Below are 72,089 nucleotides of genomic sequence, written 5' to 3' on the forward strand. Positions count from 1 at the left end.
GGGTTGAATTAGGTACATGATATATGCAATTAGTTGTTGCCGAAAGCTCGTGGATTTGTTAGTGTACCCAATAACAAGAAAAGTAAATGCCAAGATATTAACTGCGGTAGTGACCCAATAAGAAGAAAAGTAAACGCGAAGATATTAACCGCGGTAGTGATCTATTAGCCCGACAGCCTAGGCATGGGTGATGTGATATTAAAGATAACTACAACACCCAATGTTTCGGCCTTGGCCCAGACACCAATATAGGCAACCACATCGAGCGCCTCTATTTTGAGATTGTCCCCCTGCCCGTCTAATCGGGCCCTAACCAAGCCCTAAACGACTTTAAAATGCATCATGCTAGTTTTTAAAGATGCTTAAGTCCTCTATATCTATGCATCAATTTGGACTTGAGTTATATAAGATTAGGAATATATCTAATGTCCATGAAACTACCTAATTCTTAGACTCTAATTTTCATATAATTTGTATATATTTCTATAAATGTCCATGAGGGATCATATTTTAATATTTGAAAGCACAAGCGCAACACACCAAATAAATAGTGTCAGTCTATGGTTCCAAGTAGGCATCATGCCTCTCTACAAATCTTCAACATTGGATTGAAAAGCAAAAAATTACAACTATAGCAAGTTGAGATCCATTAAACAAAAGGGATCTATTATATTTTAATCTAGGGTAAAAGATTGTAAGGACAGTGCTACGCTGAGATTATAGCCTAACTTATATTAGTGAAAAAGGTTGAGGAAGTTGGAAATGCGCATTCATTTTCTTTTGGAAGGTGAGTTTATGTCGTGCCTCCATACAATTCCAAAGGTCAATAATCACAATCATTCAAGCTTAGATCTATTGAATGGCTGAAATTTTTTGCATTTCAATCAACAGTTAAAAAGAATATATAAAGCCATCGGGATCCCGTGGAGGCTATGGTCACAACCACCACAAATGTAGAAAGAGGTAGAACAATTTGGGAATGTGCATTCATTCTTTTCTGGAAGGTGCGGGAACAGAGGAAAAGAGGCATATCATAAGACCATGTGCACCTTAAAATCCCTGCGTCAGACCAGACTGCAGAGCACCTTCAGCAGCCCTCGGTGGCTGGTGGGCTGCTACAAACAAGAAGACAGGACACATCCCTCCTCTCCCTCTCCTTGTCACCCCCCGCTTTAAAACCCTCCCGATACCGGACAAAATCCAACCATCGTCCTTAACTTCCTCTTACACGGACCAGGCTCTTCGTAGAAACCCCCTATTTCTTTGCCTCTGTTTCCATTTTATTCACCTGTTACATCTCTCTCTCTCTGTGCGGGTAAAGATTTATTGCACAATTGACATTGGAGTTGTTTCATATTCTGGGAGTCTAAAGCAAGACTTGGACTTTACATTGTCCGGAAACAGAGTTTTCTACCCATGATGGACAAGACAAAAACTGTTATGGTCATACCACTAGCGGATCGGAAGAAAACGAAAACAAAGAACTTACTTGTCTATGTTACGTGCGCTCAAATCTATTTGCACCTTCTATTTTTAAATTAGTTTATGTATACGAAATACAGTGGGCTGGAAATTGGCACGAACCTTAGTCACTTTTTGTACTACGGCACGTCTTCACATGCTGTGTAAATGAAATTCACGAGCGTCTATAAGCCTACGCAGGACTTAAATGTCCAGCAAGTGGGCTCTCTGTCTCAGAACCCACACACACGTAGGAAACTAAAGTCCCCATACCCCAAGAGCCACGTCAAGAGCATCAAAAGCAATCTGAGCAAGCTTCACATCCACGAATGGATAAAAGTTCTCTGGGGTAACATAAATTCCCTTCCCATGCACAGCAATGTCTCGCTTTCCCTCGTTGCTACGCGAGCGTGACAGAGACACCCGTAAAGTCAAGACTTGGGTCGGTCGATGGTTTCCTCACATTTTCCTAATCAAGAAAAACCTCGAAAAGACAAACAGCCCCACTCTAAGTTCGCCGTGTATTCTGGAGGATCCGTCGGGATCACAAGGTCGTTCCTACGGACTCTCTCTCTCTCTCTCTCTCCCCCACACCATGTGTACGTAATAACATTACTATAATTACAGGGCAAGCTCTAGGGTTTTCGATATAGCTTGGTCGTCGAGAGCGTGTAATAGCAGCTACATGGCAAAAGTAATTGCAAAGAAATAAAAAAAAAATAAACACGGGACGCGGAAATAGTGGCAGCGATGTGTAATAATTAACGGGGTTCTCTTTGGCTGTGCAATTAAATTGCGTATACAAATTGATTTGTATATAATAATATATCTATCTTGTCCTGAATACTTAGTCAACTAAGCTGATTCTCTGGAGTTGGTGGCTTGCTTGGAGTCGTGAGAGAAGAGACCATACATGTTTTTGGAGCCATTTGGAAGTTGGAACTTGATCTTGCTTGTATTTTGTTGATGATGGGACAATAATTAACGAAGGTAAAAAGGGTATACACGTTTTGGTGTGTCTATCTTCTAGCTATTAGTTTTGTATGGGGTATCGGTATTATCTTTATTCCATTCAAGTTCCCATAGTCAAGTCCTCCTTTGTGATCTGAAGATAACAAAATGAAAGTCACTGTAAAGATGCTGATCACTCCATCTGTCTTCACTATGTTCCGAAGTACTCATGAAGAGCAATGCTCAATACTTGCGTCAAGTTGGGTTTTGTAGGGACATGTTATAGGATTAATTAACTAGATAAGAAGGCTGTGATTGGTCTTTTTCAATTATCAGTGTAAGATCTGTAGTTAGATTCATTGCCCCTCGATTTCTTTCCGAAACTTAATTTCCCAGACACCATATAAGGCAAGAGTGCGAGCTAATACGCGCGTTGTAAGAGAACTAAACTCAACAGCGTAATGAGCACAAATTTACTTCATGAGAGATTGATAGATCTTTCTTGGAATGATTAAATTGAGAATCAATCAATATTCCCAAAGAAAGGAGGCTTTTCCCCAACAACTATCAGTTTGACCACATAAAAGGAAAAAAAAAAAAAAAAACGAAAAAAGAAAATCAAAGCATTCAGAGTTCTTTCTTCCAGCTATCTCTTAAGCTGTATCATTCTATTTCACCTTAGGAGGATCCCCAAGTCTGAGCTCAAGGTCCAAGTCTTCCATGGAGCTAACCTTGAGCCCAATTTGAACATCTGATTTCCGAGGATAGCCACCAATGGATGAACAGGGATTAAGAACGGTCAGCCAAGATGACTCTGACGTTTTTGGCCTTTTGAGATTAATCGCTTCGTTGCTGCAAGAACTGGTGGCTGGTGGACGGCGGCCGAAGTTGGAACTCAATCCCACTGATAAATCAGTTTCGCTGGACGAACTATCAAAACATTCATGTTCGTCCTCCCTTAAAATTTTCTGCATCTCGAGCCGGTCTTTGTCTGATGAGCAGTGGACTTTCATGGTCACGGGATCGAAAAGAACCTTTTGCCCTTCCTTGACAAGGACAGAATGATAAGGAGAACAGGCCAACTCTTCAGGGCGAGGTAGTTTTTTATCGGATGATGGTAAACCTAAAACCTTAGATGAAAGGGACGGTGTGAAATAGTTGCTAGAATTAAGGTCATTCTTGTGATCCAATAATGAAAAAGCTTCAGATTGGAGCTCATAGGGCAGAACGATACCAGAAAGACCCGGCTTCCGAGTCTGGCTCAGGATTTCGTCACTTTGATTGCTGAGAGCTGACTGTTTGAGCCTCGCCCTATCTCTCCGGTGCACATTCATGTGGCCTCCTAAAGCTTGAGCAGACCTGAACTCCCTATTGCAGAAGCTACACGAGTAAGACCTTGGAGGCCACACACACCCGAAATCCTCAGCAAAAGCCTTCTCCTCCCATGAATCGCCACCGATTGGTGTCCTTGCCTGCCCATAGTGTGACTTGAGAAGGTGGTGAATCCCTGCGGTTGACATCGAATACTGAGCTTTCTTCATCAATTGGCGGATCACAAAAAGAAGAAAAGAAAGACTATCAAAGAGAGCTGTGTAATTTCGGTGCAAGAGTTTGGAGAAGAGTGAGTTAAATATAGAGATGATCAAGAAAGGAGGGGGAGTTTATTGTTTGTCTGTGATCATATTGAATGCCATGAAAGCTACTCTCTTCCTCTGCGGGCAGAGAATCTGTTAAGAGAAAAGTTTCAGATGCAAAAGTCTTCTTACTAGCTTTGCGGTGTGAAATTGCTAGTTTGGCTTTTGCAGTGAAGCTATGTCTGTTGGATTCTTTTGGTCATTTTTGCTATGCAGTCATTGTTATATGCATGATTTAGGCAATTTGCGGAAAAGGCGGGTCCCATTCGGAGCAACTGTCATGCATTTGATCCACATGCTCGAGGAACGAACCACCCAATGACCTGTGCTTAAACTATGTAATCATGAGATAACTGTCATTCTTGGGCTTAATTTAGTTTAATTAAGTTTCCGTGGGTGATTAGTACATGGGGTTACTTAGAAGACTCAACAAACTGCTTTGAACTTCGGGGCGATTGCTTAATTTTTGTTTTAAGTGGGGAAGTAGACCCTTAGTCAAGATCTTGCACGGGACAAATCGAGCACTTGAGTGTTATTGGTTTCAACTCTAAATCCTTTGAACTAATATGCAATGTAATTCATGAACTTTTAATTTGTTCAATGTAATCACTAAACTTTTTGTGCTTGTCCAATTTAGTTCTTGAATTATATGAAAATATTAAATGTTGTCATTTCATTAAGTCAAGTTTAGGGGTAGCATTGAATATTTTCATATAGTTTAGGGACTAAATTGAACATGTACTATCTACAGACCACATTGAACAAATTAAGCATTGAGGGATTACATTGCACATTGAACTATAACTCAAGGATCGCAATAAGCAAATTAAAATTTTAGGGATCACATTGCATATTTCATTGAAGTTTCGGACTATTTGTGTCATTTTCCCCATTGCTACCAAATGACGATACCATCTTCGTTAGTTAGAAGGGAGATTAAAAATTAATTTGCCTCCTCTAAATGGATGTCATATCAGTCTCTCTATAAATTCAATTAGTTATCTCATGAATAATAACCATCTCTCTTAAATTATTTCCACTGGAAGCTTCTGCGGTGCACAAAATAATGAGAGGAGCTGTTCTAAATCAAGAATGTCGACGGTTGGAAAGATTCAGTTAAGCTTAAATTATCTGTTCGTTATTTATTGTATTGTACAAAAGCGGGCTCAATAATTTGTGTGAACTATTTCAACCATTTCTTCAGACGGTCATCTTCTTGATGTCACCCTTGAAGATGAACATTCCAATGGACTGGTATGGAGCATGTACAGTTAATTGACATTCCAATCACCATGCACGAAGAGAATTATATAATTATATATATATATATATATATATATATCTATCTATCTATATATTGTTAGTTCTAATATATATATTGAAGCATTGATTTCTCTCCCTTACAAAAAGAGAGAGAGAGAGAGGAAGAAGTTGATGAGACAGGCTCTTAATTTAGTCATCCTTTTGTTGTTCATATACCAACATTAAATTTTCATAAATTCGGCAAAATTTACTAAAAAAGGATGACATAACCACTGATTAAATTCAAACTTCCTTAACCCGCGTGATCATTGTGGGGTCAGTATCCGAATGGAGTCATCTAAGAGGAGCCTTTAGAGCAAATTAACAAGAGAAAGGATTCCCTTCTCATTAATCGACAGAACCCTAGAATTCCAGGAACTCCTTTTTTTAATAATCAGGCGATCAAGATTGCAAGGTTCAAACAGCACAAAGAATAAGAGAGATGGACCATGTGATTTTCTTTTTTTGCTTCTCTCAATCCCTAACCACCACAGGCTATATTATTTTATAGTTAATTAAATATTGCTAAGTTTTGTCTCACAACAGATGGATATATTCCACCTAAAATGTCTCTATTATCAACTAGTGGAAGAAGGAAAATATATTAATTGCGACATAGTGGCTTTCCTCTTGAATTCCATGACTTGAGCACAAAGCAACAAAGAAATGACCATTTGAAATGACCATTTGGAAGTGTATGACTTGAGAATTGCTTAAAATACTCTTTGTTGAATATGACATTGATTGAAGTGCTTTTGTTAAATTACTAACAAATTTCCGTCCATTTGATTGGGTTTCTATAAGACGGCCATGGGAAAATTATTTGATTAGTCCTAAACTTATTGTACAAATGTCAATTTGATTTTAAATTTTTTCGTTTTGTCAATTTGATTCTAAATCTTTGCATAAAGTTCCAATATAATCATTTTAGTCAATTTTCATAGGAAATCACTGATATGATGATCCAATTATTTGTACAATAAGTTTAGGATTGATTTGATGATTTTCCCAAACAAGTACTGTTCCTACTCCTACTATTAGATTATAGACTCGTCAACTGTCAAACTTTGTGTATCGGAGAAGATATACGAGATCTAGATCCATGCAATTGTAAGTATTTTTTATTTTTTTTTATTTTTTCTATGATGCTTACGTGTACGAACTATTTTTCGTAAAGGAGCTCAAAATGTCAATAGCTACGTTAACCCTAGGGTATCGCATAGGTCAATCTTCTAGACGAATGATTTACGAATAAGATACCATTTGGAATTGTGAAGAAACATTCAAAGTACACGTATCCCTACGAAAATAGGTTATGTTTGTTTATTCATCAAAAGCCGAAATTCGTGTGACGTTGTTCTTATATAGATGATAAACCCCATCATTGTCTGGTGAATAGTTTTGCCAGATATCACAACCGGTCTTTGCTATTGAATTAATGCCTCACTCATCGTTTAACTTAGGGTGATTGAGGCCGCTTGTGGAAAGTTTCTTTTACACTGACCGGTTATTCTATAAGCACTCGTTTGTCCAGGAGAATTTAGAATTAGCGCAGGCTGAACGAATACTATCTATGTTTTAACACAGTTTTGTTGCTCCCCTCATTAACTTGTTTCTGTTCCATTTGTAGTTAAATTTAATAGTGAATAGGGTCTTCTTTTTTTATTGTGTGATCGTTCATCGTCACATTAAACATAAATTGGAAAATAAGACATGACATTCTAAATTCATTTATTGATTAGATCATGCAGTGTTTTTCGTTTTCCGAGTGTGCAAGAGAATAATGGAATTATAGTAAAAATTTTAGTAAGAATATGCGGCACCATTACGGAGATTAGAGATTGAAACAAATGGTACAAAGAAAGAGTCCAAAAAGAAATGCTTAACTACTTGAACAGAACCCCAATCGCTGGTGCAGTTGGTTGGACCGTTCAGGAAAATTAAGCTCAGGAATTGTAAGTCGTCCATTCGAATCCTATTAACTACTTACAAACTGTTCAACGTCTGGGCTATCTATATGAACCAAATACCGATTATCAATCGGTTAATGCGGTTTTCAGGGTGTTCCATGGCCTCCAGGTAGTGGGTATTTACTCCTGTGCTCCTAGATAATAATAGCAAAAAAAAAAAAAAAAAAAAAAAAACACGCGCGCGCACACACATATACACATGAATGTAAAGATATCTCATAGCATTATGGTGCCAAAGAGAAAAAATAAAAACATGTAATTAATGTTGAAGTTGTGCCAAGTGAACGTCAACATAAACTCATCAAATATAACGATTGGCCCAAATAACAAGACCTTATTAGGAATGGACTATCTATTGAGATTGGAGGGTACCGTTTAAATTGAAATAGCCATCTAACCGAGCCCAGTAGTTAGTGATTATGACATAACCAAGGAACCTTCTTATTTGGTTGAATCTGTCAAGTTACATTAAATTGTTAGGTGAAGAATTAAGATAGGATAAGAAATCCTCTGGACTGCTTATATCCTTATGTTTCGGAAAAATATAAAATATAATATTATATCGATATGGTCATATCCGATCATGTTAAGTGTTTGGTGCAACTAGGTTAGAATTAAAAGGAAAATAAAAAGTTCCCTTCAATTATTGAAAAGGGCCAAAAAGAAAAGCAAGATCTAAGAACTACATCGACCAGCAACGCAACCTTAATTTTTGCCCCCATCTATAAGAATAATTAAGTTTGATTTAAGGTGAAAGAAATTGTCCAAAAAATCATAAACCCATAGCATTTTTGTTAATTCAGTCATAAGCCTTTTAATTGTGTCAATTAAGCCTTAAACCTTTTCACATTTTGCCAATTGAGTCAATCTAGCTAATTTTAGTTGAAAATCGCTACATGAATACTAACTGTCTTATGTGGTACGACTGGCATTGACCTAGACAAGTTTTAATGTTTTTTTTTTTCTAAATTATTTATTTATTTTATATATTATATTATATTTTTTGTTCTTGTAAATTATGACATCCTCAATCCGACCCCAATTTTTAGAACGGGATTACAATAGTGGCAAATCTTCAAAGCGAGATTGCAATGGGGATCGATAGGCCACAAAAATGCCAAGAATGTCACTTTGGGGCAAAAACTTGATTTTTCATCGACGAGATGTAAAAATTAGGAAAAGTGTAAATGGGCCATGGACAAGAACCCACATGGGCCCAATGGGCCCTTGGACCCATGAAGGACAACCCAATGGGCCCAAGCTCAAGGTGTGCAGCCCAATGGGCCTCACGCCCAAGATGGGCAGCCCAAAGGAGCCCATGTACTACCCAAGCCATTTTTGGTCTTTTCAAGTCCCTCATTAATGCCTATATGCGCGAATAGTACCTAGGGCTTGTGAAATTACCATATTGCCCTTTTTCCCTTTTGCCCTTTTGCCTAATGAAACAAGAAATGGGTGCCCAATGAGGGGAAGAGAGGAGAGAGAAGATGATGGCATGCCTTATCTACCCTACCTAGCTAAGCCTACCTATCCCATTTTCTAACCTAGGCATGATGAGTTCATTTAATGTGCAATAAGTGGCATTTATGAAACTTAGGGAGGAAGTAAAACAAGAAGCAATCTTGGCCCTCCATTCTTGTCTTGGGGAGCAATGATGCATCTTGACCATCCAATGGCCTAGATTTGTGCAGCAATCTTTCTCTCTCTCCCCTAACTCATTCAGCCACCCCTTTTTTCTTTCATTCTCTTTCATTCTCTCACTTTCTCTCTCTCCATCCCTTTGGACGAATTTTCACTCACTCTCTCTCTCTCTCTCTCTCTCTCTCTCTCCATTTCCTTGTACTAGTTGAACCCTCTCAACCTCTCCATCCCTCATCTCACACCCATATATCCTTATATTTTCCTCTTGGTTGGAGCCACCACAAACCACCTGTACCATCGTTGTGGCTGAATCGTTGTTCTCACCACCTCATGCCACTGTCCCTTGGTTGTTTTGCCTTTGTCTGGGTTGCCAAGCACTAACCAGCCACCACCAAGCCTCGTCGAGCTTCACCGTGAGCCGTGCCGCCAGCCCCAACCTTGTCGTGATCTGTTTGGAAGGTGAACAGTCACTGCTGAGTACAACAGTAGCCATCCAACCCTTGTCGCACATTCGCCGTCACTTGCTAAGCTTGAAATCGGGAGTGAGTGGCTTTCTAGCCCTTGAATAGGGTTGTTATTGCATTTTGGAGTTAGTTTAGGGCTAGATTAAGGTTAAATGATATTTTGTTGATGTGATGAGTGGGTTTTGCATCATAAGTGATCATAGGGTTTTGATAGGTTATCATGCTTTTGCCAATAGGTTATCAGAATAGATTATCATGCTTTGCCAATAAGTTATTGCAATAGGTTATCGTGATAGGATATCGTAGGCTATGATAGGTTATCGTGATAAGCTTTTCTAATATCCGATAAGCTATTGAAAGCCTTTCTTATATCCGATAAGCTATTGAAATGTGATAAGTGGAGATGCGATAAGTTATTATATTGTGATATGTGATAAGTGTTAAGTTATGATAACATGTTATAATAATGTGAAATAACTCATTGTATAGGTTATGGTGGCATGTAATAGATTATTCTAATAACTTATACACAATTGTAATGATTTATCTTACCTTGATGAGAGTTCTATATGCCATGAGTCCTAATTTGATTGATGTATTGTTGGTTGCTAAAGTTGAATATAGTGCACGCTTACGTACATGTTAGAATGGGAAAATAATAAATGTTATGGTATTCGTTGATTCTAGCCAATTAATAAGCATGTGAGGTATGTGGAAAGATGGCATGCTGAAGTGTTCAAATGATGTATTTGGGTGATATGATATGAGATAAAAGTATGACATGATGGCATGTGACTAATTATTGCGTACATATGAATATGTGAAAAGATAGTATGTTGAAGTGTTTAAAGCATTGTTATGAAATAATATGCCATGAGATAGAAGTATGATTAATTTTACAAATGCATGATTGGGATGTGGTCACATGGCATGATAGCATGATATGGTTGAATGTAATTAGTGTTGTTGCATATTGTATGAGCATTACACACTCTTCCATCGACCAATGAGAAAGATATGAAATGAGTTTGAGTGAGGTATGTGTGGCATCCCAAAATTCATGACGACCTCTAACCACATTAAATTCTATGAATAGGTGATGGAAGTACCATCAAGTTATGGCCATTTAATCCATAATTAGCAATAAGATATATGGCCAAGCTTTTAATGGATAATTATTTGATAGGAAAGAAAATCCTATCATTGGCCATGTGTTTTATAAATTGGAATTTATGGATTTATGATTTCAAGTTTTATGGCCATATGAAATTGTAATTTAGTGTTTATATAAGTTGGGATTTAAGGTAAATTATTAAAAGTAAAAATGGACTTATTTAAGAAAATCTTGGGCCATTTAAGTTTGGGCTTTAGGCCCAAGTGAGATGGGCCTAAAGTGGGCCATAAGCCCGGCCCATGTCGGCACATGGAGGGGGAGAAGGAGGAGCCGCATGGCTTCCTCCAAGTGTCTTCAACCAAGAAGACACTTGTCTCCTTCTTAGGGACAAGTGTCCCCCATGCAAAGAGGGGGTGCTTGCAAATATATATATACAACCAAAAAGAGAGAGAGAGAGAGAGAGGGAGAGAGAGAGTGGCTGGTGGAGAATTCGGCCAAAGGGAGAGAGAGAGAAGGTTGCGAGAGAGAGAGAGAGAGAGAGAGAGAGAGAGAGAGAGAGAGAGAAAGGGTTGCCAAGAGGGAGAGAGGAACCGAGGAAGAAGGAGCCGTCGCCGCCCGTTTGCCGCCCGTGTGCCGTCGTCCTCTTGAGTTTAGAGGCAAGTTGGGACTGATTTCCACCCTTGCATGTGTGCCTTGCATATATGATTTGTTTGTGGTAGGTTTCGGATCATAGGGAAGGCAAAAATCGGAGCTAGAATGTGGCTGTTCTTAACTTTGCATGCTGATTTCGTGAGATCCGCCTGAAACAGAATCTTGTGAGAGCTTGCATGCATGTTTTGAGTTCGATTTTGACTTTTATCTATTCATGAAAGTTGTAGCTAACATCTTAAATTACAACATACTAAAATTTGGAACAAAATGATGGATATTTGAGGGGTCAAACTCTCATCCTACGAAGATGCTAGATCTGGAATGTTTTCGCATAAACTGTTTGAGTCAGAACTTTGTAAGATCTTGCATGTATGTTTAAAGTTCGATTTTGACTTGGATCTCTTCATGAAAGTTGTATCTAACGTCTTAAACTACAACATAATAAAATTTGGTGTAAAATGATAGATATTTAATGGGTTAAACTCTCATTCTACGGAGACCTCAGATCTGGAACGATTTCACTGACCTTTTGATGGATTTGTGGTTGCATGTTGAGTTGTGCTAAGAATATCTCTTCTATTTCTTCATGAAAGTTATAGGGGACATCTTAAACTACAACATACTCAAATTTGAAGCAAAATGAACAAGTATAACCTAGTAAATCGACTAAATCTTGGAGACGGTAATTCTGGAGATGTAGTACAAGACACCCGAGGCTTCATGGACCTAAACGACGACTATACTCTGGATTTTTAACTTAGATCTCTTCATGAAACTTGTATATAACATCTTGATGTAGAACATATCCAAATTTCAGATGAAAAAAAGAAGAATAGGTAGGTGAAAACTGAATATTTCGGAGATACCTACACTGGACGTTTCGGTACTAGAACCAGAAGCTTCGTATGACTATAGAAAATTATCTAAAACGAATCTGGCCTAGAAGTCTTCATGAAAAATCTACATTAGTGTCTTAAATATAACCTGGTAAAATTTTATAATTTTCGGAGGTCGTTCGGGTATTTTAATCAAATTATTTCGAGAACTGCACATTCTGTTTCTATCCGAAATTGTATGCTGTGTTGGTGTAAATCATATCTTTTGTGTGGAACTCTACTGGGCATGTATTTCTCATGAAATTATTATCTTATTTTCTTGCCTATCACATGCCTTGATTTCATGATTTTTGAGAAGCATATGGATATTTAATTTAAGTATTTTAAAAAATGGTACATGCTGGAATTTTGAAAAAGGCATGAAATATGGACCATTTTAAATTGCATGGACTCCATGAAGTGTATTGTTATGGATGATGGTGTCTTGCTGCATGTACGATAATGATTTGAGATGCATGTATGAATTCAATGATGAATATGATCTTGGTTGCCATCACATCGCATGCCATGTTGAAATTGAGCCATAATTGTGAATGTGAAATTGAAAATGAGATGTATATGAACATGCATCGTGGTGATGATGATACCGTCGGAGGTGTGAGCCGACGATGCCCCGGGAGTCGGGATGTCCAAAGGTTCGAATGAGTCGATGCCCTTTGGATGCCTGGTTGTATTATGAATACATGCCCAGAGGTTTCCCCGGGAGTGTCGGGATGCCCGGTTGTATTATGATACATGCCCGGAGGGTGAGGGGTTGTATCATGATGCATGCCCGGAGGGTAGGGGTAACCATTTTCATGGCGAGCCCCGGAGATTCCTCGTGATGCTAGGTGGGATGCGAGATGCCCAGAGGTTCGAATGAGTCAATGCCCTTTGGATGCCCAGTTGTATTTTGAATAAATGCCCGGAGGTTCCTCGTGATGCCAGTTGGGATACGAGATGCCCGGAATGTGGGGGGGCCGGATGCCCAGTTGTATCTTGGATACATGCCCAGAGGTTCCTCGCAATGCTAGGATTGGGCACGAGTGATGAATATGGGATGCAAACATTGATCCTGGGAAAGAGAAATGTGGCGGTCCAAAATGAAATTGAAATTGAATTATGCATGATGATATACGCATGATATGATGAGATGTGCATGGATACGTGGTAATGATGATGGTACATGTGATATGATGATGATGTTACATGCATGGACGAATGGTAATGATGATGGTACATGTGATATGATGATATGATGATGATGTTACGTGCATGGATACATGGTAATGATGATGGTACATGTGATATGATGATATGATGATGATGTTACATGCATGGATGCATGGTAATGATGATGGTACATGTGATATGATGATATGTTGATGATGTTACATGTATGGATGCATGGTAATGATGATGGTACATGTGATATGGTGATATGATGATGATGTTATACGCATGGATGTACGGTAAGGATGATGCCATATGTGACATGTTGATGGGAAGTGTATGATATGATGATGAAGTCTATATGATGATGATGGTACATGAGGTATGATGACATGTGCATGATGCCATGGTATGTTGTGCATGGATGCTTGTATGACATGTGATGCTATGATTGTGATGATTGCATGGCATGATGTATTGAGTGGTTTATTAGTTCTTTACCTGCTGAGTGGCTGTACTCACCCCTTTGGGGACCAACATTTTAGACTAGATAAGATGCCTCTGCTGCCACTGCTACTAGTAGACGGATCGAGTGATTGGATATGATCGTGAGGAGGAGGATAGCAAAGGAAGGAGCTTTTAGATGCCGACACTGATCGATGGACTTTAAGTGTACGACTGTTGGAGGGGATATCGGTCATCTTTTGAAGTATAGTCATGTATAGGAAACTATGGCATTTCGATGTACCAACTAAAGATGTCCATCTGCTTTATGTAAATAAAAGTGTACGGCTTTAACTTATATAAGATGTTTAGTAGGTGTGCATCGTTTTCTGAATATAAGGAAGGGAGTTTGTTGGATGTGCTTCCGTATATGAATTGCGCAAGGGACCTATAAAAAAAAAAGTGTAAACCCCCTATGTTGTATGGACCCGCTGCAATTGAAATGGTATCAGAGTGACATGTTATTAGGAAAAGTAAATGGTAAGCGAACTGTGGCGACCCTAATCGGATCGGGGGCCGTCGAGGGGTGCCACAGTATGCCCATGTCATCACTTAAATACCCTAATGCGTATGATTCTGCGGGGTGATCGTATGCTCGTGTAATCACTTAAATACCCTTATGCATATGATTATGGGGGATGATGGCTCCGTCCTATTGCATATGATTATGCGAGATGATGCCCGATTAAGTTTAGATCCCCCCAAGTCAATAGGATGCCAATCGTGGATGGATTTCGGAATGAAGCTTCTTATTGGAATGTCATCTTGAGGCGTATGCATACATGGGATGATGTCATACCTGATGAGGCGTAACGATGTCCGGCTACGCAGGATGACTGCGAACCTTCACGTTGGCCTTGGATCCTAAGTGGTCATAATAATCTAGACATTGTTGTGTGAAAAGTGCATGAGTACATAAATGCATATTTGGAGAAGTGATGCTATAGTTGGCACACGTGTGATTTGAGATTGATATATGAGCAGTTTCCGGATTATGCAAGGCATGAGTGCATGAATGCATATTTTGATAAGTGATAAGCAATGCTATAGTCTGCACATGTGTGACATGAGATTAATATATGAGCAAGTCTAGATTATTGCATGGCATAGGCATATGACTATGTTATATTGCACATTTTTATGTTTGGCTTATGAGTGTAGGAGAAGTTTCAAGAATTGTTTATATGCTCATATTGATGGCTTTGAGGAAGCGGAATAACCATTCATGTCATAGTTAAGGCAAAGTAGAGGTTGCTTTGCTATTGATATGCTGTCGATAGATAATTTGCACGTTTATGGCGTTTTCAAGGTAAATGACTTCCCTTCGCGAGGTCTAGGGAATTCACTCATTGAGTTTATCTCACTCCTCATTATTTAACATTTTTCAGGCCCTAATCGTGACTAGCCAAGCCCGAGCTATGGTATTTATGCTTTGGACGCATACTAGGCGCATAAGGGATACCACCCTTTTTAAGTCACTTCGTAGCAAAGAGGAGTTAGGCTAACCCTGAAACCTTTTGGAAGTGTGAATAACTGCGCATTTTGATTGAACATGAAATGGCGTAACAAGTGACGTTGAAGTTTGGATATGAATAGTTGGTATGTTGTAATGATGTCGCGGATGCATATATATATATATATATATATATATATATATAAGTGTGGTTAAAACTATCTCTGTTTGTTGATTGGGCAAATTGTTTATACTTCTGCTTTCGTATTTAATCTAATAAAGCGATTGGGTTGGCGACGCCTCCTGGGACATCTAATCACGGGTTGTAGCACATCTCGAGCGGGTCAGGGCATGACATAAATCCCTTTGTTGCTTTTTCCTTTTTCCGTTTTTCTTTCCACTAGCCTTAGGGGAGGGTTGCCCCCACCAATATAGTTGGCCTGCCTAGCCCAAACGAACACATCCCTTGCTTGAGGCCGGTGACCTTTGCCAACCATCGGCGAGGCCTGAGGATGGCCGGCAAAGGGAAATAAGAAGAAAGGAAAAGAGAAGAAAATAAAGAAAAGGGAAAATAAAATTAATAAAATTCAAAATTATTATTAAGAATTATTTATGCCAGCATCAATCAGTAAAAATGCACTAGGTTTATGATTTTTTTGACAATTTTCCCAATTTAAGTTTGATAGAGAGCTAAGCTAGGTTTGACCAATGATATATGAGGTAAAAAGAACCCATTTTAAAACCACAAAATTGGATTCAGATCACTAAGATGAGTCCTTTGACACCCATAATGTCATCCAAATTCAACAATCATATTTTTAACTCTTCGAGACCAACATTTCGTGTTTTTTTTTTTTTTTTTTTTTTTGCATTGTTAGGAAGTTTACAATTTCTAAATTTTAATTGCAAATTGTTGTGACCTTCTTAGAGGTGAGCCACCAAATGAAAATTAATGGATTCCTAAGCATGTGTTTAGCCATACCAACAAGAACTCGATACTCAATTTATACATGCAATTTATCTTGCCTTTAGAGCCGTCACTAATTTGTTTGGGTCGATTAGACACTCAACTAAAATGACGGAGTATATTTTACTCCTACGAACTATAGATTAATGAATACATGGACTTAAGTATGCTAGATTAATCTAAAAGCTCTTTATTTAAAAATGTTTTATAAGAATCTAAGCCACTACCATGTGATGGGTGATCAGGTGAGCAAACAATGATATCTCTCAATAATCAAAACAGTAAATAAATTATTGAAAAAGATTAAAGAACTTGAATTGCATGAGCAAACAGAAATGGACCTCTATTCGTCATCCATCAAGACAAATGTTCGGAAAATTTAGACAAGAAACAAACATGCAACGATGAATGCATTTTAATCATAAAAAATATTTATGAATATGAATAAGCTTTGTGAGATAACTAAAAGGCAATGTTAACTGATTCCTTTTGGGTTTTCGTTTTTAGGAAATAGCTTCCCTAAATGCAACAAGGATGTGACTTAGCTAATGCTACGATTATATACACCTAATCTACATGCATTGATGAACTAATATTAAGTCCTAAATGTCATGCATGCTCTGCTATAATGAATTAACCATATGCGATGCTATAAAATTAATTTCTAAAGCTAACAACATGACATTAATGCTATGACATGAGAATTAACCATGGATTAATCCATGCAAACTATATGAAATACTATTTTTCCATTTTTTATTTTTGTGAAATTGAAATGAAATCCTATAATATACGTGTAACCGACAAGATACAGATTAATTTTAAACATGCAATACTTGAATGATCTAATGAGATTTTTTGGGCTTTTCTCTATTACAAAAAATACCATAATCTTCGTGCAATATGACATGCTTCGAATTTCAAATACGCAAACCCTAGACTATTATGTATATCATAAATTACCACATAATTAAAATTTAAAATCTATATGCAGATGGCAAGTAGAACTATATGTTATGCAATGCATGAACATTGAGGGTCCAAACTTTAGGCTTAAGGTCCAATGCCCAATTAAAATGTAATGAATGAGACATTATTACAGATCCAACCTATAGGCTCAAAGCTACAACACCTCAATATGGAGAATTTAATCAAAAATGTTAATGACTCAATTATCTAACTCATTTTTTAGTACTGTCAGTAATTTTCAGCCAAAATTGATAGGATTGACTCAATTAACAAAATATGAAAATGTTTAAAAATCAATTAACAGAGTTTGCTTGAATGGGCTAAGGTATCAACGAGAGGTGGGATGTGGGAGATGATAAGAAGACCTCTTGAATCCTGGTGTTGAACAGGATCGTGGGCGGTTGCTTTGACCGAGTTGTCTCCTTCCTCTCAGTTGACTGGAGGTGGCCTTCATCACCAATTTCTCCATTATTTCTCCAGAAATTCTGCCAAGTCCTTTTACTTCTCAACATGGTGTACCTCTCAGAGACTCTTAACGTGTATGAGTGTATATAGCTGAGTGAGACCAACGTTGGCGGAAAGAGAGATGACTTCGCGGAAAGAAGCTGGAAGGCGATTGTGCCGTGCTACAAGGAGTGACGGTCGAAACCCCTCAGTGGAAAGAAGCTGGAACGCCAAGGTAAATCTCATCTTCGTTGACCTTTTGTTCCTTGTAGAGATCGTGATATATATTCTCTCCCCCATCCTATTTTGCACTTGGTGGATTGTTCTTTAAATCTCACGATCCAAAATCTTCAAATCCCACTTTATCTCGGTCACAGCTGGATGTATTTTAACTCCACCCACTTTGTTGTTTATGTTTTGCCTTTAATTAACCAGCGGATTTCAATTCAAGCTCGCTCTCTGATTTTCATTTCTTTTGGGATTTTACCAGATAAATTATAGAATTTGGCCATGTAGGCTGCGCATGACAAAATTTCTGAAACATAAATTGATTTCTGGCCAGAAATCAATTTCTTAATTTCTATTCCCCGGACAAGTTTCTAAGCAAAGAAACCCGTTTGATAACGACTCAAAATTTCTATTTCTGAAATAAAAATTCGTTTGATAACAGAACAAAATTTCTACTAGGAATATAAATTGATTAGATACCAACATAGGAAATCCTCAAATACAAAATAATAGTCGAAATAATACTAAAACAACATGAGAAATCCTCAAATATAAAATAATAGTCGAAATAATACTAATACATTACAAAAGTTGAAAATACAATTTCAAGGAATTTTCGGCATATTATTATCCCTTACCATTTTATTAGTAAGTGTTTTCCTAAGCATATTTATTTGGTTTCCCTCCTCGGTCAATGTATCGTTTGCAAGCTTATCATGCGTAGGTTCAGACAAGTACTGCGGAAACATGAATATGAGTGCCATCAATGGCGCCTATACAGCCTTGTCATTTTATCAAAAACTAGTATTATACAAGATTATCAACAAAATAAAATTAATGGTGTAAAGGAATATATGAGAATTCTACCTTAAAGTAATGTTTATGGTTAGGAACCAATCGGGGGAAGGTCGGTTTATTTTGATTCTCGAATTGAATCAGTCCAATTACTCATCTCTAATTTCTTTATTGTTGCTAATGAACCTTTAATGGCCCTTGCATAGCAAAGAGAGAGATTCTCTTGAATCTCTTGCCTTCGAATTAAAATTCAAGATTGTGTAACAATCTAATTATTTTGATTTTGCAAGAATTTTGAATCCGTAAAAAAATAAGGTTAAATTTCTAGGCACATTTTTTATTCATCTATTACGTAAGAACTTTTTCTTCAACTGGCCATGCGCATGCCTTTTCTAGGAGAAAAGAGCCCCCATTGTTTTTAAGTAAGCATTTAAGAACTTTGGTCGTTTTTGAAAATTGGGGACCCATTCAATTGCCTTTCATCCTAAAGAGGAAGTTATAAAAAAAAATGCAAAAAAAAATGCAAAAAAAAAAAAAAAACACAAGCAAAATAAGGAAAAGAAAATTAGCAATAATTTGTGAAGTTGTGGTTATGAGTGAATTAAGTTAGCAAGAAAGCGCAAGGTTCTTTTATATGGTTTGATTTCAGTTTCTGATTTCTATTTTAAAAGCTGAGAAGTTAAAAATTTCAGCTTCTAATTTCTTCAATTTTTCTATTTCTGGAATAGAAATCTGTTTCAGAAATAGAGAAATTAAATTGCGTTACCAAACGGTTTATTCCAAACCTGTTCCAGGGAACAGATAAACAGAGAAATTGAGAAACAGAAATCTTGTCATGCGCGCCCGTATACTCCAACGAATCTGCCCCTTTATTTCTTTTAAATTGGCCATTTTTCTTTGAAAGCCACCTGGCCCACCACAACAATTCGAAAGAGACGTGTGGATGTGCATGTGGTGGACGTGGCTGAGATTTCTTTTTCTTTTTAATTTGCTCTTTCCATGGCCATCTATTTGTTTTGCTTTTAAAAGTTCGAGTTTCCACTTGCTTCACCATGTTCATCCTTGAATTCAAATTTGAACCAAGATTGCGCCAACATGGATTATTTGGTTAACTCGGTCGAACCCAATCGACCTTGGTCAAGGTGAGCGCTTGTCCTGGAAACATTATTCGTGTAATATGGATCTCTTGATATAATGCGAATGCAAATCATGTAAATAACATTTCTACTTAAGGGATTAGGGTTAATTTTTAATTTCCTTGATAATAAATGATAGAATGAGTTAGCCAAAATTTAATTGTCAACTCAACTAATGAAACTAGAGATTGCAACATTCCAACACGACCCAAATTGAGATTAGGGGTGTGCATGGTCCGAGCGGGCGGTTCCCAACCTAGAACTAGGAACCGTTTGCTAAGGATCAATTCGAAATACTGGAATCAGGATCCACCCGTTTGTTGCATGGATCCACCCGGGAATCGGACCGTTGGTCTGGTCCGGTTCCCGGGTGGATCCATGGAACCGGTCTCACAATAATAATAATATCACTTTCTAAATCCCACAATGAGAACTCTTCATATCGAGTAATATACTAGAAAGTTTTTAATAAACTCATGGTCTAAGGAAAAGAAATCACTGAATGTGGTTAACTTGGAGGAGGATGAAAGTGACCTTTTGCCTCTCAATGGAATTAGGGGAAAGAAGAACCACTAGAGAGAGGATTCAGAATTTGAAGATGAGAGGAGTAACAAGCAGATAGTAGTGTATGTTGATGACATCAACACTGAGCTATTCAAGATGATGGATACAATGCTACTCTCTAAAATTAAAGGTAGGAGTCGAGATTCAAATGCCAAAGAATCCTCTGAAAAAGAAGTAAATAAATCTTTATAGCAGAGTAGACGGACACATGCTGTTGATGATGGGAAGTTTCATGATAACACACCAACCCCAGCCAGCAATGTGACAGAGATGGTGGATCTCAGAACTTTGTTGATCATTTTGATGTTGGGTTTGTTAATTAGAAATTTCACTTTTTTTAATATTAAAAATTAATCGGTTCGGTTCGGGTGGGCGGGTGGATGGATCCGCCCATGGAATTGGGAACCGGACCGGTTCCCTCAAGAACCACCGATTTCGGGTGGTTCCGGTCCGATTCCGGGCGGTCCGGGCGGATCCCGGTTCTTTTGCACATCCCTAATTGAGATGATAGGATGTTTCCTAACGAAGTTAATAAGTTACCACAACTTAAACTTTAAATAAATTTTCTTTTACTTGAAAAGATCCCAAAAACCAAAACCATAACAAGGAGTCTTGGAATCAAACCAAACTTTTCAAATCTTTATGATATGATCCAGTTCATAAACTGTTGAGTCATTGAAACAATATCCAATTTATAAACCACGTCTTAGGCCCTGATGGGGCCAAAACCTAAAGTCTATGATTTTGTGATTTTACCTCTCAACATTGAGGTTTCTAGAACACTCTAGAAACGAGCATTCCAATGCCACAAAAATCATGCAAATTGGATATTAGATGCAAAAGTTATGGGACAAGATAGTCACGCATAGCATTCATGTCTTCTGTCGATTAGCAATCTATGTGTGCATGGCTTCCCTCGAGGCAACCATGCCTAGGCCAAGATGGTCCCCCATTCATTTTCAATGATAAGCGAGTCTTTGTGTTGCTTGTACTCTCTTGAATTCCTTTTTTTTTGGTGACCCAGGGAACCCCGCACGGCCGGTAGCCGGAGAGTAAACCCTGGGGAGGCACGCAGGAAACCATCACCCACGCACCCCAGGCAAGGCACCACACAGTGCTTCAGCCTCCCTGCTTCGCAGGGGCTTCGAACCTAGTTCTCCTCGGTGGAGAACACAAGCTCTACCCTCTATGCTGCAACGGTGGGTGGTTTATTTTCCCTATGTTTGTTACAGGAAAATAATGAAACACATATTTGAGAAAAAATTTCGAAAAAACCTAGAGTCTCGAGTTCAAGAACCAGAGTCCTCAGCCTATGTGTTGGAGTCTCAAGCTTAGGTGCCAAAGACGTTGACCCAATCACCAAGAGACCGGTGCTCGATAGCCTGTCTTGAGCGCGGGAGCCCAAATCTTGAGCTTGGCTATCAGGAGCCCGAGCACAAAAGCTAAGGTCTCGATCCCAACCTTAGTGGACTCAAGTTGCATTTGCTGACAACTTGGGCAGGGGAGCCAGGTGCCTAGACCTAGGGGCTGAGGTCCCTAGCCCAGCCTCAAGGTACCTAAGTCCAATCACCAGCGTCCCTAGCCCGAGTTTGGTGGCCAATCCAATCGTGGAATATGATTTCTAATTTTTAGAAGAAGTCATTTTCTTACATTTAAACATCGGTTTTCTATTGATTACTGAAATTTTTCCTTTAATTCATTTTTTTGCCAATGTTCAATTGTTAGAAAATGAGAAAAAATAAATCGACAATAAATTTTCCATGTAACAAAAAAGAACTCAAACACTCACTTGAATTCGGAACCGTTTGACAATTCAAAGGGCCTACAATTTGCTAAATGGGTTTGCGTGCTTAACTTTGAACTCATCATGAAGGAAATTTCACTGCTAAATGGGTTCGTGGCCCATGTCTACCGGCCTTAAATTATTTTAGACACTGATTTATCATATACCCAACGGACTTTTTCGTCATCTTATAAGAGATGTGTGACCTAATAGGGCAAGCATAATTTGCTCCCAACCAAATGGGAACCCGAACCCATTTTGTCGTTTCTAAAACAGAGCAGCCATAGCCTGCCTTTGCAGGGACTCGCGGGGACGCTTACTGGATGGATTTTCGAAGCTGGTGGAGGCTGATTCGGCGGAAGAAGCGGAAGCCATTTCTTTGCTGGAAACCCTAATTTTTCTATCTAACCGCACGAACGAAAGTCTTCAAGTCCACTCAGATTGTCAGGAGCTCGTGCGGGGAGTTCTCTTCGCAGAAGACTTTAGTTGGAAGCTGCAGCCGATTGTGGACCGGATCAAGGAAACATTAAAAACATTTTAGGGCATTTCCTTGGCCCATTGCAGTAGAGAGGCCAACAAGCCAGCGGACTAGATCGCGAAAGCCCAACGAGAGAATATCCTTCCAAGTAATTGGGTAATTTATCCTCCGACAGCCTTATTAGATTTATTATGTGCTGATGTTCTTGATGTAATCGCTCTGAACATTCCTAAGTAAATGAAATCAAAAGTACTTTTGTCCAAAAAAAAAAAAGTTCTGACTATTATAGCTTAAATAATATTTATAGTTGATCAATAGTGGAAGTCCAATTGATAGTATTCCATAATTAGCTTGTATGGTTGATAGTTAATGATATTCTAAATGGCGTTCATGAACAAACCTAGCTAGTCCAATATTATCTAAAGATTTAATTTTCCTTCATTGGAAAAACGATAGTTTCATCAGGATTAGTTCCACGCGATGAAAATACCTTTGACCAAAGGCTGGATCGTTGATTTTAATTGGAATTGAGTTCCATGGCAACTCGGACGGAAGTGTTAAGCATAACCAAGAATAAGAACTATAACTAATTACTATAAAGGAAAAGGAAAATAAATGCATGAACTAGGAAGTTAAATTGTTAAATTTAAAGATACATTGTTTGTGCTGATGAGCGGGCCTTTCTACAACGATATAACATGGCCTACATAGCCTATCACAACAAGGTAAGCACTTCTAAGCGGTTAATATACAAATTAGAGGTTATGACCCCATATCCATGATTTTCATGATTGCACGTCAACCTTCTCTTTGAATCGTTTATAACTCGTCAATTGTCATTTAAATCATCCTAGTTTTTGCCTTCAACACTTAACTAAATTTATTATCAATATTCATGATTATCGACAAGTTCCTCCCATCGACATCCTATCGAAAACCCAATTGCTTGACATTGAACTCCTATATCAGCCTCATGTGGTTGTCGATATTCGTGTTCATTAGCAAGCTTTTCTATTGTTGAAAACTCGTCCATAATTGTAATCGTTCAACACCAAGCTCTGTACCATTGTCATATCAATTGAAAAGACTTACCCATTTTTGCGTATCAATATAAACCTCCTTTTAAACCTTTGAAAAGGTACAAATGATTAAACTCTCAAAGGCTGCGGGGTGCGTATTATACCTCTCTGACCCTTCGTACTTCATGTTCTGACAGTTGCTTTATCTTCACCTTACAGCACTTCGACATTGAGCCGACGACAATCAGTGAATTGATGTTTTTGGCCCATTGCTTCTTTTGACACGGTATAAATACTTAGCAAGATTTCATTCATATTTTTCACTTCATCTTCAATCTCGAGCCAAATTATCACTATTCCAGTTTCTTTCTTCTTCGAAATTTCCTCTTCGCTTTCATCCCAGTGCTTCAATGGCTCGTAAAAGTCCTAGTATACATCTTCAATGGACCTTGCCCGTTACGGCAAGCTCCGAGAAGAAGATGACCCTGGAAATTATCTTTTCTGACTTGTCAATGAAACCGACATTTCTGAGCGGGTAATTCTGGATCCCTGTTTCATACGGAACCGTATCCCTTTTGCCTCTTAATGGCTGTTTTCCCCGTCACATGGAAGAAAAACTTCCCCTTCATAAGTCCTCTATCATAAATTATGTCCAGACCACCAAATCTGGTCGCTTTGGGGCTTTCCCTACTTTTGACCTTCAATTCTGTCGATGGTACTTGAAAATGCAATCTCGGGTCCAACCCATTTGGGAGAGATCCAAAATCGATGTAGCTCTTTAATTTTGCTTCAACGATTTTCGCTGCGATTTGAGTCTTTTGGGGGCCCAAGTCAGTCTTTGGTTCCCTTCGAGACCAATGTTGATCACCCTTCTCAAGTTGCACGCTGTCACTCGTTTCATCCTGTGTGGAGATGATCTTTGAGAGGCTGAGGCCGCAGCATGCCCAAAATTAAGCATGTTAAAAACCTTTCTTATGGCTCTTTTTCAGCCAAGTACTTCAATAGCTCTAGTAATACAGTTGATCATGTCAAACATAAGGTCTTCTCTTTGCATTGGCTTTCTCGATATATTTTTTACCACCCGACACTCAAAGTGAAGTCTCTAAAGAGCTGGCTAACTTAGCACACCGTCTGGCTGAAGGCACACCATTTGCTTTGGGTCGGCTCATTCTTGCTGTATTTTACAAGGGAATTACACTTACATCCTTGTCCACACATGAAGTTCATACGTTTTCCTTGATCCTTTGGCTTGTTCAAGCTTGGGCATCTCTTTAGTTCCCTTCTCTAATTTCTGATAATTTCTAAGTTAAATATCTAAGCGATAAGAAACACTACTGCTAGAAGATGTTCTCTTTAATTTTCGTGAAGATTTAGAGATCATCACAACATATTATGCATTCAAGGATGATTAAAAGTCGTGGTAGGCGTAGAAATGCTCCAAAATACGAAGTATAGACATACGGTGTTTATCATTGAAACTGCACTTCTGATTGGGGACTCTCAACTCCTTAAGAAGTATAATGGAGAGTTCAAAAGAACTTATTTTATTTGTTTTAGATATATTCTTTCCACATTGATATATTAGATTTATAGTTAACTATGTTAATTACAGTGGCGAGTAAAGATAGGGGCGAATCCATGGATTTGCGCTTAGACGTGCCAATTATGATGCATGTCGAGAGTTGTTATTCTTGAATTCATGGGGATTGAGATCATAATTGGCAACGGACTAAAGCCATGAAGGTAAGGACCACTTCATATATATGACCTTTTTAGTATATTCAAAAAGATGTCAAATAATATGTTCAGTCGACTCGTTTTGATAAGTATCCCATTCCTGCTACCAACTAGAACATTTAATCAACCTACAAATATCTCTAAAGTTTATGCGCTAGTGGCTTACTTAAGAGTACACACATGTATACTTTGGTGCTATTCGACTTGCTTTAGCTTTACAATTCTTATTGTCAAAAAGCACTTCCTCTAGTGGTGCACCCGCGCGAAGATATACCCTGAAGGATTAGTGTAGTTAATGGGGATTGGCGCACTTATTCATGCCAATCATGATGCTTGTGGAGAATTGTCATTGTTGAATTAGTGGAGTTTGAGATCATAATTGGCAATGGATTAAAGCCGAGGAAAAGACCACTTCATATATGTGAGGACGCTCGTTCAAACTAGTCAATTGGCATGCGAACTTTTTAAGATGAGAGCTATCTTACATAGGTTTTTTTTTTTTTTTTTTTGGTCTGAAATAGTTCATTCATTCATAAAGCAAGGATTATAAGTAGACGATAGATTGGACTCAGAACATAAAATACTCCAGAGAGGTTGTTAATGACCTAGATTTAACCAGCTTTGGGAGGTCTGCAAGTTGCATGATTCTCCAAGTAGTTGGGGTTTTGCAGTCGGTCGCCTAAGACTGGGGCCTCTCAACCCTCGGGCGACCTCATTCATGTTCAGTTTTATAGGTGATCAACCCATGTGTCGACCCTTGAGACCTGCGTTGCAGTGGTTGACCTTGCGATCTCGACCGCCATCTCTTTGTCCATGGCGACCCCCCCCGGTGGCGATCATTGTTAAATGGGCAGACCACCATGATTCCAGTGGCGGTCGTACAACCACCATCTCCCTCAAAGGCTTTTCTTTGTTATTTTTGGGCCAAAAATTTTATTTTATTTTTTAAAATATTTTACTTTATTTTTTCACTATGGTTTATTTTTATGATAATATCCGTCATGTTATTCAGTATTCTACCAAATACAAGATACAACTGAATGTCCCTCACATTTATTATCATATCCTATTCTCTCCAAATTATTGTCTTAATGACCAGGCACAACTTAAAAGTTAATAGAGAATAATTATGGATAGATAAGAAGATTTTATCGTTGGAACTCAAAGAATGTAGTTTATTTATAGAAATCTTTCATATATTTAGTTTCAAAATAATATATTAAATTAAGGGTATTAGCAATCGCATGGAGCTCAATTTGTTTTTATATAAAAGAAAAATTATACATGATAATTATCACTCAGAAATATGAGAAATCTGAAATAATTTTATCTAAAAATAATCAAATTCCAAATTTATCCTCATATATATCATTTAAGAATTTTGCAAAATCCGTCTAATTGTTCTGATTAGAACTACGTAGCTTTTTACTGATTGGTAAACCTGTACTTTGTGAAATTAAGAAATGTAGAAAATGATTTAAGATTTGAGGAAATCTGTCTTGTTAGAAAGCCTAAGATATCTTCTTCAACTTTGCCATTTATGAGGTTTCCAAATTTGGATGTTAAGGTATAAAACCTTCATACTAACAACTAAATCGAGTAATCTCAACTTAGTCATATATAGCTAACTATATTCATACCCAAAAATCCAATCCCTATAAGCTATCCGTCACTAGCCGAGAAACCTAAAAAGCATTAAAGATGAAAGGAAAGAGCAACCACAGCTCAGTAAGTAATATACACAAAAACATAACTTATTTATACAAAATCCATAATATAACAAACCTTCAAGATCAAAATGAGTTATGTATTACTTCAACACAACCATACTCATAGCAAAAATACCATTTGAATCACTAATGTCAAAACAAATAATCAGTGGTCTAGTTCATTGATTAATATCATCAAATCACACGTCAATCGTCTATTTCATTTACAAATCTCATGCACAAGTATTCAACCATGATCATAGATAATACCCCATGACAAAGGCAATCAAGATTTTCCCTACGTAGGTTTATACTTATATTGCCAATACATAGCCCACAAGGATACTTTAAATCTAATATGCATACCTACAAACCTCTTAATAGGTTCTCAACTACATTTGAGCACATGAATTTTCCCTCATTTTTCTCGCACTCTTTGAAATTAAGCAATATGCACAAACTTTTCGGCGATTTTTCCATGCTCCCCCCCCCTTCAAAATTAGATCAATTATGGAAACACAATATCCGAAAATTATTCATGCAAAAATATGGGAAACAATGTCCCATGTAGAAGTGCTCCTCTGTGGGTTCCTTTTTCTCTCGATATGAAGAGCTCCTCCCTACCGCCATGGTAGTCTTCAATATGAAAGCCCTAATTGTCTTTTGCGACTGAATCTTCGTTTTTTTCTTGATACAAGGCTCTGCAATCCATAGCTTCTTCTCCTTTCATCGGCTCCTCTGATGGCCAATTTCACCATCACTCTTCATTTCCCCCTCATTTTCTTAGACCATCTTACCAATTTCTCTATCTGTTAGCTTTCCTCTCTTTCTTACCTGGGTTCTATCTCATGGAAGTGGTCGATGCAACCCTTATCCTCCCACATCTTCTACTTACTCCAGCTCCACAAACCCCTGTTTCGCCTTTCATGCATGGACTCCGATCACTATTATTGGGTTGAATTTGACCTGACAGTTGCTCGGATTGTTCTTCCTTCTTAACGGATTTTGCACCAATGGAACCAAGCGATGAAAAGCAGGGCCCTCGACTTGCTGCTCTATGCCACCGGCTGGGTCAATTGTGGAATCAACATGAAATTGAAGATTGGGATGATTTGCCACCCCTGGAAAAAGTTGATGAATGTAAGTTAATGCTCATAGGTAAAATCCCCTTCAATCCTTCTATGAATATACAAGCTTTTCAGACCACATTAAAGAAGGCTTGGAGAACAGAACAGGTCGAAATTACTCTACGTGAGGGTGATATTTACGTTGCAAAGTTCAAATTGGAAGATGGAAAAACTTAGAGTACAGGCTGGGGGACCTTGGCTGTTTTTGGGACATTTGATCATCTTCAAACCATGGATACCTATTACGTTGCTCCATTGCTATGATTTCTCTACGTGCGCCTTTTGGGTACATATCTATGGTCTGCCACTAGAATGGTACTCCGACACCATGAATTGCAGAGCTGTGAATACTGTTGGGAAGGTGCTTGATGTCAAATTAGACACTAAAGAGGGCACATCATTTAAAACTGCCAAGGCTCGTGTCAACATCAACCTCAGTGAACCGTTACAAACAGGGACACTAATAAGAATAGCCGGGAAGCTTATTTGGATCGATTTCAGATATGAATGACTCCCCCATTTCTATTATTCTTGTGGGAAAATAGGTCATTATGCCATGTATTGTAAGGATATTCCTTTTACTAACGCAAAAATGGAAGGGAAAGAAAAAATGGCTTACGGACTGTGGTTGAAGGCAGAAGTAAAAGAGTGTAACCCTTACTGGAAAACATTTTATGAGGAGCAACATCTTACCGATGATGAGATGGTTCTAGAGACCCCTCCAACAACACTTTTGCATCCATAAATATTGCCATGTAATGCATCAACACATGGAATCCAGAAGCAACCTGAACATGGGACAACATGTCAGAACACAGAAACAGGCGACACATCCAAAACATAGCACTCTATGTGCTAGAACAAGGAAATTTGTCTCAGCATACAGAGTCCACAATTCTAGTATTGGAACCTTAGAGTGTGAACAATCCACTCAAGCAAGTTCCAGACTTGGCTATCTCTGCCATTCACCCTAACATGAGTAAAGATTCCTACACCACTACCCATGTTCCTATCAAAATTCAGAACATCAAACAGCAAGTAAAGGAAACTTCTAGTCATAGGAAATTAACGCATACCAAACTCTCCACAAAAGCAAGTGTGGCTAAGAAGGCTAAACGTTACACTCCTTATGATTCACATAGCATTATCGAAGGGGTGATAGATGATTGCAATCTTTTGGAGACTCCTGTCTTGTTGGCTACTAAGGCTAATCAATGGGCAATGTCGGCTGGCCCTCAACAGTCGCCTCTGCACAAATGAAGATTATTAGTTGGAACTGTTAAGGGCTGGGCTCTCCCCCAAACAATTCAAGCCCTTACGGCCCTTGTGGCCAAAGAAAAGCCCAATATTTTATTTTTGATGGAAACTAAGAATTGTGAGGAGGTGATAACTCGACTTCAGCGACGGCTGAAATTTCGTAACTCTTATATTCTAAACCCTATTGGTCTAGTAGGAGGGCTAACTTTTATGTGGCATGATGATATCATGGTAAACATGTTTTAATCCTCTCAAGCTTTCTTTGATATGTCTTGTATGGACTCTACTTATGGCATCTCTATGCGCCTTACATGTGTCCATGCACCTGCGGCTTTTCAACCTTGCCAATTATTTTGAACTGAACTTCGACAAATTTCTTCTACAAAGACCTTGCCTTGGGTTTGTCTTGGTGATTTTAATGAGGTCATGTACCTTTGGGAAAAGGTTGGCAGGCGTTCGGCAGAAGCTCATAGGATGTCTTCTTTTAGATAAGTTATACAAGACTGTGCCTTTATGGACATGGACAGCAAAGGCTGTGCTTTTACCTGGTTGAACAATTGAGAAGGGGCTGATTTTGTGAAAGAAATGTTAGATTGAGTATTTTGCACTTACGATTGGCGTCTTGCTTTCCTTGAAGCTGAAGTTATTGCGCTACCTACAGTGGGCTCTGACCATAGCCCTTTATTGTTAACTACTGACATTATACTAGGACGCTGTCAAAAGTCCTTCACTTTTGAAGCATTTTGGTTACAAGAAAGGGAGTGTAGTGAAGTTATTGAGAATGGCCATGGCACAGCTAAGAATCTGACACAACGACTCAAGCTAGTATCGCCGGCCCTTACTAAATGGAGTCTTTAGAAATTTTCTACAGCCACAAACCAAATTGTTATACTACAAATACAGCTCCAAAATCTCATCAACCAACCTCACAATCAATATGATAAGAAGACAGCAAGCAACTTGAAGGCGGAGATACAAAATTTATGGCAGCAAGAGGAGCAATTCTTGGCAATGCATTCTAGAATTAGTTGGCTTAAGTGGGGAGACAAAAATACAAAGTTTTTTCACGCCACAACCATCCAACGACGGCAGCAAAACAGAATTCAATTGCTGAAAGACAGTGAATAGAGATGAGTTAGGGAAGACAATGTTTTGAAACATATGACTATCCAATTATTCACCAACCTTTACCAATCAGTAGGCCACCGAGACTTCCAACCAATCATTGACCAATGCCAGCAAGTGGTTTCATCTACTATGAATAATCTTTTGATTGCAGAAGTTATTCAAGAAGAGGTCAGGGCAGCCACCTTCCAGCTAGGACTTACCAAAACACCAGGACCAGATGGTATGAATGGCCTCTTTTATCGAACTCATTGAAATACGTTGGGGGCTAATCTTATTCTGCTAGTATAGGAGTTCTTTACAACTGGGGTTATGCCTACGGACCTTAATAAAACCATCATTACCCTAATTCCTAAAGTCTCAAACCCAGAAAACCTAGACCAGTATCGTCCTATTAGTCTTTGTAATTATGCCTACGAGATTATATCAAAAGTGATTTCAAATAGACTTAAGCCTTGGCTCCCTGAGTTAATATCTCCTGAACAGAGCGCCTTTGTTAGTGGACGCCAGATTCAAGACAACATTCTCATTGTCCAGGAAGTACTACATCAGTAGCGGACTAGGAAACGTAAGAAATTTTTTTCAAGCAATACTGAAGATGGATATGCAGAAAGCTTATGACCGTGTGGAGTGGGATTTTTTAGAAGCTTATTTTTTGAAGTTGGGATTTCACCCTATTTGGGTTAGATGGGTAATGCAGTGTATAACAACTGTCTCTTATAGTGTGCATTTCAATGGTGAGCAGTTACCCTTCTTCCATCCGACCTGTGGCATCAGACAAGGTGATCCACTTTCTCCCTATTTATATATACTCCTAGCTAATGTGTTATCAAATCTTATCATTCAAGCTATCAACATGGGAAATCTCAAAGGCATTCAGCTAAACAGGTGGTGTCCTGTCTTATCTCATCTATTCTTTGCTAATGACGCTATATTTTTCCTCGACACCAAACTACCGGAATGTCAAAATCTTGCCAATTTATTGAATTAGTACTGTTTAGCTACGGGACAAGCTATTAATCGGAATAAATCTGGAATATATTTCTCTAAGGCTTGTCCTCTTGCCCTACAGGAAACTTTGGGAAATGCTTTGAGAGTCCCAGTTTTAGTTAAACTGAGAAATATTTGGGAATCCCCTCTGACTGGGGACGTTCTAAGAAGGAAATGTTCGCTTGGATTATCGGGAAAATGAATAAAAAACTGGAAGGTTGGAAAGAACATTTAATATCCAAGGGGAGAAAGGAAATCCTCATCAAATCAGTTATTCAGGCTATCTCGTAGTATGCTATGTCTATTTTCAAACTTTCGGTTTCTATTTGTTTGTCCATTGAAAAGAAAATTGCATGCTTCTGGTGGCAGAATGAATCCACTAAATTAGGGATCCATTGGAAACAATGTTATGAGCTTAAGAAAAGTAAGTTTGAAGGAGGTCTCGACTTTCGGAATCTCTTGGATTTCAATAAAGCTATGCTCGAAAAACAAGCCTGGCGTCTAAATCAAAACCCTATAGCGCTATGGAGTAAGCTTTTCAAAGGTATTTATTTCCATTCTCGGGATTTTCTAAATGCTGATAGAGGTACCAGACCATCTTGGGGCTGGCCAGGTCTTTATTAGGTCGGGATTCAATTATTCCAAGGTTTCGCTAGTCAGTAGGTGATGGGCAACGAATCAGAATAAAGGAAGACTGTTGGCTACCCAAAGGTATTTTGGGTGGCCCAACGAATCGAAATGAACCTGTTAAGGTTGCTGAACTCCTAGATGTCCAGACAACTGATTGGAACATTTCCATTCTTAACAGATTTTATGATCACCACACAGTGCAGGAGATCCTTACAATCCACATCAGCCCCTCTTATACAAAGGATAAACTGATTTGGACAGATACTACATATGATAATTACACAGTTAAAAGTGGTTATCAAGCAATTCGGCAAACATCAGTCAGCCACATTCAGTCACAAGGTTTGCATGCTTACCAACTCCCTCAATCATTGTGGAAACATCTATGGAAGTTGAAGATAGCCCCTAAAGTTAATTTTTTTTATTTGGGCTCTATGCCATAATGCCTTACCCACAAAAGCCAACCTTTTTCATCGTAACATAACCCCAGACCCATTTTGCCCTTTTTGTCATGATAACACAACCGAAACAGCAACTCATATATTTCTGCTCTATCTTACGACCATCTCTGTTTGGTCAGATCCGGCACTAAACATTCCTATTAACATGCAGGTTATACATAGCATAGAAACTTGGATTGCAACAATGTTTCTGAATAAACAGACCTTACCTGAATTAAACACTTTGGCATACGTTCTCTGGCACATCTAGAAGGCATGGAATCATTTCATTTTCTGCCAACAACAGCTGGATCCTCGCTAGGTTGTGGATATTGCTATAATAGGTTATCGATAAGCTCTGTATTCCATTCCTAATCTTGCAGACACGGCGCGACAGATGATCAACATTGGTGAAATGTGGAGACCTCCTGATCTCGGTACATTAAAGGTGAATATTGATGGGGCTTTTCAGCCACACACCAATCTTGGGACAATAGCCAGTATATGCCAAGGTCAGAATGGTAGATTGATCAACGGACTTACCAGGAGTGTTGCTGCCTCTTCGACTCTTCAAACAGAGTTCATGGCACTGCTGATCACCCTTCACCATTTGAAAACGACCGGTAGAATCCAAGATCATCTGATCATTGAATCGGATAGCTTGATTTTGGTTGATTCTGTCAATGATCTTACCTGGCTACCGTGGAAGGTTTGTTTCGTCTTCAAGGAAGCCACCAGTCTTTTGCGCAACTTCTCCTATGTTAGGGTTAGTCATTGCCAATGCGAAGGGAATCGTACATCGGACTGGGCCGCAAAGGCCCATAGAAATGGTGCCCTATCTAAAAAAATGGCCCATATCACCTCCCTCTATGTTGTTAGATCTTTTAATTTTTGATGCCTTAGCAGCCGGTTGTACTCCTCCATTTTAATGAATGAAGTTCTCTTTTTTACCAAAAAAAAAAAAAAATGTCCCACGTACCTTCAATGAAGAAAATTAGGGCTCGATTCGCCCTCCAAGGTTTATGTTCGAGATATGAAAGATCTTATCTCGGTCCTCGCCTGCTTCTCTTTTGCATCTCTCCTCCAATTCTAGGCAGTCACCAATTGTTAGGTGAGCGAGGGAGGCAAGCCTTCACATTCCTTCAGGTAATGACATCAACGGGCAGCACCAGATGATTTTAAGCTCCTAAAGTGATTGAAGGGCGTCAATCTGCTTGGATAAGGCCTTCAAATTGGAGCGATGGTCAATGGTGAGACGCTTTGAGATTGTTGAGTTGCAGAAGCCACTGTGGTAGAGATTCTAGTCTAGGAAGGCCAAAGATCGATAAGGACCGGAGACTCTCAAGTCCTTGGAGATCCAAGATGATATTGCTGCTCTCGTATTTGCATAAATCAAGGTCATCACAATTACTTATATGGAGATTAGTAAGGGATGCAAGCCTTCACATTCCATATGGTAATGACATCAATGAGAAGCGATGGTGGATTGCCAATTCTTGAAGTGATTGAAGGGTATCAATCTGCTTTGGTATGTCCTTCAGACTGTTACATTCGGAAATGTGGAGATACACGATATCGTTGGCTTGTGGAAGCCATAGCGGGAGAGATGCTACTTTGGGAAGACTAGTGAATGTTGGGGACTAAAGATTGTGAAGTCCTTGGAAATCCAAGACGTTGCTACTTTGGCCTTTGCATAAATCCAGCTTTTGATAATCATAAATAGTAAGATCCAGTAGGTTCAATACATATCACATGCTGGGTGAGAACGAAGTTAATCGATGACAAAAAAGCGATGCTAAATTCTTCAAGTGAGGTGAGACTTTTCAAATACTTCTCAAGAAAACATTCTAGAAAGTCCATTATCTTAATACTCATACACTTTAAATTACTAAGGTCAAGTTGGGGGAACTATTTACATCCGCAATCCTACAAGTCTAACCCAACTAAATTGGGCAAGGAAGGCACAAGGCTATTCTCATCTACTTTGGAAAGCTCTCACCTTTATAAGCGATTCTCAAGTTCAGCAAATTTGAGTGCGGTCTTAGTCAATCTAATAGTGCTTCATCTCTATTCCCAGTTATTTGCATCATTAGTATTGAAATCGCCCCATTAAAGTGCCAAACATTATCCTGCAATATCAGAAATCTAATCCATAATCAATCTCCTAGAATACATTTCACAAAACAAACAAATAACATTTGCGTACAGCTCCTCTGATAAAAATGATTTTTGTATAACATTTTTCAAATCATTTGCAAACTCAATTAAAAAATCAGAATACGTTTCACAAATTATTTCACAATCCATTTCATAAACTAGGATCATAAATCAGTATATACAACACCTTTTGCAACACATTTCCTAAAACAATTCTCGAACCGTTCACAAATACCAAAATGTAGTGAAATTCATATTTTTGTTCAACAAACATGTTTTTTCATAATTCATAATATATCTAATCCATATCATTTTGGAATATGAATTTACAAACTTAAAGAAGAGATAGTATTATTCATTAGAGAAAGCTAAAAACCAACGTACAATAGTTATTCGAGCCAATGCATTTGACTTCCTAACAATTAATTAAAAAATGATATAAAAAATCGAGCAATACACTACTTTAATGATTGATTTGACTAAATTATGCCTATTAGTTAAAACCACATTTATGTGCTAGTGAAGAAATTTATTTATAACAAAGTTCATCTTTGTCTCTGATGTATTATCTATTATGCATAACTCACAAATGAAACTTCAAAATTTCATTATGAACAAACCGCTTCGGAATCAATTTTTGTGAAAACCCACAACTCCATAACACCCTTACCTACCATTTCCATATAAATATAATCTTCAATAACTCTTCAATCGAACCTTGTAGTTCAACTTACACACAACTTCAAATTTAAGACCTAAGTTCAAAATTTACTCTGATTAGAGTAACGATAGGCTTGGATACTTATCTAGCATTACAATTCGGAGTTGATATTGACTTGTTGAGATGTTAAGATCGGTTATGGGTGAAATTTTTTTCCTTTTTCTCTTCACGAATGAGCCCTCCTAAGGTTCAACATCACCAACCATAGCTCCGAACTGAAAACTATCCGTCTCTCTCTCGACAATGTAGAGTTTTTATCTACCTCTGGGTAGCAAAATTTCACCGAAACCTTATCCCAAATTCTACCGACACCCTCCTTCCATTCCTCGATTCCCCCTCTCAACCTTTCACCCCCGTTAGCCTTTCTGATCGGCCATCTCCGTCATCTTTGAATTTTGGTTGCGGGACCAAAAATCAGGCGGAACACCTTCTTCGACTGGTTCACTCTTTGCATGTTTCCTTGCCCCTGTGTATCTGTTGATCTATGAGGTTCTTCTGTCTTCAGACAATTCTGTGATGCAATTGAACGGTTCCTGTTTAGATTATGGTTTTCCCTCGTTTTCTATTGTGTGCTGCTGCTTTTTACATTAGAATGGATTTTAGTGAGCCGGATGAATCTGCGCGTCTAGCTACTCTATGTTCCAGACCGGGTCGTCTTAATACTGAGCAACAGATTGAAGTATGGGACGACGATCCTTCCCCTGAAAAATTGGAAGAATGTCAACTAACATTAGTAGGCAAACTCATTTCCAACTCGTCAATAAACTTCCAAGCTTTCCAAAGTACTTTGAAGAGGGCTTGGCGGACTGAACAAGTCAATATATCCCAAAGAGAAACAGGCATATATGTGGAAAAATTTAACTCACATACTGACAAACAGAGGGTCCTCAAAGGAGGTCATTGGCTTTTTTTTCAGGCCACCTCGTCATTCTTAAGTCGTGGCAGCCCAATACCCCCTTACACTGTTATGATTTTTCAACATGTGCTTTCTGGGTACAGATTTTTGGTTTGCCATTAGAATGGACTAAAGAACAAATGATTACAAAAGCTGTGCAGGACATGGGATGGGTAGTAGAAGTTAGAATTGACACTAAAGAAGGGGCTACATTACAGGCTGGTCAAGCTAGAGTTGAGCTAAACTTGCAAGCACCTTTAAGAACAGGGAAATTAATCCGTCTAGATGGAAAATTCTATGGCTTGATTTCCGCTATGAGTGTCTATTTCATTTCTGTTACTTTTGTGGCAAATTGGGACATTATGCTATGTATTGTAAGGATATTCCATATGATGACGCTAAATTAGAAGGACATGAAAAAATGACCTATGGACAATAGCTTAGGGCTGGAGTAAAAGTATGCAGTCCTTACTGGTGCACCTTTACTCACCACAAGAAAAAACAGAGCAAATTGAAGAAAGCATACCTGAAACGCCTCCATCACAAATTCAAAATATCCCTTTTATGCCCCCTCCAAGACACACGACAGAAGACACTTTTACCACTCCAATCACTATGGTATCTCTCCAGGTAATGGTCCTTGACCAGCGACATGCTAAGGAGGCAATTATGCAAGAGACATCCCTCCACATTGTGCTCATTCCTACACTAGCTAAAATGAAGGGTATTCAGACTCTATCTACATATATTCAACTAAATAAGAAGCTGAGATGTTCTAGATTGACACCAAAAGTGGGTGTCACCAAAAAACAGAAAAGACACACTCCGTATGACACTACAGGCTTAATATTGGAGAACTTGGACTACTCCAATCTCACAGAGACACTTGTGTTTGTAGTAGATGAAGCTGGAAATTGGGCTTCGGTGGTTGGTCCTCAATAGCCACCAACTCACAAATGAAGATGATATGCTGGTACTGTCAGGGATTGGGCAACTCCTTGACTGTAACATCCCGGGCCCCACTGTGTAATATTGTCCGCTTTGGGTCACCCGCCCTGGCGCGGACGAACTGCCATCCCAGCGGACAATATTACACAGTGGGGCCCGGGATGTTACAAGCTTATAAGCTGACCAAGATCTTCCTCCCTAGGCGATGTGGGACAAGAGGGAGGTTATCACACGGTCCGCGCCAAGGCGGGTGACCCAAAGCGGACAATATTACACAGTGGGGCCCGGGATGTTACAAGCTTATAAGCTGACCAAGATCTTCCTCCCTAGGCGATGTGGGACAAGAGGGAGGTTATCACATTGACAGTTCAAGCTCTTAAGGCCATGACGGCCAAGGAAAAGCCCAGTATAGTTTTTTTTTTTTTTTTTATGGAAACAAAGAATACTGAGGTGAAGCTTCGAAGTATTCAGCACCGCCTTCACTTCAATAACTCTCATATAATCAACCTTACGGGTCTGGCGAGAGTTATGGCGCTATTTTGGAACAATCAAGTAAGCTTAAATGTGATTCGCTCAACGCAAAATTATTTTGATTTGCTCTACATAGATTTCCAAGATGATCGGACTATACGTCTAACTTGTATTCATGCTCCTTTTGTGTACCACAATAGACAAATTTTATGGGATGAACTTAGAGAGATCAGTTGTGCTAACACATTACCTTGGGTATGTATGGGGGATTTCAATGAAATACTGTACCCCTGGGAAAAGATAGGAAAGAGACAAGCAGATCCCTATCGAATGTTATCCTTTCGAGCTGTCCTCAATGATTGTTCCCTTATGGAATTACCAAGCAAGGGCTGTAAGTTTACTTGGATGAACAATCGCGAGGGAGATCGGCTGGTGAAGGAACGTCTGGATTGGGCGATGTGTACGATGGACTGGCGATTATTATTCACTGTAGCTGAGGTCTTTGCGTTGCCCGCTGTTGGGTCTGACTACAGCCCATTAATTATCGACTCTTTAGCAACCTATAAAGCACAAATGAAATCTTTTAATTTTGAAGTTTTTTGGAATGAAGATGAAGAATGCTGAGAAATTATATCCGCAACATGGAACTCAGTGAGGGTTCAAGGATCTGGACTCATTTCAAAGTTAAAGCATGTTTCTGAAGCCCCTACTAAGTAGAGCCGATTAAAATTCTCCAGAGGTGATCTTAAGGTAACTTCTCTATAGCAACATCTTCGACAAATCATAAACCAGCAGCGTGCTCACTATAATAGAGAGGAAGTAACTAAGATCAGAGAGGAAATAAGGCGGACTTGGCAGCAAGAAGAGCAATACTGGGCTATGCGGTCGAGAATTCAATGGTTAAGGTGGGGCGATAAGAACACGAAATTCTTTCATGCGACCACTCTTCAAAGACAGCAAAGAAATAGAATTAGCATGCTTCAAGATGATCGCCAACAATGGATTCGAGATCCTCATACTTTACAGGTTATGGCACGCAATTTCTTTTCGGGTTTATATACAATGGTGGGTCGTCGAGATTATAGTCCCATAATTCAACAATGCCCACAGGTGGTTACCAACGAAATGAATGACCAATTGCTGGAAGTGGTTACTTCAGAGGAGATTCGTCGAGCTACCTTTCAGTTGGGATCTACTAAGGCACCAGGTCCTGATGGTTTCAATGGAATATTTTATCAAACACATTGGGAGGTTATAAAAGACAATCTTATTCTTCTAGTTCAAATTTTTTTTTAGATAGCACGAATGCCGGCCAATCTGAACCACACTATTATAGCTTTGATTCCCAAGACTCCTCATCTAGAGAGAATGGAGCAATACAGACCAATCAGTCTCTGTAGCTTTGCATATAAAGTCATTTCGAAGGTGATTGCCAATCGCCTAAAACCTTGGTTACCTAAGCTGATTTCTATGGAACAAACCGCATTTGTCAGTGGACGATAGATCCAAGACAATAACTTAATCTTTCAAGAAGTTCTTCATCAATTTAAAACCAGAAAGCGAACCAGGAAATTCAATTCAATTCTCAAGACCGACATGCAAAAGGCATATGACAGAGTTGAATGGGATTTCCTTAGGGACTATCTTCTAAAAATAGGCTTCCATCCATTATGGGTACAATGGGTAATGCAAGGCATTACCACCACTTCTTATAGCATCAGGTTTAATGGAGAGCAACTTCCTTTTATCTACCCAACTCGTGGCCTAAGACAAGGTGACCCTCTATCTCCATATATATTTATTCTTTTAGCGAATGTTCTGTCAACTTTGATCAGCCAAGCAGTCAATATGGGACATATAAAATGTATAAGATTGAATAGATGGTGTCCTACCCTTTCCCATCTGTTTTTCGCTAATAATGCAATCTTTTTCCTAAACAACAGCATTCGGGAATGCCAAAACCTTGCTAACATTTTAAATTAGTATTGTGTGGCCACAGGGCAAGCTTTGAATCGCAACAAATCCGGACTTATTTTCAGTAGGCATTGCCCTATCAGACTACAGGAAAATATGTCTACAGAGTTACGAATACCCGTGCTTCAAAGGTATGGAAATTATTTGGGAATCCCATCTGATTGGGGTCGTTCCAAAAAGGACATGTTTTCTTGGATTCTAGCATGAGTTCATTCCAAACTAGAATGATGGAAAGAAAAGTTCATTTCAAAGGGAGGTAAGGAAATTCTTATCAAGTCTGTGATTCAGGCGATTCCACATTATGCTATGTCAGTTTTCAAGCTACCTTTGTCTCTTTGTAAAACTATAGAAAAGAGTATCGCAAGATTTTGGTGGAAAAATGATTTGAATAGAGTAGGAATACCTTAGAAGAAATGGGATATCATCAAAGGTAGTAAGGATAAAGGCGGGCTCAGATTTCATGATCTTATTGAATTTAATAGAGCCATGCTTGGAAAGCAAGCATGGCGTTTACTACAACATCCTCAAGCTTTATGGAGTCATCTACTCAAGGGTCTGTATTATCATTCTACAGAATTTAAGTCAGTGAACAAAGGAACTCAACCGGCCTGGGTTTGGCAGAGCATTCTTATGGGTAGAGATGCTATTCTCCCACATCTTAGATGGTCGGTCGGCAATGGGAGTAAAATCAGAATCCGAGAGGATCCATGGTTACCAAGAGGAATTCTTGGTGGACCTGCGACCAAAGAGGAACCATAGCTGGTGGCTAATCTAATAGATCCAATCCATAACAACTGGAACACATCTCTGCTCCATCGTTTTCTGGATGAGCAGATTGTTCAAGAGATTCTACCCATCCCAGTTAGACCTCACTATACAGAAGATAAATTAATCTGGCCAGCAACAAAGGATGGTTGACACACAGTGAAGAGCAATTATCATATTTTAACAGCAATCTCCAGCAACAACAACAATCACATGGCATCATCCTCTTATCAGAACCCTAGAATACTATGGAGAAAAATCTGGTCAATGTGAATGGCTCCCAAAATAAGGACTTTTCTCTAGTCGATTTGTCAAAATGCAGTAGCTTCAAGAGAAAATTTGTTTCGCCGACAAATCATAACCGATCCCTACTGTCAGCTATGTCACCATCAAACCCCATAAACTTTAGAGCATTTGTTCCTACTCTGTTCATGGACTCGGCCAATATGGGCTCATCCACAAGTCAACATCAACATACAACCTCACCAAATCCATCGAATAGACACATGGTTAGCAACAAAAATTGTATCAACAAACAACTCACCTTCTTTGGAAGTAATAGCCAACGTTTGTTGGCAGATCTAGAAAATGTGGAATGGCTTCATATTCCGAAATCAACGGCTAGATCCATCCTTTGCAGTAGAGGCTGCTTTGACAGAGACTCGACTTTACCAAATCTCTTCTCCTTCCTCTTCAAGACAAGCTATTGCAAACCATATCCTTGCCCACCTCTGGCGACCACCCCCCAATGTTCAACATCTAACTCTCTCTCTCTCTCTCTCTCTCTCTCTCATGAGGCTTGCTGGAAAGAATGAGGAAGACTTAAGGGTTTCTTAATTAAATGGGTGAGGCTAAGGAAATAATGGGTTTGGCTTTAATTTTAATTCTTTCACTTTAAGTCCCACATAGAATCTACCCTCCTTTAAAAAAATTTTAATCTCGAAATTTAGATAACCTAAATCATCAAATATGTGAGGCTATTTGCGTTTTACCTCCTCAAGCTCCAAGTGATCTTAGTCAATTTATTGACAATCATCCATATAATATTTCTATTACTTGGCATTCTTGGTAGACCATTAATAAAATCCATAGTGATATATACCCACTTTGGGCAGCTTCTACCCATCTCTCCATTGCTTTGAGCATTCTACTTCTATTTTTATTTCTTCTTATTTCCTTCCTTCTCCTTTTTGTAAGGTGGAAGTTTAATTGTCTTACCACCATCTTTGATCCACATTCTAGGCCTATTCATTTATGGGTAGGGAATCCATAAAATCTCTCATATGCTTTTTGTTGACACATAAATTTTTTGGCTACCATTTTAGAATGATTGAATAGAAAACTAGGGACTAACTTGTGGCCACTAAATAAAATAATATAATTAAATTGCATAACATATAGTTTTAGGTGCATTCATCATACAATTTAGTTCATTAACTGCATTTGCATTGAATCGGTGATGGTGAGCAAGCCTAAATTAGCCACATGGATTGGGCCTACAATGGGTATAATTGAACCAAGCACTGGAGAGAGAGAGCAGCCACCTAAAATTTCAAGCCCAAAATAAGAGTGGTTAAGCTTTAATTGAGTCTGGCTTAGCCCACGAAGCTAATAAGCTTTGAGTTTAATTAGAATAAGCTACAAATAGGTCAAACCTATCATCAATTGAGCCCAGAGAGAGCAAGATGCCCACATAAGGCTTGGCCGAAAATCATAAGAGGATGGGCCAAGTTAAGCCCAACTCAATCAAATTTTAGCCCATCATGAGTCTAATTAAGTATAAGCCCTAAGTTAATTGAGCATGTTATTCCCCAATTAACCTAGGTTAAACTCTATATAAACACACCAATACCTCATAATTCAAGGTTGGTGATTTTGATTTAGAACACACGAGTGAAACACGTAAGAAAAAGGGAGAGTGAGAAGGAGAGTGCTTGACCAACAACCCTTCTCTCGGCCTTGCCACCTGCTAGCGATGTAGCCCCAGTGCAGTTGCTATTCCTTTTTTTTTTTTTTTTTGGTCAAAATAGAAGAACTATAAATTCAAGTGAGATAACCTGTACAACCTGAGGCTAGTGCATCAGCACATACAAAGTCGAGCAGATAAAAAGGAGGAGAGACGGCCTAGTTGTGAGTTAAGTCTTCACGACTATGGGCCTTGGCAGCCCAATTGGCGGTAACGTTGGCTTCTCTTCTACAGTGTTGAAGGTGAGATTAGGGAAATGAGAAAACAGAACGGCAGCTTCTGTAAACAGGGAACGCTCCTCCCATGGCGGCTCTCTGTGTTTGTGCATCGTGTCGACGAGGACGAGACAGTCCGATTCAATCAGCAGATCTGCAAGATTGAAGCCTTGCCGAAGCAGGTACTGGAGAGGAAAAACTGATATGATGCCTTGATCTTTCGCTAAAAGCATCCATGGTCCGAAGACGCCGACACTGCTCTACTATTCTCATTTCTCACGATACCTATTGGTCATAGCCACCACCTTGCTATTTTAAGTATCCTGTCCGAATCAATTTACATATATTATGACTTGCTTTGTGCTTGTCAATATTATTCTCACGATAACTACTGGTCATAGTCACCACCCTGATATTTTAAGTATCCTTTCCGAATCAATTCAGATATTGTATGGCTTGTTTTGTGCTTGTCAATATCTAATGCACATATTTTAAGTGGTATGCATCATCAATTGGGATTTATTTCTTAATCTGCAACATAAATATAATCTCTTGATTCTATTTTTAAACCCTTAGATGGAATTATTTGATTGAGCGGTTACAATTGATATTTTGATATTTAAGCCCTAAGATTAGGACATTAATATTAGTTTGCAAAAATATCAAGCTGATTAGATGATGTTTTCAATTTTGAATGGTGTGGATATATTTAGTGGTGGATAATATCTTGGGTGCTTAATTTTTTTGATTGCTTTCTTTATTTAAAAAAAAAAAAAACTCAAAAAGATTGCATGCTAAAGTGTATGGGTCTTTTTAGATAACATTGCATATTTAGGCTAGATTGCATGTTAAATTATTTTAGAATAAAATTATAATAGATTCTAAATAAGATCATCTTTGAATAGATAGATGAATTAAATTACATTGCATAATTTAATAATATTGCACGTTGAGATAATATCTAGCTGATAAAAAAGGTTTTTCCTAATTGAAATAAAATTTAATCTAAATTATTTCTTAGTACGGATAGAATAACCTTCATTTATGGTTGTTTTTATTTTAGTAAATTTTAATTAATAATTTAATAAAAATAAGAAAAAAATCATCTTAGGTAAATTAGCTTGCATCTAAGGCTCATTTAGAATAAAAGTACCAAAATATAATATGCGTGTCATATAGTTTGCATCTAAGGTTCATTTAATTAAAGGCACATGTCATGTAGAGTAGTTTAACCTAGAGTTGCATTTAGACTTGGGTTTGCATTTCATGCATTGCATTCTAGTTTAGTCTTCATTTAAAAAAGTGAAAAGAAAAACCCAAAATTGATTGAAATTTCATTCCTACATTCATAGTTAATTCTCTTGTTAGGACTAAAACAAAACCCAGAAATTATTTTGTTATTTTACTTGCTTATCTCCGTAATTTATTTATTATGTTACTTTTTTTTATTGTTACAATATTGGTTGTGCACCCGCTTGATCATTTCCTAGATATTAATGTCTAGTTAAATTCAATCCAAGCTACTTGCATAAATATTTTTGAATAAATGAAATGGTACCAAAAAAGCATTAGAATGATCCAACGTAATCAAATCTTTGAACTCATCGAATCTCTGGTTTATAGAAATAAAATAATTCTCTCAATGTTTTACTTGGGTATCTAATAGACCATAAAAAATTGATTAGTGACAACTCTTGAATGAAATTGATTTGCATGTTAAAAAATTGAACGGAAATTGTGAATTGGCATTAGGGTTGAGAGAGCCCAAGCTAAGTCTAGATTTTATAATCCATTGGTCAATCCCTAGGTGATATAATGTTAGGAGAGGTCATGACACTTCTTTCTTGAAACAATCATTGTAAAATTAATGCAAGATATATTGGTATACAAGATTTATCCCAATCTCGATAAGCACAAGTATTTCTAACTAATTCAACCACAAATCTAGCACCACACGCTTTTCAAAATCATTCCCCATAGTCGGTCTGAGGTCACATTGCCTAGACTCTATCTTGGCTTTCTCCAACTCCAGTCTTGTTTTCGGCCAAATCGGATCATTTGGACCTACCGGTTTTTGGGTCAAGAATTGAGTCTCATGGCAAGTAGGGGTCTCAAGTCTCGAATTTTTACACGTTTGACCTATCGGGATATACAGGTGTCTACAATGACATTTTTGTAGTAAGAATCCAAATCATATGGCTTAGACCATGTATAAATTAGAAAGTGGGACCTTGCTCTTGCCTCAACCTCGGTCCTAGGCTGCCCTTTTACAATTAGCATCATTTCCGTGTGATTTTGCATGTTCCTAACACTTTTTTATTCAAATTCTAGCCTTGCATTTAGTTTACTATTTATAGCATGTATTTAGTTGAGATTAGGCTCTGAATTAGGTTTACCAAGAAAAAAATGAAAAGGATAAAACAACAAGTAAAAATGAAAAGATAAAGATCGGGGATAATTAGCAAATCAGTTCTAAACCTTTTGCATGAATGTCATCTTAGTCCTAAACTTTTTGCATCAAGTTCCAATGAAGTCCTTTTAGTCAATTGCCACTAGAAATAACTAACATGACATCTAGTCATCGCTAGCCATCATACGTGGTACATTGATGTGCGTGGTTTTACTTGAAACGACTCCCTACATGGATTGCCACGTTAGCGATTGTTGACGACAAGTAAGTAGAAGGATTATATTGGAATTTTGCACAAAGGTATTAGTAGCTTTGTATGTAAATGGTAGCTTTCCTATAAAGTTTGGACTAACATTTGGGGAAGAATTACATCACAAGGCTTAGTTTAATTTGATATTAGTTTTATTTTATTGAGTTAATATCACAAAAAACCTAACACTTATGACAAATTTATCTCAAATTAATTTTTTTACCATAAAAAACTCCAAACTAGTATGCATGTCAAATTTACCTTCGGTTAGTTTCTTGTAAATTTTACCATGAAATTGCTAAATTGGATGACACGTAACAGTTGCCAAATGTACCGGTTTGAAATTTTACCCCTAATTGTCACATGTGTAGTAGTTGGTGGTTTTTTCTGGTATTAATCTAATTTAATAAAAACGAATTAAGGGTAAACTCATTACAAATGTATCAATTTAGGGTTTTTTCACGATATTAGTCTTATTTTATTTGGTCTAATGTTTTATCATTATCATCTAATTCAGGAAACTTGCATCCCGCACTATGGGTTAATTGCACATTTAATTTTATGCATAACTCACAAGTTCTTTTCTCGGGGCTTAACAACATGGCGATGTTTAAATTCGCGTGATACGGCTCGGGTTCTTTACTTGACCATACTCTAATTATGTTTATACTGTTATATCTCACATGACTATTTGTGTGCTTAAATTTTGTCGTTTGCACTCTTGCATGATAATCCAGTTTTTAATGTTTTAAGATAAAAATATTAAAAGAAGAGATGGAAAAGATTGCATGGAACGTTTTTTTTTTTTTTTTTTTTTTTTTAAAGAGAAATGGTTCTTTGGTTCGTGGAAGTAAAACAACCACTCGCATTTTACTTGGCCTCTAATCGGGTCATAAAAGATCAATGGCGGCTCCTAAACTAAATCAAACAGCATAATAAAATTGAAAAGATGAAATTGCCATCGACAATATTTGGTAGAGTTCGTGTGCCCTTTGACAATCCGCAAACCCCTTGAGATTTTCTCGAGAGGATCGCGACAACTCTCAATTATAACATCAATTGTTTTCTTTGTTCTTTTTATGGTCCATGAAGTGTGCTCCTAATAAATTTTACTTTGTCTAGTTATTTTGTTACAGTTTAGTATCACGAAAAAAAAAAAACCCTAAACTGATAAATTTATGACAAATTTATCCTAAATAATTTTTTGACCACAAAAAAATCCTAAATTGGTACACTTGTGACAAATTTACCATTTGTTAGTTTTTGTTAAATTTTATAATCAAATTACTAAGTTGAAGATATATAATAGTTGACTAATGTACTAGTCTAGGATTTTACTCTTTGTTTGTCACAGTTGTACAAATTTTGTAGTTTTTTGTAGTATTAATCCAATTTAATAGAGTGGTTTGAGAATTTTTTTTAATGTCAAAAAATTAGTTATGAGTATATTTATCATAAGTGTATCGATTTAGAGTTTTTTATGGTTATTTGGGGGTAATTGTTACAAGTGTACTAGTTTCTGATTTTTTCAGAGCCAAAAAATTAGCTCAGGTATATATATATATATAATGGTTGAATCTGTGGCTCTAAAATGCTATCACGAGTTCATTTGCTGTTGAAGGTTTAGATAGTACATAATCATGGGTTGATTGCGGGTTGTCTACATTTGTGCATTTGTGGCTTCTTTAACAATGAATTGTAGATGATCCTTACCATCTCCACTTGTACATTTTTGGGTTCATTTATTCTTATATGTAGTTCCTACCAAACAATGAATTGGATTATAGATGAAAATATATGACTTATTATTATATTTCATCAAACAATGAATAAAAACATATCCAAATTCTTGAATTCCATGTCCTAATCTATCCAATCATATCTTGCCTGGAAATTCAAATGACCAGATGCAATCTTACAATAAAATACCTTATACTCATTTACATGTTAAGTACTCTAAAGTAACTTGTCTTTGTACATTAATCGCCCTTTATTATAGTTTTTACATAAAACCACACAACACGTGTTCTAGTACTCATATATAATTGAGAAAATCTCAATAGAAAGAGGGTAAGATAATGAATCTTGACGTATTCTAGCTATTAATCTACACCTCTTGAGGTTCTTTTGAATTGACTTCTATAAAATGATTCAACAAATTATAGTTTTCCCTTTTCGCCATTTATGTTGTGCCCACAATCTAAAAATTTGTTACAAGTTTTCTCTTTCCATATGTTTATGGAGTAAATTTTATCCCTTATATTGATAGAGAAAATTGTCTAAAAAATCTTAAACTTATTGTACGGTGGTCAATTCAATCATAAAGTTTTCAATTATGTTAGTTTAGCCATTTTGACTAATTTTAATCAAATATTACTAACGTGGCGATCTAGTCAACACTAGTCATCCTACATGATGCGAATGCCGCTGACATGAACTATTTTAATATTTTAGGTTTTTTTATTGATTTTTTTTTATTTCTTTTCTTTCCCTCTTTTTAAAAGGGGACCAACAAGGTCACTGGCCACTAAGCAAGCCCAGGCAACCCTATTGACCCTTGGGCTAGGGTTGCAAAGCCCTCACCAGCAGCAAGTGAGTGTTGCGGCCCTTGCAAGGGCTTGCAAGCAATGGCCTGTGCGAGGGCTTGCAAGCCCTTGCCAAGCATAAGGAGGGTAGGCAGGCGGGCAAGGGCCCTGAAGTCCTCATTGTGGCTTGTGATCGACTAGGCGAGGGATTGTGACACCCTCGCCAGCCACAATGAGGGCTAGTGAGCCTTTGCCATATTTGAGATGTGACCCTTGCCCGTAGTTAGTGAGGGCTTTGCAACCCTTGCTTGCTACTAGGCCATGGCTTCATGGCCCACACCTAGGAGACAACAAGGTTGTTGTGCCTTGCTCAACCTATGTAAAAAAAGGAAAAAAATGAATGAAAAAAAATCAATAAATTTTTTTGAATATTTTAAATTAAAAAAATTTCAGCATTAGCTTTGATCGCATCACAAAAGATAACTAATGCGAACTAGATTGCCATATCAGTGATATCCAACCAAAATTAACTGAAAAATATTAAAGTGGTAATTCATTAAAATGTTGAGGACTAGTTTAATAAATCGTTAAAAGTTTTATAATTAAATCGACACAATTATAAGGTTCAAAATTAAATTAATACGATCAAGTTTAAGACTGAATTGATTATTGTAAAATAGATTAAAAACTTTTTGGACAAATTTTCCTCTTGATTCTGGTCAAAATAGCCTTACGGTAGTGGGGTCTCATGTCATCTCTAAAAGAACTAAGGAGGAGTTTAAAAAGTTGAAAATGTCATAAAACGAAAAAGAGAATGTCTGTGTGGATGGCTACACCACCGTCGCATAGCGTCGCGTTGCCATCTTAAAGGCAGGAGACGGTCGCACAAATTTGTGGTTGCGAGCAGAAGATCCCACGACCCCACCAGCCCTGTTTTCCTTTTCTAATTTTCGAATTTTCTAGTTTTTGAACTTTTCTGAGTTTTTTTCGTTGATTACCATATCCGATCGGAAATCATGTCAACAGTGTCTATCCTCTATTTCCACATTTGATTGGAATTTGGGCATCAGTTACTAAAACAATAAAATTTTGTTGAACTTTGTTATTAAAATCAAAATCCGACAAGTTAGCCGTAAATACCATCTCAATTGAGTGACCCCTGCAGAAATTTAACCTTAGCCTTTTAGATCGGCCATATTTACTAATCGGCTAGTGCCCTTATCCATCCCATATTAAGAGCTAGCTAATGCGGGAGCATTAAATTCCATTGAAGATCCTTTGATATTTATGCAAGTAAAGGTAGATTTCGGCCACAACATAATGCTCAAGATGTAGTTTCTAAATATAGAGAAAAAAGTTTAGGAAAAAAATATAGAGAAATAAATGCCCGTTCAAGAGCTGAAGGGTTGAATCCTAAATTAAGTATATTTATTAATATGAGTAAGTGCCCTAGTTCATGTCGATATTCTAATTTGATGTTTCCTAGTTTGGTGGCTGCCAATATAGTGTTTCCTAGTATAATGTTCCTTCGGATTTTTATTCAATTCGACACCCTTGAACTTATATTTTCGCAAATACATCAATCACTTTCTTTCCATCGACCGCTTTCAGCCATCTCATCCAAACGCATAAAGCATGGTAATTCCACGGTCCCATCATGTACGGGTGCACTGTGTAGGGGACCCTGCGCCTTGAGTGCAAGGACTGTTCGCTGGAAATTTAAACCGCACGAACCCCTCTCCTTTTTCCTCTAACGTCTTCGCAGAGAAATTGGTGGCAACGTGTCATTGAGCCGCAGCCCCCGTTTTCGACAGTAGAATCTCGTCAAATCTGTGAAATTTACTTCCACCATATCCGCACTTAACCATCTTCGTCCTTCGTGCGGCACTTGCACTCTCGCCACTTCATCCGCACCGTCTCCTCCCATCTTTTGGAAGCGAAGGGAAGGACAGCGGAGAATTCATTGGTGGAGGAAGAAGATACCGGATCATCAAACTCATCGTCTCTTTGGTCTCGTTTTGTTGAACATTCGATCCAAGCGAGCCAGCGACCACGAACAAGGCTGGATGGAATGGTGACTGGCGGTTTGTTCTCGGGTGTTTCTGAAATTTGTTGGTCGTGATTGGTTGATGTTTTTCTAGCATTTCTGGGGGATAATCGAGAGACTGTTGTCTCTCCGAGCAGGGATCATCTCCGATTTCGATTTCGATTTCTTTAGTGGCTGCTAGCGGTGCAAGAATCCGATTTTGTGGTTTTTCTCTTCGAGTTAGATGAGCCGAGCTCAGATGGATCCGAGTCACGGCCCGCTCAAACCCTCCGATTCCAAGTCTCTCTTCATCCCGGAGGGGCCGCGCAAAGTCCTCGCCCTCTGTTGGAGAATCACGTTGCTGAGTTGCCTCGCCGGGTCGATCTCCCTCGTGCTCTACTCGGCCTTCACCACCCGCGAAACTCACTGGCTCCGTCTCCCGGAAGGCCCCCGGCCCCGAGCCCGAGTCCGCGGACCCAACGGAACCGGACCGACCAACATCTCCCACATCCTTTTCGGCATCGGAGGCTCCCTCCGCGCGTGGCGTGACCGGAGCCGCTACTCGTCCCTCTGGTGGGATCCGAACTCAACCAGGGGATTCGTGTGGCTTGACAAGGAGCCCGAGGAGAATTTCTCCCGGCCCGGGGGCTCGATCCCGTACCGGGTGTCCGAGGACGCGACCCGGTTCAAGTCCTCGAGCTCCAAGTCTGCACCCCGCATAGCCCGGATCGTCCTGGAGAGCTTTAGGCTCGAGCTGCCCGACGTGAGGTGGTTCGTGATGGGGGACGACGACACGGTATTCTTCCCGCAGAACTTGGTCACGGTGTTGGCGAAGTACGATCACCGTCAGATGTGGTACATCGGCGGCAACTCGGAGAGCGTGGAGCAGAACCTGATGCACGGGTACGGCGTGGCCTTCGGCGGTGGCGGGTTTGCCATCAGCTACCCGCTGGCGGCCGAACTGGCCGACATGCTCGACGGCTGTCTGGACCGGTACTCTCATTTCTACGGCTCCGATGAGAGGGTTTGTGCGTGCGTACAGGAGGTGGGCGTGCCCCTCACGATCGAGCGCGGATTCCACCAGGTACATTCGTATTTCACTAGAAGGCCTTCTTTTTTCTCCAATATTTGAACTCTTGATTGGAGGAATCGCAACATAAGTGCACTACACTCTTTAGCCACTTTAAGATTTATGAGGGTTATTTAACAATTGCTTGAAAAGTGATACGGACGTGGCGCAACTGCGCATCAAAGTTAGTCAAAGGTTTGGGCCTACTGGCCGACAGTTTTCAACATTGAAAGAACCGTGATGAACGTTGCTAGTGATTATGGACGCACCCCACTTTGAGCGTGCCCACTAGATGATCATTGGTAATCATGTTTAGTCCTAAATTAAAAATCCATAATAATTAATGGTTGTCATGATGTAACGTGTTAGTGATTATTTTTTAGCGTTAATACCACGGAAAATTTCAAAGTAGTATGCCTATGATAAATTTACTCTAAAATAATTTTGGATCATTAAAATTTCTAAATAAATTTACCAAAAACTAATGTTTAGATCATTAAAAATTCAAAACTAATGGATCATGAATTAAGTCATTGTTATGTGTCATCTAACTCAGCAATTTCATGGTAAATTTGGTAGAAACTAACATAGGTTAAAGTTTGGGATTTTTGGTGATTTAAAAATCAATTTAGGATAAATTCATCATAAGTACACTAATTTAAGATTTTCATATGTTGACCTTATTGTGTATGGGGTATGACACGATGTGGGTGGGCTAAATTTCATGGGAAAATTACTTGGTCAATCCTTTTGATTTTGTTAGTTTAGTCTCAAGCCTTTATGCAAACTTTTAATATAGTCATTCCAACCAATTTTCATTGGACAAAGCAAAAGTGGTGGTTAAGTCCTGGTTGTATTCCTCAGGTGTCGATAGATAGAAATGGACAAATAAGTCTAAATTTCTTTTGCTCTTCTTGAGCCAGGATCAATGTAGGTGAATGGGGGGACACTATCCGCGAACTTTTAATATAGTTATTTCAATTAATTTTTATAAAAAATTATTGACGTGACGGTTCAATTGTCACAATGTTGTTGGGAGAAATGTAGGTGAAAGGAGGACAATGTACCTCAAGCGCCAACTGGTGGGGCATCATTGGAGGGCCCTCCAACATTAAAGCATGTCCTTTCCATTGGCATTGCTTTCTTTTTCCTTCTATCTTTCTAGGTACGGGTAGAAAGCAAAGCTACAACTACAAGCCCACCCAAAAGTAGATCTCTATAATCTAACATGGATTTGGGATTCTTATTTTTGTCTCAAAAAAACATCATTTGCTCAAGCCAAAAGTGTGACGATGCACCCAAAATTAGTCTTGACATTTGAAGGAGTTCACCTATATGAGTCACGCCCATCTCTAGTGCCTATTTCAACATCAAGGAAAATAGGACATTTGAGAAGCTAAATATTACCAAGCTATAATTGCCAGTCATCCCTTGTTTTAAAACTGTAACTTCATCTCATTATTTAGAAAAGAAAATTGAAATCAATTTTTTTAGTGAATAAGGAGGGGGAAAAAAAGAATCTCTTTGCATATTAGTTTTACTTCGAAAAGGATAATTATAGGATGAGATTGTTCCAATGGACCGAAATGCCTGAAAAATTATACATGATGCTTTTGTCGCTAACCTTCTGCGCTAGCACTCCTTTTTTATTTTCTTACTCATCAGCGGAATTGCTTGGATTCTGCTAGATATCTGCGCCAATATGTTTCCCACTTGGTGCCACAAAAGGCATGTGAGATGAACGTGACTTAAGACCGTCCAGATTTTTCCAAGTTATGCTATTTTTGGTGACATTTGACACATCTTGGGCGAGTAAATGAGGTATTTTGAGACAACCTGTACAAGAATTGCTAGTTGGGGAGGTGGTGTGACTGGCTCGTACAGTTATAGTAAATCAATTAGTTTGCCTTAGATGGAACATTCAGTAAATGGTATAGAACCGTTATAGTAACACAAAAAGGAACAGTTACGATTCACTATTCCTATAGTTATAAAGAAAAAGCTTTGGAGTATCTTTTACCCTCAGCTTTGCTGGTTATTAGCATTTGGATATTTCTCTTGTTTTTCCTGTAGAATGTCTTGCCTAGATCCGGATCCATCGCAGAATGATAGCAGCTATTGGTGACGTAGTTCCCACTTATGAGGCCAAGACGATTTAGACGAATACTTGCCAACAAAAAAATGATGGTACTTTTTCGTCATCATGTTTATGGATGTAGCCAAACGGTAACCGTAAAATTAGAAATGAGTTTGTAAGATTACTTTCTCTTACATGATATAGGATGCCTTTGGTTCAGCTTTGCAAATCGGCTTTGGGTTTAATGCAAATACTGAAAGTAAAAGCTATTTGAGAAAATGCAAATTGTATTTGGTTAAAACCTTTTTGCAAATGGACTTTAAGTTGAATATGTGTTTTGGCAAAAAAAAACTTTTACAATGAGCTTTGGATATTATATGTATATATATACACACACATATATTATATTATTTTATTTTATTTGAAAATGATCAAATTCTTCGCCAAACCGACGAAGGGTTACAACCACTGATGAGCCAAATCTAGTGCCGGCGGCTGTTCATCGAGGTTGCCCAATGTCGAGCGATCTTCAACGAGGGTCACACAACCTAGCTGAGGGCCGCCGGAGGTTGCACGACCCAAGTGATTGCCACCTGGGTGTCACGAGGGTCGTGTGATTGAAGATCGCTTGAGGTTGTGAGACCCAAGCGATGGTCGCCTAGGTTGCATGACCCTCATTGAGGGTCCGAGGTCATGCGACCTGCAAAGCGGCCTCGACTAGGTCGCACAACCCTCGCCAAAGGTCACCCGACATGTTAGGCGACCTCGACCGGTGGCCATCAGCATCGGATATGACTCGCTAATGACCGTAGCCCTTTGCCGGTCCAACGAAAGGTTTGGTCATTTTTTAATTGAAAAAAAAAAAAAACTAATGAAGGACCAAATTAGAATTTTGAAAAATTGGTGATGGTAGTTTTAGAAGAAAAAAATGAGTTTTAGTATTTAACTAAATGCTAAAAGCCCGTTCATAGTAGTATTGGGCTTTCGGCTTTCCCAATACTGACTTTGAAGTAAAAGCTAATTTAAAATAGATGTCAAATGGTCCAGTATTTCTCCAAGGGGTTTAGGAACACAGCCACAGAAAACTAATTGCTTCTAAGAAGTTTCACATGTCTCGCTTTTTTTGAGCAATAAAGAAAAAAGTTAGACGCATCTAAAAATCTTTTTCGTTTGGGACAAAAATTTCAGATTGACATTAGAGGAGACGCGTATGGCATTTTAGCGGCACATCCAGTGGCACCCCTCGTGTCGCTCCATCACCTGGACGATGTGGATCCGATACTCCCGCACCGGACCCAGATCGACGCGCTGAAGGCCTTGATGGAACCATACCGGATCGATCCAGCCCGGATTCTCCAACAGAGCTTTTGCTACGACCAAAGCGAAAGTGGTCGGTATCTATCTCGTGGGGTTACACGATCCAGATTTATCCGTCGCTGGTGACGGCGGACGTGTTGGAAATGCCGTTTCAGATGTTCAAGACTTGGAGGTCATGGGCTGATGGCCCGTTCGCATTCAATACCCGGCCTGTGAGCCCCGATCCATGTAGCCAGCCGGTTATCTATTTCGTGGATAGGGTTTGGGAGGTGGGTCGGACCGGGTCTTTGACCACTTATGAGAGATCCGATTTGAAGGGAGGCAGAGGCTGTAAGAGAGCAGATTACGCTCGGGTGTTGGCAGTGCAGAGTATTGCAGTCTCGTCCATGAAGATGGGCCCAGACTATTGGAATAAGGTAATACTTTGGCTCTCTTCCTTTTAAGTGCATAATAGTATGGTCCGCAAGTTCTCTAGCTTTGACGGACAGTTTATTTGGGAAAAACACACTGTTTTCAAGAAATTTATCTTCGACTTTATGGTATTTGGATGATGAAAAACTAATCAATCCATAACTGAAAATAACAAACTCAAATTGGAGGAAACAACACCCCTAAAATAAATCATTTTTCCTTAAATACCAGACAAACGAAAATTAACCATTTATCTTGAAAATAATTTTCATGAAAATATTTTTCTTTATCAAGAAATTTTCAATGAAACAGATGCACCCTTATAACCTATTGAATATCTGCTGAGCTCATTGTCTCATTTGCATTGTAATAACGAGAAGCTGAAACAATTGTGGGAACTTCCGTGTGCAGGCGCCGCACAGGCAGTGTTGCGAAATCATGGATCGGGGAAGCATAAAGAGTAGGAGCATGCGTATTAGGGTCAGAAAGTGTAGAGCACATGAGATGAAAGCATCCCCGTTTCACCATTAGCAACACAGATTGATCCCATGTAGCACATAAAGACGAGTCTGAACGACTTAGAGAGATGTCGGGAGAGCAATGGGATATATGCAAGTTCGGCTGATTGTTAGGACACCGACTTCTCGGACAAATTACGTCCTACGATGAGAGTCAAATCTCCTGTACGATGAGTGATGGTTGCCTAGGAGTATTTGACATTGTTTTCTATCTCGACTCTTCGTCCTTTAGTCTTTAGTCGTGGGGGAGTTCCCGTTCGGCCAATGCGAGATCCTTTTCTTTGTGTCGTGTCTGCTGAAATCTCCAGAAGCACGGAAGTAGAACGATCACTAGCAGCCGGCCAATGCTTTCTTTTTTACTAATCAAATAGACAAGAAGTAATGAAAAAAAAAAAAAAATAGACAAGAAGTTGATGAGTTTTTTGTTCAGTACTTGGATGGATGTTCGTAAAGCATCCGTGCTCACCGGTAATTGCAATGCCGCCGGAGTACCTAGCGACTAGAGTAATAAACAGGCTTCTAAAAGAAAGGAAAATAAGCGGAACCCAACTTATTGCTTGGGCCCAAGTTTCTTTTGCAAGCCCATATACTCAATTTTCCAGCCCAAATGCCTCATTGTTGCAGCTGGAGGCCTCGAAAGAAGAATCGGATAAAAGTGAAAAGAATGAATCCGAAAGAGTGGGGACGCAATTCGGTTCAAATACATGGAGGTCTTGACACGTAGGGTTAATATGGTTTCAAAGTGCTCGATAAAAATCGAAACCTTAATTCATCCGTTCGAAGCAATTTTGGACCAGTTATTACTTTTAGGTTGTAGGTTTGATTTTAGTAGTTGGTTCAAAGACATGGAGGTCTTGACACGTAGGTTTAATTCATCTGTTAGAAGATTTTGGACCAGTTATTACTTTTAGGTTGTAAGTGCTCGATAAGAATTTCAAAAACTTAATTCATCCGTTAGAAGATTTATTATTGATAAAGCTGTAATTTTAGGTCATAGGTTTGATTTTAGTAGTTTTTGAGCTGGTCAGTTGAATAAGAAACTTTACGATGGAGTAAAACCATGGGATTTTACACCTCGTGTATGCAAATAGCGGGCGAGAGCGAAGCATGCAAATGAGGACCGATCCAATCCCAACAAAAGCAGTGTTCAATCAAACAGGCATGATTCAATGTCGAATCAATCAATACACCATGTTTATGCAAACAACATACAAGTGCAACAAGAAGGGAGGAATCCAATCCCATCAAAGCAGTATTCAATTCATAGGCATGAATCCAATGCCAGATCAATTAACACATCTATGTATGCAAAAAGCATCCACGGGTGGAAACAAATCCAATCCATCAAAGCAATGTTAGATTTCAATATTAGTGTGCGATTTCATTACAACATGCAATTCCAATTGACATACAGTTTCATCACATTAGCACCAACATGAAAAATCATACATTGCATTCCTAATCGAAGTCTCATTTCATACAATTTATCACGACAAAGTATAGCATGCAGAGTATTTCATGTATCTATGCGGTGCAATTGTACTATTGACATACATAATCACGACATGCTTCATTATAATGCAACATTCATTACAAATCTGCATTTCAAAATTCAATCAATAACGTTAAATGCATAGGTTAATTTTCAACAGAGTAAGAATAATCATTTTTAATAATATCTCCAATTCTTTTGAAAAATCTTATCGCATGCATGGGGCCTTGGTTCATGGATTGACGGCTTTCGTTTTTCTCCACCCCTTCGATCTGTCGGACTGATTCCATTGATGTATAAACTTAGGGTCGATTTATTTAATGAGATCATCTACGTATATAGACACTTCGATATGTTCTCCTCAATCCTGAAAATATTAGTTTCAGTTCAACAATATAACATCACTTCAATAATCCAGATAGTAGATATGCTAATTTCGGCAGAACAACGACTTATTTTCTAACAAAACATGCTATTATCTAAATTAGTTTAAGCAGTATAAAATTTTCTATCAAAATATTAATCTTCTTTCGGCAGCATGACTACAGGGCTTCATGATTTCAAAAGTTCTTTCAAAATTATTACAACTTACGCATGCAAATTTTCTAATCTTAGGGCGTATCTTGCCTAAAGTAGTTTTGACACTTGCAACAAAATCACCACATCCCAAAAGAATCATGAGAGACCAGCATTTCTCTCTACTATGAAGAAGGCATGGAAAACAGATGCTGTCTCATGTGTACAAAAAGAACCAGGGCTCTTTACCTTTGTTTTTCAATCAGAGGAGGAGAAGGAGAGGGTTTTGAAGTCTACTCCATGGTCTTACTCTAGCAATCTACTTGTCCTTAAACAGTGTGATCCTATAATTCCAGAACATTATTATGACTTTTCCAGAGCAACCTTCTGGGTAAGAATAGGGGGTATCCCCCCGGGATGGAGAGTCAAACTTGTATATAATGATCTGGGCAGAAAGATAGGCTAGGTCCAGGAAATTCAGTTGGAATCTATGGGAAATGTTCAAAAAAAGAAGGAAGAGTCAGAGTGGAAATTGATTTATCTAATCCTTTAAAATCAGGGGCTATTCTAGATATTGGTACTAAATGGTATGGGTTGAATTTAAATATGAGAGATTACCTCATTACTGCTATTCATGTGGTAGAATTGGTCACTATGTATCAGATTGTCCTGAAATCCCTTATGTAGAATCACCATGGGCATCAAACAAAATCGGCCCTTATGGACCCTGGTTGAAAACAGAAGCAAGTGAACACAGCCCTTATTGGGAAGCTTTTTATGGAAACATTGACGAAGAACTCATAGTCGAAGAAACCATACCTGTGGAACCTTCTACAGCTAATGAGGCAATCCCAACAGCAAGAGAGAAGGATCAAGACATGCAAATAATAGCCTGTAGTAAAAAGAGAGCAGAAGTTTCAATGGAACATGTGACCATGGATGCAATTATAACTACTCAGAAGGCCTCCAAGGAGTCTGGAAAGCAGATTATTGGCACAAGAGACCCTGTCCAAACTTCTTTGAAGATAGGCAAAAGCAGCAAGAAAAGTATGAAGGTACATAAAGCAAAAAAACAGAAGTGTATACTTGACCCAACTCCTCTCCTCATAGATGACTTGGATCTGATGGACACTCTAGTAAAGTTGCTCCAAGATGGTGCATAATGGGCTCTGGTGGCTAGCCTTAATAAGTCACCCAAGACAAAATGAAGTTAATAAGTTGGGATTGTCAGGGGTTGGGCAACCCCCTAACAATTCAGGAACTTAGAGCTCTAAATGCTCTTGAACAACCCAGTTTAATTTTCCTTATGGAGACAAAAAATAAAGCAACGATGGTGGAAGGTATATGTAAAAGATTACAGTTCCAGCATTTATTTCTAGAAAATCCAACAGGCATAGCAAGGGGATTGGCTTTGATGTGGAATGACTCCATAACATTGCAGGTGAAAGATAGTTCTAAACAGTATATAAATGTGGAATGTACTGAAGTAAGTAGAAATATGATGATGCAGATTACCTTTGTTCATGCTTCCACGAATTTTGGAGAAAGGCAACAGCTATGGCAATTCTTAAAGGCACTTAAACCCCAGAATTCAACTTCATGGATATGCATGGGGGATTTTAATGAGATCTTATATGTATGGGAAAAGGTGGGGGAAGAGAGAAGTAGATAATACCAGAATTGTAGTTTTTCGACACATGTTGAATGAGACATCCTTGATGGATATGGATAGCCATGGCTACGCATTCACCTAGGCAAACAAAGAGAAGGGGAGGAGTTAGTAAAAAAAAAAGGCTTGATAGGATGCTTTGTACATTGGAATGGCACATAACTTATCCTGAAGTAGAAATCCATGCGTTACCAACAATAGGATCAGATCACAATCCTCTTGTCCTTCGATTATATCAGGAACCTAGGAAAAGAAAGAGGGATTTTAAGATGGAGGCTTATTGGATTGAAAATGAGGAATATCATGACCTTATTTTTCAAATATGGAATCAGGTCTCTATTACTATGCTTACCTTTTTGGAGAGACTCAGGGAGATTGCTGTAGAATTAATCAGGTGGAGTAAAGAGAAGTATGCCCATGCACCCAGAAGGCTAAAAGAACTAAATCAGACTCTTACTAAGATTACAAATCAACCAGATCAGCACAGTACTCAGAAGCAAGTTCAAAGCATAATACACCAGATTGATACACTGAGGAAGCAAGAAGAACAATACTAGGGATTGAGATCTCGAGTGAAATGGCTACAATGGGGAGATAAAAACACTTGCTTCTTTCATGTGACTACAGTCCAGAGGAGACGTAGAAATAATATAACAATACTGCAACTGGAAGACAACAGATGGTGCCGTGATCCAGAAGTACTCAAAACTCACATTCAAGCTTTCTATAGCAATCTATACAAAACAGAAGGGCACGACATTACTAGCTAGTCCCGAACCAATGTCATTCTCCTATTAATGAAAGAAATAATGCAGAGCTGGAGGCAAACCCCATGATGGAGGAGGTGCAAGCAGCAGTGTTTCAGCTAGGTGCTTTGAAAGCCTTAGGCCCAGACGAGTTCAATGGCCTGTTTTACCAGAATTCATGGGAAGTATTAAAATCTGACTTGTTCTAGCTAGTGCAGAATTTCTTCAGCACAGGTATTATGGACCCGCTGCTTAATCAAACTCATATAGCATTGATCTCTAAAGTGAAAAATCCAGAATCCATCAGTCAGTTCAGACTAATCAGTTTATGTAACTTCAGCTATAAAATTATTTCCAAAATACTAGCAAACATATTGAAGAAGTGGCTGCCAGAGATAATAGAACTAGAGCAAAGTGCATTTGTACAGGATAGACAGATCCAAGATAATATCCTAATCATGCAAGAAGTTTTACATCAGATGCGCATCAACAAGCGAAGGAGAAAACATCAAGCAGTTTTAAAGCTAGATATGCAGCATACGACAGGGTAGAATGGGATTTTGTTAGAGATTGTATGCTAAAAATGTGTTTTTCAAGGAAATGGGTTGCTCTTATAATGCAATGCATAACAACAGTGACATTTAGTGTGAAGTTTAATGGTGTACCTACCCCTTTTTTCACCCCTTCCAGAGGATTGAGACAAGGTGATCTTCTGTCACCCTATCTGTTCATACTAATTTCAAATGTGTTATCATAGATGATGCAAAAAGAAGTAGCAGATGGCAGCCTTCAAGGAATACAACTGACTAGAACATGTCCCAGACTATCTCACCTGTTATTTGCAAATGATGCTATCTCCTTCCTAGAAGGTACTCTAATGGAGTGTTAGAACCTAACACTTACACTGAATCAATATTGTCATGCAATAGGGCAAGCTATAAACTTAAATAAGTCAGGGGTGTCTTTCAGCAAGCATTGTCCTGTAACCTTACGAAGGAACTTGGCTCAGGAACTGCGAGTACCTATTATCGAAAAGACAGGTAAATATTTAGGGATTCCTACAGAATGGGGGCAATCGAAAAAGGATATATTTGCATGGATATTAACTCGAGTAAATTCAAAATTGGAGGGATGGAAGGAAAAACTACTTACTAAAGCAGGAAAGGAAGTGTTGATCAAGAGTGTAGTGCAAGCCATCCCATCCTATGCAATGGCGATTTTTAAACTGCCATTGTCCATATGCAGAGCAATTGAAAGGAGAATAGCATCATTCTGGTGGCAAAAAGGAGATAGTAAATGAGGGGTGCACTGGAAAAATTGGGATGCTCTAAAAAGAAGGAAGGATGAAGGAGGGTTGGGTTTTAAAGACCTGATTACTTACAATGATGCGATGCTTGGTAAACAGGCATGACGCTTACACCACTCCCCAAACGCTTTGTGGGCCAGAGTCTTCAAGGGCATCTATTTCCCATCTGGCGATGTCTGGACTGCTCAGAATGGCCAGAGAGCATCATGGGGCTGGCGGAGCCTCCTGAAGGGTCGGGACACAATCAAAGACAATATAAGATGGGCAGTTGGGGATGGGAAATCCATTAAAATCAGACAGGATAAATGGTTACAGGGGATCATTGAGGGCCAACTAGAACAACAAGAACCTACCATGGTAGCTAATTTGATCAACGATACTACGCGAGAATGGAATCAACCTCTGATAGAACAACTGTTTGAGGAAAATATAGCCAACGAAATTTTAGCCATCCCCTTGAGCATGAACCTTAAACTTGATCACATAATATGGACAAGAAATAGAGCAGGATCATTCTTTGTAAAAAACGGATATAATAAGGCGTATTTATCAGCTACAAGGAAAAATCAATACTAGGCCTCTTGTTCGTACCTGCCTCCACGCAACCTATGGACGCAGATCTGGAGTCTCACAATACTGTCGAAGATCAGAACCTTCCTCTAGAGTATTTGTCAAAACGCGATTCCAACAAGGGAGAATCTATACAAAAGAAAAGTCATCCCAGATCCTTTATGTTAGATTTGTCACACACAGGTCGAAACCACAAAACATATTTTCTTATTCTGTCGATGGACAAAACGGATCTGGGAGGATCAGAGGTTGCATGGCATAAATCTCCAAAGAAACATAAAGTGAATAGATCAATGGCTGGTGGAGGTTTTTCAAGAAAAAAGGGAGGTACTTGTACGGGTGTTCATCGGGCTGGTTCTTTGATAGATCTGGAAGGCCAGGAACTCATGGATCTTTAGGGGAAAACACCCACAGCCTCTAGAAATCATCGAGCTCGCACAGAACCAGAGTATTACTATGACGTGGGGGATGAAAAACCAGAAGAACAAAAGTCAAGATCAGATCTTACCAGTGCATTGGAACCCCTCGAAAAATCGAGAGGTGAAAATGAATGTAGATGCGTCATGGATGCCAAGAGAGTTCCTTGGATCTGTAGCAGAAATCGTACGGGATGAATCTGGATTTGTAGTCGAAGGGTTCGCGGCCGAAGTTAGGGTTTCCTCGGCGTCTCAAGCGGAAGCCGAAGCACTTCTCCATAGGATACGCTATCTGAAGGAGATAAGTTCGAAGCGTGTGGGGGAGGCGAAAAGTCAGATGGTTCGGTGGACATGTGAGAGCGACAGCTCATCAGTAGTAGACTTTGTGCTGGGCCGGGCCGAGACTCCTTGGAACCTGCGTGAAGTAATCAAACGCTACCAACAAGAATTATCCCAATGCAATTATATCACCGTCGGATCCTGCCCCCGAGATGCAAACCGCGTAGCCGATTGGCTGGCACGTCAACTTCGAGAAAGGAAATTGCCCACGAATTGGATGTACTCTCTCCCTCTATCTCTTGTAGATATTTTATGTTTGGATTGTAAGCTGTCGTTGCTTTCTAAGACTAAGTAATATAATGCATATATATGCTTTTTGACCAAAAAAAAGAAAAAAAGAATCATGAGAGAGATTTTTTATTGGAAGAAAGCCAAAATCACAAAAGAGAAATTTCAGAGAAAACTTACCTTCAATTGCAAATGAAATGAACACCCTTATTTATATGGAATTTTTTTAAGTCCAAGGAGAATCTAGCCTTGTATGCCTTGCAAAAGGATATCTGAGCCTTGCAAAGAATTAAAGGCTCTATTGGGAACCTCTTTCTAAAGAAGCTTTTGAGATATCTAGCAAATATATTTTGGGACCCATTTGATCACATATGGTCTTGATAAAGCTAAAAGCTCAAGGTAATTTTTTTTTTTTTTTGGCCCAAGGTAAGTTGAGTTGCCTTGGACTTTTAAAATTTCTAAAAGGTCATTTCCTACGATCAAATATTTTTTTTCTTCTAAAAACTACCCTCACCTATTGATTCATTTTCCACTTTAGCCATTATAAGAACTGTTCATCATCTCAAGTGAAGTTCAATTGAAAGTCGTAGGAGGTCAAGCGACAAGGCTAGGTCTTTCTATTAGCTTGCCTCGCCTAAGGTTGTGCAACCCTAGGCATTGCCTAGGTCACTCAAACCAAGGCAGCCGTTGCTCGAGTTTGTAAGACCATAGGGCACATCGCCTAGGTTTGCATGACCCACCTAACGGTTGCCAAACCTAGGCAGGCATCGCTTGTGCTTGTGTGACCCCTGGCGATGGTTGCTTGGGGTCAAGTGATCCAAGCAGCCTCAAGCGAGGCTGTTATCAACCAAATTTGGTCTTACTAGCTACCCATTGGCTACTAAGCCCTTTAACAATTTTGAGTTTTTTTTATACAAAAAATTAGCAAAAGTGTTTTACAAGTGTGATTTTTGCAAACACCATTTATAGTAAAATTGTTTTTCAATGCACTTTTAACTAACAATTTACCAAACACTGTTTGCATTTCAAAAAACCTAATCTAAAAGTTTTTGTATTTTCCTAAAATCTTTTGTCAAAAGCCGAGTCAAAAATGGCATTTCGCCACACCAGCATGGTGCTGGCACAAGAGCAGGCCTCTCACGCGACTGCCACGTGGTGCTGGTTGGCTAGCCCGAAAGGAGCAAAAAATATGTATTTTAATCGAAATTTAACTGTGTAATTTTTTCTTTAGCCCAACTTTTATTGCCAATTTCTCTCTCATCCAACATTCAAATGCCCAAATTTTCACACCCACTAAAAGCTCACAACTCGAATTTTTCCGAATATGGTCCAATCTCTAAAAAAGTGTTAATATCATCGATTTTTGTGAATCAGGCTTGATAGATGGTCAAGGACGTCATGATATCTTTCTTGAAAAAACTTTGATCAAAGTAATTCTCAAGGTGTTGGAAAGGTCATGAGCATTTTCTATGTGATCTCATCACCCAATTTGCGAAGATCGTAATTTTTCCGACCCCATTGGTATCGTATGGTCATGGTTAAATGTCATGATATCCAACAATTTGGTTATCTTATCTGATCAAATTTTGTGTTGTTGGAGAGCTCTTTTAGAGCATTATCCAACTGCACCATTCAATCGAAATTTTGACGAGGGTGACTTCTAGTCAAAAGCTTGTCAAAATCTCGGTACACCCCAAAGAGAAGTTTGAGTTGCTTAAGGTCAACGGTGTAAGTGTTTTAGCAAGAAATTTTTATTGCAATGAATTGAGAGAGCAAGAGAAGTTTGAGTTGCTTAAGGTTGACGATATAAATGTGCTAGCAAGAAATTTTTATTGCTATGAATTGAGAGAGCAAGAGAAGGTGCATTTGTGAGTCCAGGTTCAACCCTAAAACCTCGATACTCCTCAACATTGGGAATAAAACATGAGACAACCATTTCTGAGTTGTGTCAAGGGTTGATGAACATTATTAACAATAGGCTTAGAAACAATATAGAGGTTTGATGATCTAGCAGATTGCCCTATTCCATCCATCAAGAGGGAAATTGCTGAGTAGTTCTATACAGATTCGATTAATGATGAATTCTAGGATATAACAATAGACATGAAAATGCAATCTCACGATCTCCATAAGTAGAATATGAACATATATAATTGAGTAGAAAGATTAACTCACATATTTTGGAATCTAGCGTTCTTGATCTAGAAAAGTGATGATCCAAGTACAAGTTTTCTCCTCCATTGCCCTATATATAACAAGCTCAATAAGACGATCCCCTTACTCTTTAGCAAACACTCTTTTGTGAGAATAATTATGTGTGTTAGGGTTAAAGGAGAAACTTGAGCACTATTTATAGATTTTCCAGTTAGGTCCTCTCATTATGAGTTAGGTTCAACTCAGCCAATACAAGCTAATCTCATATTAGACTAATTAAGAAACATTCTATCTCACCTTAGACTAACCCAATAAAATGATAAATTATAATATCAATTAATATAGCCTACATTTGGAAAACTCTTATATTCTCTCACTTGGGCTATATTAATTTAAATTGTACTATATGTGTGCACATTAATCTAGATATAATTCTCAATAATCAATCCTATCTTATAAAGTATCAAATACCGAATAATAGCAATAATTGCATGTATATACACAAAACCTTCCATGGTCACGAATGCTTTTAATTTTATTGATATAGATTTAATACGGTAGTATGACAAATGGATAATACCTTTCAGAGAGTAATACCTCATGCGTCATCTTCTTTGTTAATCACCATTCTCTTACTTTATGCATTACAAAAGCTTGTACCACTAGAGAATATCTTTATGGTTTCAATGAACCAACATATGTCTTGTTCTTATAGTTAACATTTCTTTATATGTAATAATACATATGCTCAAGGCTAATTACCAAATACCTCTAGTCTTCACTCAAGATTTATATAATACATTGAGACTTTTATCAATATGTATTCAATATAATAATAATACATTCATAAATATTTTATTGAATGCAGAAGTTGATCCATATCAAAACGTTACTAAATATAACAAACATAGATGTAAACTTTATTCGCTAAAAAAAAAAAAATAGCTCTCACTAAATAATAGCATCATATGATGTTTCTAAGCCCATACTGAACATATGTGGAAATATGTTCTACTATAACATAACTATTCTAAACTATCTCATTAATGGTAAAAAACTTGACCGTCATGTGCTTAGACTCCTTGAGACCTCTGTTATTGTTGATAAACAATGCTATAGAGTTATTGTCACAATACAACTACATGAGCTTATCCACAAAATCAAAAAAAAGTTAACTCCCTAATGAGGTTTTGGAGCCATATAACTTGAGTAGCAGCTGAAGCATGTTACAAATTGCGCTTGCATGGTAAAAGATGACAGATTTTCGTTTCTCGCTCTTCCATAATACTGCACCTCCTATCAGCATAAATATCTATCCCTGTCGTTGACTTTATATCATCTTGATAGCCAGTAAAGTCTACATTTGAATACCCTACTAATTATAAGCTCAGAATATGTCTATAAATTAGCATATAGTCTCTTGTTCTTTTTAAGTACCTTAAAATCTTCTTGGCTAATTATGTCTTGGATTTAACTATTATCTACCTAGAAGTCTTGTCATAAAAGCAATGTCGATCTAGTGCAAATTTGAGCATACAAGATAATACTTAGTACACTAACATAAGGTAAAACCTTCATTTGGGTTTTTTCAAAATTTGAATTAGAGCATTGTGAGAGACTCAATCACCCTTAATAATAGGAGCAATTCCTGACCTGTAGTGCTGCATATGGAATCTTTCTGAAATACAATCAATATATGCCATCTGAGACAAACCCAATAAACGACAAGAATGATCTTTATGGACCTCAATATCATGAGCAAAAGACATCTCACCAAGGTCTTTCATGTTAAAATTTTTCAATAACATATGTTTTGTCTTATGCAGTAATTCTATGTCACTACTCACAAATAAAATATCATCTACATAAGATATAAGAAAAATATATTTCCTCTCAATGACCTTGCAGTATATATACTCATCTACTTTATTCTCAATAAATTCGAATGAAGTAACAACATTATGAAACTTTAAGTATTATTGTTTAGAAGTTTATTTAAGGTCATAAATAAACTTTTTCAATCTATATACAATCTCACATGAATCATTTGCTGTAAAATCTTCGTGTTGCACCACATAAGCCTCCTCATAAATGTCTTTATTTAGAAAAGTAGTTTTAACATCCATTTGATGTAATTCGATATCAAAATGAGCTACTAATGCCAAAATTACTATAAAGGAATATTTAGAAGAGACTAGAGAAAATACTGCTTCATAATTTATTCATTCTCTTTGAGTAACCCTTAGCTACCAATTTGGCTTTAAACTTCTCAATCTTTTTTTTTGGAATCCGCTTTAGTCTTGTATACTCATTTGTAGTCGATGGGCTTGTAATCTTTAAGCAATTTAACAAGCTCCCAAACACCATTGTATTGCATCTTGTCTTTCATTGATTTAACCACAAATCTGATTGAGGACAAGAAACAACATATTTATAAGTCATTAGATTAACAATGCAGTTGATATCATAATCATGCTCTCCTTGGTAATCTACATAGTCTAGTGGCATAGCTGAACGTCTTTCCCTAGTTGATCTATTGAGTGGAACTACTACAACCTCATTCTAAACCTAAGGGCCTTAAAGAATTTCATTATAAACTACCTCAACAATAGGATCTTTAGTCACACTAGGCTTAGTTTGTGGTGTAAAAGGCTCCATAATCATTTGCACAAAAAGAAATAAGGATATAGTAATTCCCATCATACTATTATCTTCAATAATTTGTGAGCAGCTTCCTTTTTGGACTACATCAAACTTAAGAAATTTTGTTGTCTGCGATTTCACAATTCTTATACCCCAATTAGGGTTATAAAATTGATACCCCTTTGAATGATCTTGGTAAGATATGAAGTAACATTGAGTAGTTTTGGAGTCTAACTTACTCAATGTTGGATTATATAATTTCATTTCTACAAGACACCCCAAACTTTATGATGATTCAAGCTACGTCTAGTCCATAACACAAAATGAGTCAATCGAACTGCTTTGGTAGGAACATGATTTAGAATGTAAAGTGTTGTTTTCAAAGCTTCACCCCACATAAAACCAGGTAAATTTGTAAAGCAATAGGAATAGCAACATTAAGAGCTTGAAGTTTTGTTTGCAAATCTACCATCCTTATAACATAATCCCTAACTCCATTAAAGCCATCATACTTCATATGAAAAAGTGTTTGTAGGTGTGTCCCTGTCTTCGCATTAGACGAGGCATGGTTTCTTGCCACCAAGGCTTCCATCATTTGTCTAGTAGTGCAGTCTATAAGCAAACCATTTTTCAAGTGTTCCCAAATGAAATGCTTTATGGGTAGTAAGCAAATTCAATTACTCTTTTCCCAAGCAAAAAATTATGCTTTTTGAGCTTCCATACTTTCGGTAATAAGATCTGCCAATTTATCAATAGTAAGAGTACTATGAACATTTGTTATCTTCATACCAAACAAAAAAATCTTATCTCTATTTATTAAAATTTGAACTAGCAAAAATCTCAATAGTAACGAAGTTACTGTTAACAGATAATGTTATATAATTAGTATCATGTGGGTATTGTGTAACTTAAAAATACATAAGTACACATCGAGAGAGTTACATGCATTATCATATAATCACTTTTGGGTAGAATGCATGATATGTTGTTGTATACTCCTCACATGATAGTGACCATGAGAATGTATTTAATTTCCCAAATTGATCACCTTTAGATGTATGAACTATTAGGATCAGTCACCAACCGTGGTGATGGCATAGTGGTTGGGCCCTGGTTCCTTTCGTGAGAGGTCTAGTGTTCGAATTCCTATGTTGTTTGTCTTGTTGGAAAATAACCCACGACTTACCCGGGGAGAAAGTGTGGTGGTGACTCTACTCCGTCGTTTGCCTTATTGGAAAGGAACTCACGACTTACCCGGGGAGCAAGGGTGGTGGTGACTCTACTCCCTCCAAGGTTTACTCCAACCGTGAGCGGCCCACGGAGGTTCCCTAGGTTACCCAAAAAAAAAAAAAACTATTAGGATCAGTCACTTCTCCATCATAATGTCATGTATCTCTCCGTGAATTAATACACAATAACCTTATTTGGGAGTATGAGCATGCATTAGAACATCCTATCATTATACGAGATTGATATTTCTCAAACTTGATCAAATGTGCCACTTGGCAGTCACAACTTAATTGAATCTTTAAAACTCGCTAAACTTCTTATATACACTAGATACATGTAATTTTAACTTTAATGATAGGGATCATTTATCACTAAAATCATTTATTATGCCAATTACATTACTTTATTCATTAATACAAGTTAAACTTTATATATATATATCTATATATATATATATATATATATATTATCAATGAATCACACTTTACACAATATCTACATGATGACATATTTGCAAACCAGCACATGTATTTCAAAAATCATAGAAAAATACAAGAGAATATGCTAATATACACTAAAAGTACATGTATTTAGGGCTTCATATGTATTTTCACATTCATAAAATCATCAAACATGTAAAATAAATACACCACAAGGTAGAGAATTACTGTATGAGCATGTAGCCACCGACCATGCGCTAATCGGAGTCTCCATGTGCCTGCACGTGCCACCTATGTGTGTGACGCAACTCTTAGGCCAGTTTCCTGGTTTGATTGGATCCTAGTTCGACCAGATGCCGGTTCGACCATACGTTTTGATTGGTTGGCCAGTTTGATCAATGATAAACCAGTTTAGGTGAGTCAACAGGTTGAATCTCGGGTCGGGTCACCGAGTCATCCAGGTCGGATCGTTGGTTTAGGTTAGATTGGTAGGTTGCACGGGTTGCTGACGTCACGATGATGTTAGCCCTAGCACGTGCAGTGTGCGTGCCAGCCATGCTCGCATGCGTGGGGGCACGAGCTTCCTTCTCTAGCGGCACACCACCCATGGTTTTACTTGTCTTGATGAGTTCTTTCTATTTATATAATTAAACTAAATTTTTGCTGCACAAAAAATTACGAAAAAGGGCAAAAACTATACGTTCATGTTCTAATCTAGGGAGGCTCTAATACCACATGATAGACGTGAAAATGTAATCCCATAATCTCCATAGTTAGAACAACAACATATATAATCGAATAAAAATATTAACATACCTATTTTGGAGTTCATTGTTCTTGATGTGAAAAAGTGATGATACAAGCGCAAGTACTTCTCCTCTATTACCCTCTCTATCACTGGCTCAATAAGGCAGCCTCTTACGCTTTAGCTCTAGGTAAACACTCATTTGTAAGGATAATAATGTGTGTTAGGATTAGAGAAAAGACTTGAGTACTATTTATAAAATTTCTAACCAGACCTTTTAATTACAAGTTGCGCTTAACTTAGCCAACATTAGCTAATCTCATATTAGACTAATTAAGAAATCTTCTATCTTACCTTAAACCAACCCCATAAGACGGTGAATTATAATATTAATTAATGTAGCCCATGTTAAGAAAACTCTTACATATAAAAGAGCCACAGTGCACAACTTCGGTGATTATTTTATGGCTCGAATAATAGCTATTCCACTTCTCAAAACAATTTTTTGTCAAAAATTAAATTTTCTATTTCTATTTATTGAGTGAGATTATAATTAGAGATATACATCCGATAATGATACAAAATTTATGTTCCCAAAATATAAATTCGTTTTGGCCTTCTCAAATATATCCATTACATACTTTTTCCTTTCATCATGCTTCACTCTTTTGAGGTAAAACATCCTTAATCAATTGAATTCAAAGTGATGATATAGAAATCGAACATCAACATGGTGATTAATTGGTTGGTAGAGGTGGTTAATGGTGAAGGCAAGCAATGTGAAGAGTTTTAATCTTTGTTTCTATTTTAGAAACAAAGATTAAATTGATTATTGTTGTCACGCCTCGAACCTCAAGTGCGTGCCCATTCCTCTCTGGTCGATAATATTTTGTGACTTCCTAAGATGAGTCGCCAACCCTTTTCGTTTTATTGCACATGCAGAAGTGAAAATAAATCCCTTGACAGTAATCATCTCGGGATAGAAAGCATGACAACAAATTCACAAACAAAACACACTTTTATATACACACTGATTCATGTACAAGGTCTATGACCAAAAGACTAGCTTTCTAAAAAGAAGTGGTCCTAATTGACCTACACTTTCGATCACCTCCTCTCGACTCTAGGTCCTCCACTTGATGACCCTGAAAACTTAACCCATGATGGCGTGAGATAGAAATCTTAGCAAGTTCACGTTCTAAACCCCGATTAGAAGGGAAATACGCCCAAAGGTGTCTTAACCACTCAATCACACAATCATAGGGACTTACCTCGTCTCAAATCAACACTATAGGTTAGTACAATTTATATTATAGACAGCCATACATATATGAGCAACAATTAAGCTCCAACAATTGGAACGCCACACTCAATTCTCAAACTAGCATAGGGGTCCTGATTATAGGACTAAATCGTTATGACACGTCCCATACCGTGCCACACAATTTTGTCCCATAATTCGGTGCATTCAACTCAATCAATCATGCATTCCTAGTTTTGCTCTCGGCATATAGTACGACCTACTTCCTGTTTGGCTGTCCTTTGGCATTGTTAGGCATCATCTCACACCATTGAGCATGGCAATGTCACTATGTTGATGGCATTCCATAAAGGAGCATTGTTCCAGAATCTACTATGACCAATATCCATTGGTAGGACATCCCATATAGGGGTAATGTCTAGCTTAATAGCTCAGGACGAGTTCTCTTAACCAACACACGATTACTCAAACATGGCTTAGGGCATCGTGCATTACACTTAAATATCTCGATTAAAATGGTGAACCTAGCCTATTTTCTTCATATTAGAAATACACGTGAAAATCGTTGTGTATGGGTACATGATCAATTCACCCCAAAAGATTGATATCCTTTCTTTTAAAATCCCATTATTTTATATAGTAGATAAAATAATTTTTGGTGTTAAAATCCAACACTCGGGATTTTTTTGAACAAATATTGATAATTCACAAATTTCGAAATAAATGACCCAAAAATCCAATCAGCACTCAATTGTAGAAATTAACTACACCATTGCAATCAGCACGAAATTCGGTCACCGACTATCCCGGTCTAATTTTCCAAAATATTTAATAATTAATTAATTTCTAAATTAATTAAATAAATCAATTTAAATTCTAAAAATACTAACCTAAGCCATAATTACTAAATTAACTGCCTAAACGGTTTGAAGAAATTCTTGAACCTGTCTAGATAAATAATACAATTTATCTAGGCCTCACTTAATCTAATCTAACCACCTAACATGCATAATTAAATAATTAAATCA

General features: G+C 38.2%; 2 protein-coding genes across 2 annotated transcripts; one reads left to right on the plus strand and one right to left on the minus strand.

The window, feature by feature from the left end:
- Positions 1-2,920: 2,920 nt before the first annotated feature.
- LOC104423586 (zinc finger protein 10) lies at positions 2,921-29,154 on the minus strand. Its single transcript, XM_039309991.1, has 5 exons — positions 29,098-29,154; positions 28,843-28,937; positions 24,142-24,503; positions 4,179-4,238; positions 2,921-3,919 (listed from the first exon to the last, which is right to left on the minus strand). The coding sequence occupies exons 1-5, from the start codon at positions 29,152-29,154 to the stop codon at positions 3,081-3,083; spliced, it is 1,413 nt and encodes a 470-aa protein (XP_039165925.1). The 3' UTR covers positions 2,921-3,080.
- Positions 29,155-49,596: 20,442 nt separating this feature from the next.
- Positions 49,597-55,599, plus strand: LOC104421911 (hypothetical protein). The gene is given in 4 exon segments (XM_010034074.3): positions 49,597-50,998; positions 54,249-54,435; positions 54,438-54,793; positions 55,200-55,599. Coding segments are annotated over 4 exon segments (1,503 nt in total). The 5' UTR covers positions 49,597-50,158; the 3' UTR covers positions 55,320-55,599.
- Positions 55,600-72,089: the final 16,490 nt, after the last annotated feature.

Source organism: Eucalyptus grandis, chromosome 3 (assembly GCF_016545825.1).
Source record: "Eucalyptus grandis isolate ANBG69807.140 chromosome 3, ASM1654582v1, whole genome shotgun sequence".
In the NCBI taxonomy this organism is placed as follows: Eukaryota; Viridiplantae; Streptophyta; class Magnoliopsida; order Myrtales; family Myrtaceae; genus Eucalyptus; species Eucalyptus grandis.

What these genes read in the sequence shown, in the direction of transcription:
- LOC104423586 (XM_039309991.1), bottom strand. Translation starts at nt 29,154, where the DNA reads ATGGGTAGTGGTGTAGGAATCTTTACTCATGTTAGGGTGAATGGCAGA. An exon ending in CTAGAACCATCTCATCATCG is followed by an intron (nt 24,504 to 28,842) that starts GTAAGATGTTGC and finishes CTGCGGCCTCAG; the next exon opens with CCTCTCAAAGATCATCTCCA. An exon ending in TAAGAGGCAAAAGGGATACG is followed by an intron (nt 4,239 to 24,141) that starts GTTCCGTATGAA and finishes AATGACCAAAAG; the next exon opens with AATCCAACAGACATAGCTTC.